This window comes from Ranitomeya imitator, chromosome 2 (genome assembly GCF_032444005.1).
Source record: "Ranitomeya imitator isolate aRanImi1 chromosome 2, aRanImi1.pri, whole genome shotgun sequence".
Taxonomy (NCBI): domain Eukaryota; kingdom Metazoa; phylum Chordata; class Amphibia; order Anura; family Dendrobatidae; genus Ranitomeya; species Ranitomeya imitator.
Genome location: NC_091283.1, coordinates 764,105,212 through 764,177,300, shown reverse-complemented (window position 1 = coordinate 764,177,300; position 72,089 = coordinate 764,105,212). Strand labels below are relative to the sequence as shown.

The 72,089-nt window shown below is 45.1% G+C and overlaps 1 protein-coding gene across 1 annotated transcript; it reads right to left on the bottom strand.

The window, feature by feature from the left end:
• Positions 1-18,764: 18,764 nt before the first annotated feature.
• DDX21 (DExD-box helicase 21) lies at positions 18,765-33,972 on the bottom strand. Its single transcript, XM_069753405.1, has 17 exons — positions 33,792-33,972; positions 32,766-32,897; positions 32,492-32,692; positions 31,636-31,779; positions 30,611-30,686; positions 29,863-30,041; positions 29,119-29,236; positions 28,690-28,875; positions 27,829-27,974; positions 22,538-22,690; positions 22,216-22,377; positions 21,974-22,093; positions 21,694-21,767; positions 20,329-20,488; positions 19,501-19,635; positions 19,298-19,342; positions 18,765-19,131 (listed from the first exon to the last, which is right to left on the bottom strand). The coding sequence occupies exons 1-17, from the start codon at positions 33,843-33,845 to the stop codon at positions 18,934-18,936; spliced, it is 2,283 nt and encodes a 760-aa protein (XP_069609506.1). The 5' UTR covers positions 33,846-33,972; the 3' UTR covers positions 18,765-18,933.
• Positions 33,973-72,089: the final 38,117 nt, after the last annotated feature.

Below are 72,089 nucleotides of genomic sequence, written 5' to 3'. Positions count from 1 at the left end.
CCACAGAATCCACACCAGGACAGTCCGAAGACTCAACCTGTCCTGAAGAGAAACGAGGATGGAACCCAGAATTGCAGAAAAATGGAGAGACCAAGGTAGCCGAGCTGGCCCGATTATTAAGGGCGAACTCAGCCAACGGCAAAAATGACACCCAATCATCCTGGTCAGCGGAAACAAAACATCTCAGATATGTTTCCAAGGTCTGATTGGTTCGTTCGGTCTGGCCATTAGTCTGAGGATGGAAGGCCGAGGAGAAAGATAGGTCAATGCCCATCCTACCACAAAAGGCTCGCCAGAACCTCGAGACAAACTGGGAACCTCTGTCAGAAACAATATTCTCAGGAATGCCATGTAAACGAACCACATGCTGGAAGAACAAAGGCACCAAATCAGAGGAGGAAGGCAATTTAACCAAGGGCACCAGATGGACCATTTTAGAAAAGCGATCACAGACCACCCAAATGACCGACATTTTTTGAGAAACGGGAAGGTCAGAAATGAAATCCATCGAAATATGTGTCCAAGGCCTCTTCGGGACCGGCAAGGGCAAAAGCAACCCACTGGCACGTGAACAGCAGGGCTTAGCCCTAGCACAAATTCCACAGGACTGCACAAAAGCACGCACATCCCGCGACAGAGATGGCCACCAGAAGGATCTAGCAACCAACTCCCTGGTACCAAAGATTCCTGGATGACCGGCCAGCACCGAACAATGAAGTTCAGAGATAACTTTACTAGTCCACCTATCAGGGACGAACAGTTTCTCGGCCGGACAACGATCAGGTTTATTAGCCTGAAATTTCTGCAACACTCTCCGCAAATCAGGGGAGATGGCAGACACAATGACTCCCTCCTTGAGGATACTCGCCGGCCCAGACAACCCCGGAGAGTCGGGCACAAAACTCCTAGACAGAGCATCCGCCTTCACATTTTTAGAGCCCGGAAGGTATGAAATCACAAAATCAAAACGAGCAAAAAATAATGACCAACGGGCCTGTCTAGGATTCAAGCGCTTGGCAGACTCAAGATAAGTAAGGTTCTTATGATCAGTCAAAACCACCACGCGATGCTTAGCACCCTCAAGCCAATGACGCCACTCCTCGAATGCCCACTTCATGGCCAGCAACTCTCGGTTGCCCACATCATAATTACGCTCAGCAGCAGAAAATTTCCTGGAAAAGAAAGCACATGGTTTGAACACTGAGCAACCAGAACCTCTCTGTGACAAAACCGCCCCTGCACCAATCTCAGAAGCATCAACCTCGACCTGGAACGGAAGAGAAACATCAGGTTGACACAACACAGGGGCACAGCAAAAACGACGCTTCAACTCCTGAAAAGCTTCCACGGCAGCAGAAGACCAATTAACCAAATCAGCACCCTTCTTGGTCAAATCGGTCAATGGTCTGGCAATGCTAGAAAAATTACAGATGAAGCGACGATAAAAATTAGCAAAGCCCAGGAATTTCTGCAGACTTTTTAGAGATGTCGGCTGAGTCCAATCCTGGATGGCCTGAACCTTAACCGGATCCATCTCGATAGTAGAAGGGGAAAAGATGAACCCCAAAAATGAAACTTTCTGCACACCGAAGAGACACTTTGATCCCTTCACGAACAAGGAATTAGCACGCAGTACCTGGAAAACCATTCTGACCTGCTTCACATGAGACTCCCAATCATCTGAGAAGATCAAAATGTCATCCAAGTAAACAATCAAGAATTTATCCAGATACTCACGGAAAATGTCATGCATAAAAGACTGAAAAACAGATGGAGCATTGGCAAGTCCGAACGGCATCACCAGATACTCAAAATGACCCTCGGGCGTATTAAATGCCGTTTTCCATTCATCTCCCTGCCTGATTCTCACCAGATTATACGCACCACGAAGATCAATCTTAGTAAACCAACTAGCCCCCTTAATCCGAGCAAACAAGTCAGAAATCAATGGCAAGGGATACTGAAACTTAACAGTGATCTTATTAAGAAGGCGGTAATCAATACACGGTCTTAGCGAACCATCCTTCTTGGCTACAAAAAAGAACCCTGCTCCCAATGGTGACGACGATGGGCGAATATGTCCCTTCTCCAGGGACTCCTTCACATAACTGCGCATAGCGGTGTGTTCAGGTACGGACAAATTAAATAAACGACCCTTAGGGAATTTACTACCAGGAATCAAATCGATAGCACAATCACAATTCCTATGCGGAGGTAGGGCATCAGACTTGGACTCTTCAAATACATCCTGAAAGTCCGACAAGAACTCTGGGATGTCAGAAGGAATGGATGACGAAATAGACAAAAATGGAACATCACCATGTACTCCCTGACAACCCCAGCTGGTTACCGACATAGAGTTCCAATCCAATACTGGATTATGGGTTTGTAGCCATGGCAACCCCAACACGACCACATCATGCAAATTATGCAGTACCAGAAAGCGAATAACTTCCTGATGTGCAGGAGCAATGCACATGGTCAGCTGGGCCCAGTACTGAGGCTTATTCTTGGCCAAAGGTGTAGCATCAATTCCTCTCAACGGAATAGGACACCGCAAAGGCTCCAAGAAAAATCCACAACGTTTAGCATAATCCAAATCCATCAGATTCAGGGCAGCGCCTGAATCCACAAACGCCATGACAGAATACGATGACAAAGAGCACATTAAGGTAATGGACAAAAGGAATTTGGACTGTACAGTACCAATAACGGCAGAGCTATCGAACCGCCTAGTGCGTTTAGGACAATTAGAAATAGCATGAGTAGAATCACCACAATAGAAACACAGTCTGTTCAGACGTCTGTGTTCTTGCCGTTCTACTTTAGTCATAGTCCTGTCGCACTGCATAGGCTCAGGTTTACTCTCAGACAATACCGCCAGATGGTGCACAGATTTACGCTCGCGCAAGCGACGACCGATCTGAATGGCCAAGGACATAGACTCATTCAAACCAGCAGGCATAGGAAATCCCACCATTACATCCTTAAGAGCTTCAGAGAGACCCTTTCTGAACAAAGCCGCTAGTGCAGATTCATTCCACAGAGTGAGTACAGACCACTTCCTAAATTTCTGACAATATACTTCTACATCATCCTGACCCTGGCATAAAGCCAGCAGATTTTTCTCAGCCTGATCCACTGAATTAGGCTCATCGTAAAGCAATCCCAGCGCCTGGAAAAATGCATCAACATTACTCAATGCAGAATCTCCTGGTGCAAGAGAAAACGCCCAGTCCTGTGGGTCGCCGCGCAAAAAAGAAATAATAATCAAAACCTGTTGAATAGGATTACCAGAAGAATGAGGTTTCAAGGCCAAAAATAGCTTACAATTATTTCTAAAGCTCAGGAACTTAGTTCTGTCACCAAAAAACAAATCAGGAATCGGAATTCTTGGTTCTAGCATCGATTTCTGATCAATAGTATCTTGAATCTTTTGTACATTTACAACGAGATTATCCATTGAGGAGCACAGAGCCTGAATATCCATGTCCACAGCTGTGTCCTGAAGCACTCTAATGTCTAGGGGAAAAAAAAGACTGAAGACAGAGCTAAGAAACAAAAATGCTGTCAGGATTTCTTTTTTCCCTCTATTGGGAATCATTGGTGTGGCTCCTTGTACTGTTATGGCTGGCAATCAGGCAACACAGCGTGCAGTAATCAGCGCACATACAGAGATCTGGCAATAACCAAAAACAATAGGACGAGCTCTGAGACGTGGAATCTCTGTAGACTGCAGTACCTGATCTATCCTCACACAACTATAAGCAGCAGTGGATTGCGCCTATCACTACCTATGCAACTCGGCACTGCCTGAGGAGCTGACTAGCCTGAAGATAGAAATACAAGCCTGACTTACCTCAGAGAAATACCCCAAAGGAATAGGCAGCACCCCCACATATAATGACTGTTAGCAAGATGAAAAGACAAACGTAGGAATGAAATTGATTCAGCAAAGTGAGGCCCGATATTCTAGACAGAGCGAGGATAGCAAAGAGAACTATGCAGTCTACAAAAAACCCTAAAACGAAAACCACGCAAAGGGGCAAAAAGACCCACCGTGCCGAACTAACAGCACGGCGGTGCACCCCTTTGCTTCTCAGAGCTTCCAGCAAAAGATAATAGCAAGCTGGACAAAAAAAACAGAAAACAAACTAGAAGCACTTATCTAGCAGAGCAGCAGGCCCAAGGAAAGATGCAGTAGCTCAGATCCAACACTGGAACATTGACAAGGAGCAAGGAAGACAGACTCAGGTGGAGCTAAATAGCAAGGCAGCCAACGAGCTCACCAAAACACCTGAGGGAGGAAGCCCAGAGACTGCAATACCACTTGTGACCACAGAAGTGAATTCAGCCACAGAATTCACAACAAACGTGTCTCTCTGCCCAGAAAAAAATGTTTGAGGCTAAGGTTTTTAGTTTCCTGAATCTTGTGCCTCCTTGATGACGAAGGTATGCTACCGTGGTCATGTTGTCGGAATATATTCTGACATGGTGTCCTTGAACAAGGGAGGATGCAGCTCTTAATGCTTCTTCTACCGCTTTCAGTTCTCTGAAGTTTGAAGAGCTTGCTCTGATGTCTGGGGCCCAGGTGCCCTGGAAATGGGTTCCCTCGACTATAGCTCCCCATCCCCTTTGACTGGCATCCGATGTTAGTGTCTTTAGTGGGATCTGATCCCAACTGACCCCCTTTTGGAGGTTTCGAACCCGTAGCCACCATGCCAGGGATGCCTTGACATGATTGGGAAGGCAAACTCTCTTGGAGAGAGAACTCTGTTGACCGTCCCAGGATGATAGAACATGGGTTTGGAGGATTCTCGTGTGGGCTTGTGCCCAAGGTACCATCTGGATACAAGTTGTTAGATATCCCAGCACAGACATGGAATGTCGTAGAGTAGGAGCCTTCAGGGTTCTGAATGCCGTTATCTTCTGTACCAGATCGAGTTGACGTTCTCTGGGCAGAAAGGATCTCCTCGCCTCCGAGTCCAGAAGGACTCCTAGGAACTTCTTCCTCCTGGAGGGATGAAGGTCCGATTTCTCTAGATTTGGGATCCAACCCAATGATTTTAGGATTTCTAGAGACCTTGTTAAGTCGGCACTGAGGCGGGAGACTGAGGGAGCGACAATGAGTAGATCGTCTAGATAGGGTACTATGCAGATCCCCTGAAGACGGATGAATATAATGGCTTCTGTCATGATTTTTGTAAAGACTCTGGGTGCTGAGGCGATTCCGAAGGGAAGGGAGTTGAACTGATAGTGTACTATCTCCCGATCCTGAGATATTGCAAATCTTAGGAACTTCCGGAATTCTGGATGGATTGGGACGTGGTAATAAGCGTCCCTCAGATCTACCGTAGCCATCGCCCAGTCCTGTCCTATCAGAGGGATCGCTGTCTTGACCGACTCCATCTTGAACCTTCTGTAGGTTGTTACTTGATTCAGGGGCTTCAAGTTGATTATTATTCGGTGCTTCCCCGAAGGTTTCTTGATCAGAAACAGGTGGGAATAGTGTCCTCTGCCAATTTCTTGCTGAGGTACTGGGGAAACTACTCCTTCCTGGAGTAAGTTCTGGAGGCCGGAAAGGAATGCGCCCTGAGGGCTGAGACTCTGCAATGAGGTTATCCTTATGTGATGAGGGGGAGGGCTCTCGAACTCTAATTTTAGTGCATTCTGAATAGTGTCGAGTACCCACTGGTTCGACGAAATGGACCTCCACTGGTTGATAAAGTTCGAGAGACGCCCCCCAACGCCCTGGGCGTAGTCACTGCTTATCTGGGGTCTGCTGGGACTGGGGAACCAGGATGTTCCTACCTTTCCCCCCTTTAGGATAGCTCCAGCGTCCTGATTTGCCTTTCCCTTTGAATTCCCGTTGGAAGGGTTGCTCTTTTGAGGGACGAAAAAAACGTTTCTTCGGATTCCTCTGTTCCGGAAGCGCTTTCTTCTTGTCCGTTGCTTTATCCAGAATATCATCCAGGGCCTGCCCGAACAGATAGCGGCCCTGAAAGGGAATGGCACATAGTTTTGTTTTGGACGTTATATCCCCACTCCAAGACTTGAGCCATAGAGCTCTTCTGGCTGAGTTAGAGAGAACTGCAGATTTGGCAGCCACTCTTACGGACTCTGCCGAAGCATCGGCCAGGAAGCCCGTAGCTTTCTGGAGAAGCGGGAGAGAATCTAAGATTATCTCTCTAGATGTTCCCTGGGTAAGGTGGTCTTCCAGCGTGCGGAGCCAACGAAATAGGGATCTAGCCACGCAGGTGGACGCAATGTTTGTTTTAAGGAGATTGGTAGAAGTCTCCCACGATCTTCTTAGTAAACTCTCCATTTTGCGGTCCATAGGGTCTCTGAGTTGGGAAGAATCCTCGAAAGGGAGGGTTGTCTTTTTTGACACTCTAGAGACCTGCACGTCTACCTTAGGGGTATCCCACAGAGAGAAAAACGATTTTTAAGCTCAGAGGGAACAGTAAGACCTTTTTCAGGTGATTCCCATTCATGAAGGATGAGACTCTGTACATTCTCATGTATAGGGAACCCTTTTAATTTTTTAGGTTTCAACCCACCGAACATCTCATCCTGCACCGATGGCTTCTCCTCCTCCTCCTCGACACCCATTGTCCCCCTGACCATACTGATTAACTACTGTATGTCCTCTGAGGAAAAATAATATTTTTTACTCTCCTCTTTGGGGGTGGAAGTGGAGCCCTCATTCTCCCACAAATCCTCCGAGCCGGAGGAATGAACTTCACCAGAATCTGAATCAGAAGTAACCGCCGCCGTCTTCCTTTTTTTTAGGAGGAGGTGGCGGAGGTAACAGAGACTAGGAAAGGGCCGATACCGAGGATTGCACTTCCTGTTTAATGAGGGATTTAATGCTCTCAAACAAAGATGGCTGTTCTGAGCGAATTATTTCATCGGTGCAGGGCTGGCATAGTCTCTTCTTGTAAGAAGAAGGTAGCTTTGATGCACAAACACCACATTTACGATCTTCCGATTTTGTCTTGGAAGATCTGTCCTGCCTAGGGGCAGAGGCCTTGTCTCCCTAAAAAAGAGAGAGAAGGGGACTAAGTATATGGCACCCAAAGGAATACAGGGATAAAGGGACCTTAACCCACTACTCACAGGAGGGAGGACGCAGGGCTCGGCAGAAGCAGAGATAGATCTGTCACCCTCCATGGTCAGTCAGTACTGTAGTCCAGTCAGTCAGACAGGGGGCCTTACCTGGAGGTGACTACCAGGGTTAAATACCGTGGAAGCTGTGTCCAATCTTGTGCTCCTCCTCCCGGTCCCAGGCGTAGGGGAAAGACCGCTATGCCGCCAACAGAAACTGCCGTCCGACGCGCGTGCGTTCCATCGCTGGAACGCACATGCTGAGAACCGGAAGTTCGGGTACTTCCGGTTCGCGCGTCCACCGTTTCCGGCCATGAGGAGAGGAGGAAATGACGGGAAGCCGCGCGGGGACCACGGTCGCACCACACCGCTCCGCTTTACTCCCGAAGGAGCGCGGGAGGAGCGGAGAAAGGGTCCCGAGTCCGCACCAAGTGGGGAGACGGGAGCAGCGCCGCAGGGAGGAGACACATCCCGACCCAGGCTGCCCGGCTAGGTAAGACCTGAGTGCTCCAATCGCCGGCCACGGCAGCACTACCGCAGGACCTCTTCATGCCCCAATAGGGGACAGGAAAAACACTGGAGGTGGCAGGAAGGGGAGGGTATTTAACCTCTTTGTGTTTCCTGTCCCCCATTAGGGCGGGGAGACATCCTCCAGTACCGCTGTCGTGGAAGGTGACTGGAGAAAGGATAGATTTAGAGGACAAACGTGAGACAGGAGGATCCACAGGGGGGGATTCTGTCCATTGTTTTCAGAGATCAGGAGAAAAGGGATATTTGCACTCAATAAATCTCTGGCCCTGAAAACGTTTGTCTGGACTCTCCCTATGTCGCTGGACTAAGGGTACCGTCACACAGTGCAATTTTGATCGCTACGACGGCACGATTCGTGACGTTCGAGCGATATAGTTACGAGATCGCAGTGTCTGACACGCTCCTGCGATCAGGGACCCCGCTGAGAATCGTACGTCGTAGCAGATCGTTTGAAACTTTCTTTCGTCGTCTAGTGTCCCACTGTGGCGGCATGATTGCATGGTGTAACATATATCGTATACGATGTGCGCATAATAACCAACGGCTTCTACATCGCACATACATCATGAAATTATCGCTCCAGCGTCGTAGATTGCAAAGTGTGACAGCAGTCTACGACGCTGGAGCGATATTGTTACGACGCTGGAGCGTCACGGATCGTACCGTCGTAGCGATGAAAATTGCACTGTGTGACGGTACCCTTAGGCCTGGAACTCCGGGTGATCGTCAAACACCCTGTGAGTACGTTAAGTCCTTTTGAAAGACACCGAATTATCCGTACTGGAAGTCACCGGTTCCTCGCCGACCTGAAGGGACTGGTTGACTGCCTCAATGAGACTATCTATAGTGCTCTGATAACCTGGCGACTCAAGATCTAGAGGCCCATCAGACTCAGGATCAGAGTCCTGGTCGGAAGAGGTGCCTGGGTAGCGAGAGGCGGAGCTACCAGACGCCGAAGCACCAGAGGGCCTGGGGGACGAGCTACGGACGCACTTCCTAGATGGCCGCTTGTGCTTAGAATGAGAGCGGCCCCTGCAGGCTGAAGATTCCGCAGCCGTAGGGGAAACATCCTGAATAGTCGGATTAGTGGTCCTGCTCCTGGTAGGATCCTGGAGGGACTCAATAGCCTTAGTCAAAGAAGCCATAGACTGTGAAAGTGACAAAGCCCACTCAGGGGGACTGGTCACCGCAGGCTCGTTTGCGGCGGGGGGCTTTTGAGCGCTTTTAGGGTCACAAGCATTACAGAGCGGGGCAGTATGCCCACTTGGTAGCGCAGCCTGACAGGAGGTGCAAGAAGTAAAGAACACTGTTTTTGCAGACTTTGTGTTTGGGCAGAGACATGCTGTCTGTTAATCTCCGTGCAGGCTGTGCAGCTAGTAAAAACAGAGCACTGAGTAAAGCGGAGCCTGCGGAAGGATGGGAGCTGTCAGCATGCAGCGCACGTACCCAGGTCCTGTGTCCAGATGCCGCGCTGAGAAGTGGCGTTGAGGTTCCCCTGTTGTGGCAAGATGGCAGCCGAGAGCTTGGAGGGCGCTTCTCGCAGTGTGCGAGAAGCGTTGAAGCGGTGGGCGGGGCCTCAAGCGTGACGCTCGCTGTGGGCGGACCACGGCCTAGCAGAATTAGAAGCCGGGGACTAAATTTGCGATACCAGGCCGCAAGATGCGGCCGAACCCGCAGTGCGCTCGGGAACCCCCCTAACCCCAGACAACTCACTGCTTGGGATCCTCTTCAGGCGAGGTATGAGGGGCGATGCAGTCCACCTCAATCCAGCGCCCTCTTGATGAGGGGCTGGAGAGGGACTGGGAAGCTCCTTGCAGCACCGCTATTCTTTTACTGGTGGAGCAGGGGGAGGGCGGCCGGACAGTACACTGGGAAGATGGCCTCTGTGTATCCTAAGAGTTCGCTCCCCTAGGATTTCACAGGGCATGTCCACGTCCGAGTATTCCACGTCGCAGGAAAGGGTACGGGGAGGAAACTTGCCGTGCTCGCCTGTTGGTGATTTGGGGGAGATTGGACCTCTTAAAAAGGGTCAGTTGCCCCCCTTCATCCTCTTGCGCAAAGTGAGAAAAAGTAAAAATAAAAAATGCCTGGAAAGAAACAGACGCAGTGTGCCTCCTATGGACAATAAGCAAGCAAGAACTGGTATTATTCGGAAACAGTGGGCGGTGTATACCGCAGGGGAGGAGCTAACCCTTTTTGTATTTACTTCGTGTCAGCCTCCTAATGGCAGCAGCATACACCCACGGTCCTGTGTTCCCCAATGTGGCGATAGAGAAAGATGTACTTCACACCCCAGTGTTTTTATGCACACTTTGAAGACCTCAACAAACCTGGGAAACACACATTCGCCAGAAGACTCGCTACACTCATCAGGAGGGCGTTAAACTAGAAGAAGAGGGGACGGGAAGAAAAACATTAGACTTGAACAAAGAAGATCCAGGAAAACATACTCCGAAGGGAGGTAAGAACATTTCTAAAACAATCCACAGCGAGGAGATTGGAACAAAACAAAATCCTCTAAACTGCATGCTCGCAAACGCCAGAAGCCTGACAAACAAGATGGAAGAACTAGAAGCAGAAATATCTACAGGTAACTTTGACATAGTGGGAATAACCGAGACATGGTTAGATGAAAGCTATGACTGGGCAGTTAACTTACAGGGTTACAGTCTGTTTAGAAAGGATCGTAAAAATCGGAGAGGAGGAGGGGTTTGTCTCTATGTAAAGTCTTGTCTAAAGTCCACTTTAAGGGAGGATATTAGCGAAGGAAATGAGGATGTCGAGTCCATATGGGTCGAAATTCATGGAGGGAAAAATGGTAACAAAATTCTCATTGGGGTCTGTTACAAACCCCCAAATATAACAGAAACCATGGAAAGTCTACTTCTAAAGCAGATAGATGAAGCTGCAACCCATAATGAGGTCCTGGTTATGGGGGACTTTAACTACCCGGATATTAACTGGGAAACAGAAACCTGTGAAACCCATAAAGGCAACAGGTTTCTGCTAATAACCAAGAAAAATTATCTTTCACAATTGGTGCAGAATCCAACCAGAGGAGCAGCACTTTTAGACCTAATACTATCTAATAGACCTGACAGAATAACAAATCTGCAGGTGGTCGGGCATCTAGGAAATAGCGACCACAATATTGTACAGTTTCACCTGTCTTTCACTAGGGGGACTTGTCAGGGAGTCACAAAAACACTGAACTTTAGGAAGGCAAAGTTTGACCAGCTTAGAGATGCCCTTAATCTGGTAGACTGGGACAATATCCTCAGAAATAAGAATACAGATAATAAATGGGAAATGTTTAAGAACATCCTAAATAGGCAGTGTAAGCGGTTTATACATTGTGGGAATAAAAGGACTAGAAATAGGAAAAACCCAATGTGGCTAAACAAAGAAGTAAGACAGGCAATTAACAGTAAAAAGAAAGCATTTGCACTACTAAAGCAGGATGGCACCATTGAAGCTCTAAAAAACTATAGGGAGAAAAATACTTTATCTAAAAAACTAATTAAAGCTGCCAAAAAGGAAACAGAGAAGCACATTGCTAAGGAGAGTAAAACTAATCCCAAACTGTTCTTCAACTATATCAATAGTAAAAGAATAAAAACTGAAAATGTAGGCCCCTTAAAAAATAGTGAGGAAAGAATGGTTGTAGATGACGAGGAAAAAGCTAACATATTAAACACCTTCTTCTCCACGGTATTCACGGTGGAAAATGAAATGCTAGGTGAAATCCCAAGAAACAATGAAAACCCTATATTAAGGGTCACCAATCTAACCCAAGAAGAGGTGCGAAACCGGCTAAATAAGATTAAAATAGATAAATCTCCGGGTCCGGATGGCATACACCCACGAGTACTAAGAGAACTAAGTAATGTAATAGATAAACCATTATTTCTTATTTTTAGGGACTCTATAGCGACAGGGTCTGTTCCGCAGGATTGGCGCATAGCAAATGTGGTGCCAATATTCAAAAAGGGCTCTAAAAGTGAACCTGGAAATTATAGGCCAGTAAGTCTAACCTCTATTGTTGGTAAAATATTTGAAGGGTTTCTGAGGGATGTTATTCTGGATTATCTCAATGAGAATAACTGTTTAACTCCATATCAGCATGGGTTTATGAGAAATCGCTCCTGTCAAACCAATCTAATCAGTTTTTATGAAGAGGTAAGCTATAGGCTGGACCACGGTGAGTCATTGGACGTGGTATATCTCGATTTTTCCAAAGCGTTTGATACCGTGCCGCACAAGAGGTTGGTACACAAAATGAGAATGCTTGGTCTGGGGGAAAATGTGTGTAAATGGGTTAGTAACTGGCTTAGTGATAGAAAGCAGAGGGTCGTTATAAATGGTATAATCTCTAACTGGGTCGCTGTGACCAGTGGGGTACCGCAGGGGTCGGTATTGGGACCTGTTCTCTTCAACATATTCATTAATGATCTGGTAGAAGGTTTACACAGTAAAATACGTACGCTACTCACCTGGTAGCAGTGTTTTTTCAGGAGCCATGACAGCACAACGAGAGAGGGGATCCGCCCTTCAGGGACAGGAAACCTCAGACATAAAAAGGGCGGCACCTCACTCCCCCGCCAGTTGGTTTACAGAGTATGAAAGGACCTTCTAGGTTAGTAGCACATAGACAATATTAATATATGGTACAATTCACCCAGTGACTAAACTTAGGAATTAACTAAAGGAAGTGTTGAACCCATAAACAAAGAGGGTAGGGAATATAAGGGTGCTGTCATGGCTCCTGAAAAAACACTGCTACCAGGTGAGTAGCGTACGTATTTATTCAGTCGCCATGACAGCACAACGAGAGACTTTCAGAGAATTGAAAAAAGTGACTAGGGAGGGATGATAGCCTCCAGCACCCTTCTCCCAAACGTGAGGTCGGAGGAGCCACCTAGATCTAACCTATAGTGTCTAAGAAAGGTGGATGGAGAAGACCATGTGGCCGCCTTACAGATGTCTTCAATCGACACTTCTGCCCTCTCAGCCCAAGATGTGGCTACCGCACGCGTGGAGTGTGCCTTTATGCCTTCTGGAATTTCCACGCCACCTGCGGTATAAGCAAGAAATATGGCCTCCCTAATCCATCTGGCTAGCGTATTCTTTGATACCCTAAGCCCCTTCCTAACTCCCTGGTAGGATAAAAATAAGGAATGATCTTTTTTCCAGGCGTCTGTTACTGCAATATATCTGAGAAGGCATCTACGCACGTCCAAACAATGAAATCTCTGTTCTTTATTGTTAGAGGGATTAGGACAAAATGAAGGCAAGATTACCTCCTGGGACCTATGAAATTTTGACGCGACCTTTGGAAGATAAAGAGGGTCAGGCCTCATCACCACTCTATCTTCCGTAATTTGCATATACGGATGCTGCCTGGACAATGCTTGCAGATCACTAACCCTTCTTGCCGATGTGAGGGCAACTAAGAGGGCTGTTTTGACAGACAGGATCTTGATCGGGACAGAGCCAATGGGCTCGAACGGAGCTTGTGTTAGAGCCGAGAGCACAAGATTTAGGTCCCATGGAACTATTCTCTGTTTAATAACCGGCCTGGATCTGGTGACCGCTTTGAAAAACCTTGTTATCCAGTGATTACTAGCTATGTTGGAATTATATAGTGCCCCTAGAGCCGAAACCTGAACTCTAAGGGTGCTGGTGGCTAAGCCTAAATCTAGGCCCTTCTGTAGAAATTCTAGGATCTGAGTAATATCAGGTTTCTGATCGATCTGTGCTCCTGAGCTTGATAGGAACTTCCTCCATATCCTAACATAAATGCTAGTCGTGGAGGCTTTCCTACTTTTAAGCAGCGTATTTACAAGGTTCTGAGAGAATCCCTTCTTTTTCAGAAGTGACCTCTCAAGTTCCACGCTGTCAGATGTAAGTTGGCTACTCGTGGATGCAAAACTGGACCCTGGGAGAGGAGGTCTGGAATTTCTGGGAGAATCCATGGTTGGGAAATGGACATGCTTCTTAACCATGGGAACCAAGACCTTCTGGGCCAGAATGGAGCTATTAATATAACTCGGGCTTTGTCTTCCCGAATCTTCCTCAGAACTAAAGGAATTAGATTCAGAGGGGGAAACGCATAGGCGAGACTGAAGTTCCAGGAGATCAGAAGAGCGTCGATTGCGTACGGGTTGTCTCTTGGGTCTAGGGAACAGAATTGATGGAGCTTCTTGTTTCCTCGACTGGCAAACAGATCTATTTCTGGACATCCCCACAACCGTACGATCTGATTGAAGACAGCCGGTTTTAGAGACCAATCCCCTTGTTTGAGCTTGTTGCGGCTTAAGTAATCGGCCATGGTATTTAGTTTCCCCTTTATATGAAGGGCCGTAAGGGAGAGTAGGTGATTTTCGGCCATCTGAAAAATACGATTTGTAACGTTCATTAATGACGTAGACCGTGTGCCTCCTTGGTGGTTCACATAAGCAACGGTCACCTGGTTGTCAGAGAGTATTCTAACATTTCTACCCTGTAGAGGTACAAGAAACCTATCCAAGGCGCGTTCCACCGCCATCAATTCTTTCAGATTGGAAGACGAGTCCTGCTCAGATCGGGACCATAGACCCTGAACGTAATTATTTTCCCAATGTGCTCCCCACCCCGTGGGACTAGCATCAGTTGTTATTACTCGTGATATATGATATGTCCAAGGTACCCCTTTACGCAGATTAGGGATTGCGTCCACCACCTTAGTGAAACCGTGGCCTCTACGGATAGAGAGAATTTCTTATCTAGGTTGGCGCCTAGTCGCCGAAAATTACGTAGAACATCCCACTGAAGAGACCTAGAGTGAAACTGTGCCCACATCACCGCCGGAAAACAAGAAGTGACCCCAAAAGAGACATAGCACTTCTTAAGGAGACTACGGGATTTTTAATTGCTCTAGAGGCCAGCCGGTGGATAGCATCAACTTTTGAGTCTGGCAGGCGACATTCCTGCTGAGCTGAATCTACAATAAGACCCAAAAACTGCTGTGATGTGGAGGGTTGAAGACGCGATTTTTTAAGATTGACAATCCAACCTAAGTTACGAAGTGCTACCATCACTTTCTCTAACTGCTCTTTACAGTGTAACTCTGAATGCCCCACGATCAGTAAGTCATCCAAGTAAGGAATTATCAGTATGTTTTGCTCATGAAGGTGTGCCATAACCTCTACCATAACCTTAGTAAAGACCCGGGGTGCGACTGCAACACCAAAGGGGAGTGCCTGATATTGGAAGTGCTCCACTGTGCCGGCAAGAGAAATCGCCACCCTGAGAAAACGCTGGTGATCTGCATGTATCGGAACATGGTAATAGGCGTCTTTTAGATCTAAGACCACCATGAAGCACCTGTGAAAAAGAAGCTTTATTGCCGGTTTCACAGATTCCATTTTGAAGGATGGGATTAGCAAGAATTCATTCAGGCCTCTCAGATTAATAATGGTACGGTATGACCCATCTGGCTTCTTTACCAAGAATAACGGGGAATAGAACCCCCTACCTCGCTCTTCCGTGGGTACCCGAATAAGAACCCCCTTTTGTCTGAGATCCTGAACTTCTGACTCCAACGCCAACTGTTCTGCAGGAGAAGAACGGATAGGAGTTAGTTTAAATTTGTCCTGAGGAATCTGATGAAACTGGAACTTTAATCCCTCTTTAATGATACTGAGTATCCATGGACTGTTGGTGATCCTCAACCAGGCTGGGTAGAAAGCTAAAAGCCTACCGCCCACCTGGACCGCTAGTCATTGAGTTTTCTTCGAGTCCCGAGGGGTGTTAAACATATACCCCCTACCTCTTCTTCTGCTGCTGCTGTAATATTTGGATGAATCTCTATTTGGTTCTCTATCAGATCTGCGGCGATAAGACCATCCCCTGCTGTAGTCACGCCTATAAAAAGGTTTTCTTAATAGAGGGAACCGCTTCTTAGAGTCGCCCGCCTTCTCAAGCAGCTCATCAAGTACCGGACCGAACAGATGAACTCCTTCACAGGGGATGCCGCATAGCCTTGACCTAGCTTGTAAATCACCTGGCCAACATTTAATCCAAAGTGCTCTGCGGGCTGCGTTGGATAAGGCTGAAGATCTTGCGGCCAGCCTGACCGAATCCGCTGATGCATCCGAAAGGAAGGCTGCAGCATCTTGGATCATGGGCATAGATGATAGGATTTCACTTCTAGGAACTTTATCCTTAAGTTGATCTTCCAGGTGGCCTAGCCACACCATCAAGGACCGAGCTGTGCAAGTAGCCGCCACTGCCGGTCTCAGGGATCCCGCAGAAGTCTCCCAAGCTCCTTTAAGGAACACATCAGCCTTTCTATCGAGCGGGTCCTTTAAGTTACCTAAATCTTCAAATGGAAGAGAAGACTTTTTGCATGCTTTGGCCACTGCTGCGTCTAACTTCGGGACTTTGTCCCAAGAAGCTGAAGCTTCTTCCTCGAACGGGTATCTTCTCTTAAATGCTGGCGGAAGTGACCCCTTTCTTTCGGGCTTCTTCCACTCCTTCATAATCAGAGACTTGATTTTCTCCACTACAGGAAAAACCCTTCGGGATTTACGGTCTATGCCCCTGAACATAATGTCCTGAATGGAGCATTCTGGCTGAGTCTCTTCAATCCCCATGGTGTTGTTGACAGCTTTCACCAGATGATTAATCCTATCTAATGATAGACATGTTCGGCTAGACTCTACGTCCTCTGAAGATGAAGATGATGGATGAGAATCCGAGCTCACACTATCGGAATCCATCTCTGATACAGGGGATGAACCTAGTATTCTCTTCTTGGATTGTTTCTTATGAGAACTGGATTTTAAGGAGTCCCTGATCTCCTGTCTGACCATGTCCCTAAGGGTAGACGTCAGGTCAGGGGCCTCCTCCTCGATTAAGTGCTGTATGCAGGATCTGCACAGCTTCTTTTTATGCCCATCTGGGAGAGGCTCTGTACAAACGGCACACTCCCTATGTTTAGCTTTGGAAGCACATTTTTTCCCCTAAATAAGGAGAGAGGGAATACAAGGAGGGACACCAATCAGAAAGCGTACTTTCACGTAGCTCACTTACCCATCCTTGAAGTAAACGGTACCGTGATCGGGGGGTCCTCTTTGGCCGGAGAATTCCTACGGCCCGAGGATTTGGTGGACCTCTGAGCAGCTTTAGCTCCACCAGCACGACTACTGCCACTGGAACGCCGCTGGGAGCTTCTCTGAGACTTTCCTGTTTGTGGCTGCTCCAAAGGCTGCTGCTGTTCACCGCACAGCTGCGGAGTTCCCTCCGGTGACTCCATTAGGAAATGGACAGGAACCAGGATGGGCATCTGTGCGGCTCTTAAATACATCCCCCTGGGTACCACCCCCGGATGGGGGTCAGCAGGGCTTCCTCCAGGTGTCAACGATCGGTATTAACTACCGATAGGCTCTGGCCACTGCACGCCGTGCCCCACGCTGAGCGCCGAACTCCCTGCGGCCAGAATCCTCCCCCTGCCCCTGGGCGCCGCCATTAGCCGGCGAAAGAACGCTACCGCGCATGCGCGGCCGCGCCACCGCCCGGCGCCGCTCGCTGCGTCATCCGGACACGCCCCTTCCGGTCACAGCTGCGGCGCCGAGGGCAGACGCGCCGAACAGAGGACGGCAGCGTCCTCCGGCCAAGACGGACCACCAAGGCAGGAGTGGACAGACCCCAGAGGCCACGTAGACACGGCGGCCTATACTCACAAGGTAATGTGACACCTAGAAGCTAACCCCTTGGGGTTGCTTCCTCCTGCTCTCACCGACACTAACAGTCCCCCTGCCGTGTGGTGCTACCGGCCTCCTGACTAGGCCGAGGCAGGGGACCCCCGCTACCTGATCCGGCCTGTCAGGAGTGGGAAGACTTCTTTCTTCAACCTGCTTCAAAAAAGGTCTGCCTGAAGAGGTTCCACTGTCAGGGACAGGAAACCAACTGGCGGGGGAGTGAGGTGCCGCCCTTTTTATGTCTGAGGTTTCCTGTCCCTGAAGGGCGGATCCCCTCTCTCGTTGTGCTGTCATGGCGACTGAATAAATATCGATATTTGCAGATGATACAAAACTATGTAAAGCAGTTAATACAAGAGAAGATAGTATTCTGCTACAGATGGATCTCGATAAGTTGGAAACTTGGGCTGAAAGGTGGCAGATGAGGTTTAACAATGATAAATGTAAGGTTATACACATGGGAAGAAGGAATCAATATCACCATTACACACTGAATGGGAAACCACTGGGTAAATCTGACAGGGAGAAGGACTTGGGGATCCTAGTTAATGATAAACTTACCTGGAGCAGCCAGTGCCAGGCAGCAGCTGCCAAGGCAAACAGGATCATGGGGTGCATTAAAAGAGGTCTGGATACACATGATGAGAGCATTATACTGCCTCTGTACAAATCCCTAGTTAGACCGCACATGGAGTACTGTGTCCAGTTTTGGGCACCGGTGCTCAGGAAGGATATAATGGAACTAGAGAGAGTACAAAGGAGGGCAACAAAATTAATAAAGGGGATGGGAGAACTACAATACCCAGATAGATTAGCGAAATTAGGATTATTTAGTCTAGAAAAAAGACGACTGAGGGGCGATCTAATAACCATGTATAAGTATATAAGGGGACAATACAAATATCTCGCTGAGGATCTGTTTATACCAAGGAAGGTGACGGGCACAAGGGGGCATTCTTTGCGTCTGGAGGAGAGAAGGTTTTTCCACCAACATAGAAGAGGATTCTTTACTGTTAGGGCAGTGAGAATCTGGAATTGCTTGCCTGAGGAGGTGGTGATGGCGAACTCAGTCGAGGGGTTCAAGAGAGGCCTGGATGTCTTCCTGGAGCAGAACAATATTGTATCATACAATTATTAGGTTCTGTAGAAGGACGTAGATCTGGGGATTTATTATGATGGAATATAGGCTGAACTGGATGGACAAATGTCTTTTTTCGGCCTTACTAACTATGTTACTATGTAATGTCACATTTTAAAAGGCTTGTGCAAATTGAATAGCAAAAAACATCCTGCATTTGATGAATTTGGTGAAATAAAGACTTAAACAAAAAATGCAAGTGAACTTGGACCATAGCATTCATACACGCTAAGCGCAATAACAGATTTATTCCAATAAAGCATTTTTATTAAGGGCAGGAGTACACAGCTATACATGGCATAGAAAAGATGTGGCAGGCTTATTAACTTATGTCCTGTAAACTCAGCAGTACATCACTGGTCCTCGAGAGAATAAGTTAAAAAAAATAACTTTGCTGCAAAGTATTGAAGTCCATTAGCGTCTTCTAAAACCACCACCACGCCTGTTTCCTCCTCTGTTGCCACCACGTCTTCGGTCAAAAGATCGTCCTCCTCTTCCTCGGCCTCCAAAACCTCGGCCACGTGGGCCCTCTGTGTCTCTCCTTGATTCTTGAAGTTCAGGTAATTCTGTAGCGACTAAAAGCTTCCAACGTCTTGAATTGTTCCAGGCGTCCTAAAATAAATGAACATTGAATTAGCTTATCACAGTCAAAGGACAATAACGGACAGCTTCAGATTTGTAATGTTTGGTATAGAGCTGAATTACATTTTCCAACACACACAGGATTAGGCAAGTTCTGAGCTACTGCAGTATTTTGCGAGAAATATCAATTACTTACTTGCATTTCCTTAAGCGTTTCTGGCTGAACATCAAAACACACACCCTGATGGAAGAGAGACGATAGCTTATCAAAAAGATTTTATGTGTTCTGTATATGCAAAGGATAAGACTGCAACGATTTTCAGTAATGCGATTGTTAGGGCATGTAGACCTCAGCTGGCTAGGGTTAGGAAAAAATGCCCTTTATAAGGTAAAACCTACCATTAAGTTCTTCAGAGGACACATTCTGTGTATCTTTGAATCAATGTCTTCTCCCATTTGTTCTTTGATTGAACGCCAGACATAGGAAAGGTTGTGGATGGCTACTGAACTCTCCAATACCACTGTAACAAAGCCCTTATACAAAAAAAAAATAAAAAAATGAACATATGGTAGAGTCTGGCATATTTCAAAGAATACAATACTATGGCCACCAATCTAGCATATAAAATCACTTTGCGGATATGTTTGATTGGTATACAAGCAATTCAAGGTACACACACACACTCCTTGTTCAAGCAGGTGAGCCTGTCAAAGTTTGTCTAAGCAGTTTCTGATCGCCAGCAGATTGACAGTTTTTCTAGCATTTTTTTTTTTTTTTACAATTGCTAATTTTGCCTTTCTACCCAGTTAGTTATTTTTTCCATTAGGTCCATGACATCACATGATTAAAAACAGACTAGCAGAATCTAAGCTCTATGTAGAAACGGGAAGTCTCTTCTCCCCGCATGAGTCATCATTAGAATGACAATCCTACATTACTGCAAAGTCCCTGGAGGGAGAAGTAGTGGAACAGCAGGGTCAGGAGTTGAAAAGGGGGAAGACTCATGCAGGGGAAAAAGACTTCCTGCTTCTACACAGTTAAGAAGAATTAAGTTAGTCTGTTTTTAATGTGATGTCAGACCTAATAAAAAAACAAAACAAAAAAACAGCACAATAGAGGCAAAATGAGCAATTGTAGATACACAGTGCCATATATTATGATGAGTGCAATATTGTAAGAGAATAAAAACTTTGATGGGAGTGCTTCTTTAAAGCAAAATTTCTCACCGGCTCCAAGTTAAGAAGTGATCGCTGCTTCAGAGAGGAGGCCCCAGAAATATGAGCCAATGCTGCAGCCAACGCATCCAGGGCACCCTTCTTCTCAATCAGCTCTTCAGCATAAGGTTTAAAATGCTCAATGACATCGGCTGGAACAGAGTCCAATGACCTGGAGGAAAGTGGGGGAGGATAGGAGAAAGGTGGGGAGGACAGAAGAGTTATCTAGCTGCAAGTAAAGCCAAGTAGTCCTCTATCCTCTCGTAAAATATATATACATTATATATAGAGATATAAATTTTTATTAAAATGTACTTCCTAAAGTCACATCTGCTACACCAAGAGATCACTCAGCACTCCAGTCATCCCAAAGGTCTGTCAAGTGAGCCCCATTTTGCACCTAAACACCACTCCTAGAGATCTTATTAACTGACTTGCAAGATTCGGTCCATCGATTAGGTCCGTAATCTTTGGCCACTGGACAGGAGTTACAAGAACCGTTTTTACATCTGGCATCGGAAGTTCCTCTTGATTAGCCTGCCTGGCGTGACATTGTTGCAGAAAGACACATGTCACACTGGGCTGGATAATCAAAGAAGCTATGGATGCCGGGACTTAGGCCTCTTTCACATTTCTGTCAGTACGGGGCCGTCGCAAACAGTCGGCCCCACGTACCGACGGACATTGTGCACAACGTGGGCAGCGGATGCAGTTTTCAGATGCATCCGCTGCCCATTTCGAGTTCCGGGGAGGAGGGGGCGGAGTTCTGGACGCGCATGTGCGGTCGGAAATGCCGGTTTCGAAGGATGAAAAAAACGTTACATTGAACGTTTTTTCATAACGACGGGACGCCAAATGCCGACGTATGGAACGTGTGTCCATACATCGCGATGCGTCGGTAATACAAGTCTATGTGAAAAAAAGCATCCTGCAGGCAACTTTGCAGAATGCGTTTTTTTCACAGAACGACGCATTGCGACGTTCACATTCCGACGGAAGTGTGAAAGATGCCTTAAAGAGAACTGTAGGGGATGGGAAATCCCAGACAGGGAGGAAGGTACCCCACGTACAGTACAGTCCAGCTCCTGTGCACAGAAAGCCAAACTAGCAGAAAACTTCAAATGCCGATTAAAAATGTTATGGAAGTGGATTTCTTCACCAAAAGATATGAATTAGTCTGTATTACAGCCATGTTTTTACTGTAACTTACAGTCATGCTGACCGGTTCTCTGAGAGGCAGTTCCTCAGGCATCCATACAGCGGTCTCAAACTGTTCGGCAAATCAGTTCACACCAACTCTAAACACTCCATGTATTCTGCACAAACTATTAATGGCGGTCATATCAGTGTTATGTGATAGAAAATACATATAATTACTTGATAGCGTCAGCGCTGGATGACTTGGCGACATTCAATACGGTTGGGGCAGCGACTTTCTTAAAGGTGATTCCCTACAGAAAGACAAATATCGTTACATTTTATTTTACATACTAATGTCACAATTCACATCAGGGTAAGAGCTGTAGACACTAAATCTCTCAGTAGATTGGGCTTTAAGAGTCCAAATCAATCACATGTTGAAGCTTACTGAAACGGTTTAGTTATCTTACTAAAAGTCGTCACCTGTCCACTCTAAAAAGAGCAACGATTTACATACCGTACTTCTCTCAACATTTTGCAAGTAATATCGGTCTCTGGGTTCATAAAGAGAAATGCAAATTCCTGTGCGTCCTGCTCTGCCTGTACGTCCTGATCGGTGAACGTAAGCGTCAGCTTCCTGTGGGGACGATATGTACATTAACAATGGTACACTTGTCAGTGGTGCAAAATATAACATGGGTATTTCCCAACCCCCCCCCCCCCACTATAAACTCCAACCGCACAAGTAATACCACTCACCTTTGGTGCAGAGTATAACACAACAAGATCAACTTCTGGAATGTCCAGACCACGGGCAGCAACATTGGTGGCAATTAAAATATTAAAAGATCCATTTCTAAAGCCTTTCATGATGACTTCACGCTCTTTTTGTTGAAGATCCCCGTGTAATGCTTTGGCAGACTGAAAATAAATGGTAATATATATATATATATATATATATATATATATATATATATATATATATATATATATATATATATATATATATATATATATGTAAGGCTCTTTGCTCATCTTTATAGTCCACTGTTCGTATATTGCAAATATCAGCCATGCTAACCTGTTTTAATGAGCCACAATTTGTTGACAACTCATGAGCTTCTAACTTGGAGTCACAGAAGACGATGGTTTTACCATGGCTTCCACTGTACACCTGAATGATATCACCGAGGACTGCTTCTTTCTGGTATCTGCCACACTCAATGGCCAGATGCTGCAAAAAAGAAGTCATGTCATCTCAAAACGCAGTAAAGAAATACAGCCACCCCACACAACAATCAAGTAAGGCTACTCTCTAAAGGTCAGGTTCAGAAAATAAATCCATTCACCAGCATGATTCATGTAGCCAACACTGACTGCTCTAAATTAAGCTTTTGACCCGTTTAGAGCGATGGCTCAGTGCTCTTCGGATCTGTGCGGTACGTAGGGAAGCAGCAGCATGGCATCAACCACACTGCTTCTCCCAGGTGGGCATTCCAGTTCACTGTCCGATGGAGTAAAGCTCTACAGAGAAAGCTGCCACTAAACCCAACAAAAAAATATTTCAGACCAGATTTATCAATAAAAGGGGAACCCGGGAAATATTTTTTGGCAGCACTATCAAAGTTCTTTTGGGGGAGGAGGGGGGGCAGCTTTGAACAGAGGACAAGTGTTCCTTCGTAAAGTGTCCAAAGACTAGGGAAGACAGGAGGAAAAACAAATGTCAGGAGACTTATTTCCCAATGAACTCAAGAAAAGGATTTGGTGGAAAGTCAGTAGGAACACAAAAACATGGATCATCAGAAGTGTTTCCCTGTGGGAGGATCCATAATATGGTACAGGCAATTGTCTCTTTACCCTGCAGAACCATGCGAGGTGGGAAGAGAGGGCCAGGTAGTGGTCCGTCATAGTGCACCACCCAAGAAGCCTCTCATAGCAATGGTGGAATGAGCTAAGATGGAAAGATACCCACTGCATTTTCTTACACATTACTATAGTACTTCATTCAACAAGCAGAAGGCGGCTTAAGACAAGTCTAAAGTACCGCTTGTTGGGACAGAGATCAGAAGAGCCATGACCAAATGCATAGACAAGTGTTCTTAATTATGCTTAAGCCAAAGGCCACTAGAAGATTACGGATCGTGCCGCGACCTCCAGGGGAGTTGAAAGCAAGGCCTTAAATCCACCAACTAGGGGTGAAAGAAGAAAAGATGAAAGCGAAACCAGAAAACTACAGAATGGCTGGGCCGACTAATTCTGAGAAACCACAACAGATCTCAGAACTTTGCTTCAACCTCTTCCCACAAATGGATATACCGATACGTCCTGAAGATCATGCGGGCACATAGGTTGTGCCCGCAAGATCCCCACAAGATCCCCACCGGGAGCTCGGCTTACGTGATAGCAGAGCTCCAACTGTCACCGTTTAAGCCACTAAATGCCACGATATATAGTGATCACATCATGTAGGTTAGGAGAGGGAGGGAGCTTTGTCAGTATCACTGACATGTGTAATGCATTATACCAGTGATCACAGTAATAATTGTAACTCGGGTCATGCGACCCTGATGAGATCACACGTCCTTCTGCACCTGTTGCTCTCTGCTTATGATTGGTCAGTGTCAAAGGCAGAAGTACACACATCAAGTGAACAATATCTAATAACTTTCGTTGTGTCCAAGTGGGTGTTAACTCATTAGGTGCTAAACATTGACTGCCAATATCTTTGCAAAGTTTAGGCGAATTTAAACATTTTATTCTGCTCTGCAGCAGCCATAAAATAAAGTGTTTGCCTCAAAATGCAAAATGTGATGAGAGGTCCAGGTTAAATGGACTTCAATTTTCAAATGGTTTAGAGAAGGAAAGGGGTGGGAGGAGAAATAAATAGAAAGCCTTCACAGTTAAAGTGGAGGTTCTGGATCAAGACTCTTAAGGTACCTTCACACTAAGCGACGCTGCAGCGATCCAGACAACGATCCGGATCGCTGCAGCGTCGCTGTTTGGTCGCTGGAGAGCTGTCACACAGACAGCTCTCCAGCGACCAACGATGCCGGTAACCAGGGTAAACATCGGGTTACTAAGCGCAGGGCCGCGCTTAGTAACCCGATGTTTACCTTGGTTACCAGCGTAAAAGTAAAAAAAAAAAAACACAAACACTACATACTTACCTTCCGCTGTCTGTCCCCCGGCGCTGTGCTTCCTGCACTCACTGTGAGCACAGCGGCCGGAAAGCAGAGCGGTGACGTCACCGCTGTGCTTTCCGGCCGGCGCTCACACTGCAGAGAAGCACAGCGGGGGACAGACAGCGGAAGGTAAGTATGTAGTGTTTGTTTGTTTGTTTTACTTTTACACTGGTAACCAGGGTAAACATCGGGTTACTAAGCGCGGCCCTGCGCTTAGTAACCCGATGTTACCCTGCTTACCAGTGAAGACATCGCTGAATCGGCGTGACACACGCCGATTCAGCGATGTCTGCAGGAAGTCCAGCGACGAAATAAAGCGCTGGACTTTCTGCAGCGACCAACGACATCACAGCAGGATCCTGATCGCTGCTGCCTGTCAAACAGAACGATATCGCTAGCCAGGACGCTGCAACGTCACGGATCGCTAGCGATATCGTTCAGTGTGAAGGAACCTTTAGACCATCTCTCAGACATCAGCAACGAGGATGTACACAGAATCTAATACAAATCTGTATTAAGGACTTACCCCTGAAATAAGGTCTCGTCCTCAAAAGAAGAGGTTTCAAGTTTCATAGCGCATTTCCCCGAAATTAAGCCCTAGCATGATTTTACAGGATTTTTGGAGTATGATTGAAATATAAGCACTACTCCAAAAATAAACCCTAGTTACAGTAAGGGTTGTGGTGTTGGTGCGGAATGGGCAGTTACCCAGGGACCCCCACTCTCTTAGGTGCTCCCAGCATTTCTATTCTGAGGTTAGACTGCTTAAGGACATCACAGTCATGTAACCTAAGTTCCTTTAACTGTGGGAGTCTAGAGGAGATAGGCTGGTATGCAGGGTCAGTATTAGGGAGAGAAGAGATGGCAAATTGGGTATTTTTCTCAGGGCCCCCAGTCTGTTAGGGTCCCAATATTTCTATTCCGATGTTATGACTAATGACCATGATGTCATCAAAGGTCCTTTAACTGCAGGAGTCCACGAGGCTTGTATGTACCATATTAAACAGTGTGTGTATGTACATGTGTATGTATATCTGAATACACATTGATATTTTTATTTAAGAATAAATGTGAGAATTGTTTAAGGTAAAAAATAAGTCCTAATCCCTCTTTTGGAACAAAAAAAACATAAGATCCTGTCTAATTAATGGGTAAACATAGCAGTAGTCAAAAAAGGAATTCGAAGGAGAGACAACCGATGGAGAGAGGAGGGTGAAGAGTCAGTAGGCTGCCTCCATGAATGGATGAAATTGGAATCACCCTTTAAGTCGGAGTAAAGCGAAAAACTGCAACCAATAGGCTCATACTTTGGAGTACTTTGTTCAATGGATTGTTGCAGGTCCACTTTAGGAGTGAGTATGTATGTATGTATGTATGTATGTATGTATGTATGTATGTATGTATGTATAATATATATACATATATATATATATATATATATATATATATATATATATATATATATATATATATATATATATATATATATATATATATATATATATATATATATATATATACACACACACATATATACATACACACACACACACACACACACACACACAGTGGTGTTCAAAAGTCCTGCATAGGATAAATTGATTGATTTTTCAAGTTTTAAACGTTTTCTGTCGAATATTTTCGATGCCAATATGACATATTATATATCGTTTTGTTCAGAATACAATTTTGCATTCTTTCCCTGTAATATTTTTAGCTTTTGAAGCAGTTTTGCCTGAAATTATTGCAACAATATGGGAATTGAAAGCAGAACTAAACATTGTACAGCTTCAGATCCAAAATTAGCCAATCACAGATGAGGTTCTTGTGACCATCATAACCGGGATATGGCAGCCAATCACATTGCATTACATTGCATCACATCTGCTGCTTTGTTTGTTTGTTTTATCTGTTGGTCTATCTAGTGAATCATACTGTAGAGTTTTATGATGGGAGCCTTCAGATTTTTGTCAGCGGAGGATCGTGTGCGAGTTGTGGTGCTACATGAAGAGGGTTATACTGGCCCCCAGATCGCAAGGAAGGTCGGCTGTAATCAGAGCACAGTCGTAAGAATTTTGCAGAAACATAAGCAGCTTGGAATCACCCAGGACAGGCCCAGATCTGGTCGGCCCAGAAAGTCAACTAAAAGGGAGGATAGAGTACTGATAAGAACATCCCTTGCCAATCGAAAGCTCACCTCTCCTCAGCTTCTGCGAGAATGGCAAGAAAAGCGCAATATTGAGGTAGCAACATCAACTGTTAGGAAGAGATGTTTGGAAGCAGGAATGAGAGGGTGCAAGGCCCGAAAGAAGCCATTGATGACAGCCATATAAAGACAAAGGCGAAAACTGTGGGCATTGAAATAGTTAAAATGGAGGAAGGAGGAGTGGGAAAAAGTGCTATTTAGTGATGAAAGCACTTTTTGCATTTTAGGAAATGATGGCAAGTCTTATGTGAGAAGGTTCCCACATGAAGAGTACAAGCCAGAGTGTTTGAGCTCCTCTGTGAAACATCCTATGAAAGGAATGGTCTGGGGCTGTATGGCAGCCAATGGTGTTGGAAGGCTTCATATTGTGGAGGGTATGGTTAATGCAAAAAAAATACATAGACATCCTCAATAAGAAAATGCTGCCTTCTGCTCAACACTCTGAATTAAATAAAAAATAATAAATCTTAAAAAGTAAAATTTAAGTCTGTGTGAACTTGCAGTGGAAGTTAGTGAACTTAGAAACCTGTTCACCATTCTACACACTGTACTAGTGTAGGTATGGTTATGCTGTAAAAAAAATTATCAAAAATGCACATACCATAACAATTTATACACTTGGGACATTCAAAAATGAGTATGGCATACAATGAGGGATTACAAAAACATATCTGTTCCACCAGTTTCACTGTAGAGATGCAGAAGTATGAAACATATAGTTTTCTTCACGCCTATGCAGGACTTTTGAACACCACTAATAAATAAATATATATATATATATATATATATATATATATATATATATATATATATATATATATATATACACATACATACATACATACATACATACATACATACATACATACACACACACATATACACTCAAACCTTTTTTAATGTCAAATTTCTGAAACAATAAAACAATGTATATGCAATCAGATCCCATATACAAAGGGTGCAACCAACATGCCAAGAACTCACCTCCACAGTTATAGCAGCCCTCTGACTGCGGTGTCCTACAAGATCAATTTTCTCATACTCTCGTCTCATGTACTTCTTGGAAACATCATACATCCAGTTGGGGCAGGTTGCAGAGAAGAGAAGAGTCTGTGGATTCTCATTTGGATCTTCAAAATGCAAAGAAAAAAAACCAAACATTTTACTGAATACAATTTCAGTACTGTACCCTTGTGCTTAGAGTAAACTTTGTGCACTCCACTATCTACTATATAATTGTCTATGGGTCACTTCAGTCTGTCCTTTCTTTCTGTCTGTCATGGTTATTCATTCGCTGATTAGTCTCGGCAGCTGCCTGCCGTGACCAATCAGCGACGGCCACAGTCCGGAAGAAAATGGCCGCTCCTTCCTCCCCGCAGTCAGTGCCCGGCGTCCGCATACTCCCCTCCGGTCAGCGCTCACACAGGGTTAATGGCAGCGTTGACCGCAGTGTAACGCACTCGGTTAACGCTGCTATTAACCCTGTGTGACCAACTTTTTACTATTCATGCTGCCTATGCAGCATGAATAGTAAAAAGATCTAATGTTAAAAATAATAAAAAATAGTTACATTCTCACCCTCTGTGCTGTATACTACGTGACTCTGTGCTGTATACTACGTGACTGGGCAATATACTATGTGGCTGGGCAAGCTGTGCTGTATACTACGTCACTGGGCAATATACTATGTGGCTGGGCAATATACTACGTGGACATACATATTCTAGAATACCCGATGCATTAGAATCGGGCCACCATCTAGTATAACTTATAAATGTACTGCAGCAGACCACCAATCTACAATTATATTGCCTGTGCTAATAATATTCAATTATTTTCACCTACCAGATTTATAGCGGACAGTTAGGATTTCTTCAACTTGTTCAGAAAAGCCCATGTCAAACATCATGTCAACCTCATCCAACACAACATGTTTCAGAACAGTGAGATCCAGCTTGAAGTTCTGGATAAGATCTCTAATACGACCGGGGGTGCCGACCAAAATATCAATCCCGGTTTTTATGGAAAATGCTGTAGGAAAAAAGAGGAAACATTAGTTCAGTGTTTAATATTGTTAAGACTTTTGCTCATTTACCAACAGAAAGCAGAATGTATTGTGGCATTTAAAGGGAGAGTAAAGGGAGAGTAGATGGTGATCAATATATGTACATTTTTCAGACATGACCCTCCAAGACTTTTGCGTTATGAACCAGCAATCATCCAAATAGGAACTGGAATTGAATTGCTCAGATTCTTAGCAGGACACAATCTTACCTTGCTGCTGGTATGGCGTTCCTCCATAGAAACAACATGTCTTCAGCTTTTTAGAGATGCTGCGAATTTCATTTGTTATCTGAATAGCAAGTTCTCTTGTGGGTGTAAGAATAAGCACCTGCAAAACCAGGCATTTTAAGTTATTTTTTTTCTGTTATCAGATGCAATCTACTGAAAAAATGTGGGAATTTGATTCAAAGAAAATTCTTACTGCCAATCACACATACACTTGCATAAACACAATGGCTCGAGAGTTGGCATGTCTCTTCTAGTAAGACTATTATATAAAGAATAGATGGATGGAAGAATGTGAAATTCATTATATAATCACCCAAATTCTTTCAAATTTATTTAAATCATTTTTTCCCAAAGAGACTCTACATATATTATATTAATTGGATCTAGAAAATGGGCTGAGGGGTCTACATCCATTATTTTAAAGGGAACCTGTCACCCCCAAATTCGACGATGAGCTAAGGCCACCGGCATCAGGGGCTTATCTACAGCATTTTGTAATAAGCCCCCGATGTATCCTGAAAGATGAGAAAAAGAGGTTAGATTATACTCACCTGGGCGGGGGGGTTTGGCGTCCGATCCGACAGGTTCCCTTTAATCCACTAATTGAACCATGATTGAACAGCCAAGCAGAATTGCTAATAGACTAACAATATAATTCATATACAAAGAATCCAAACTATTCCTTGCTGCATGCGAGAAAAGATCCATAGAATACAAGAGTCTTACCCGAGGTGGTCGTCCTTGCATTAATGGGTTCTTATCTTGGATTAGCCTCTCGATCACAGGGATTGCAAAGGACAAGGTTTTGCCTGTACCAGTGCGAGCCTGGACTACGACATCCTTACCACTGTAAGCTGTATGGAAGGTTTTGGACTGGATAGGAAACAGGTAAGTGACCCCTTTAGCTAGAACACAAGACAAATGGAATGAGATGACTACAGCTGTTAATATTAATTCTACACATGCAGGTGCATATGTGTGGGTGATATTAATGGTTTAATAAAATAGCATAATTGCACACATTCATAGATTACTTCAGAAAGCAGAAACCAATAAGGATGGCAGTCCACAGCTTCAGTGTTACATACAAATTCTGAGTAAGAAAGCTCAAACTGACAAAGTAAACATTTAACAGCCCATGTTGTACATTTCCATCATGGGTTGATTAAATATGACATTAGCTCAGTAGCCGAGTCTGCTTTATGTCAGGCAAATTCTGCCAATGTCACATAGCCACCATCTGCCTGCAAATGCAGTGACCAGAGCTTGCGTCAATCACAGCAGACTAACCATTTAAAAGCTGCCACCAATTTCTGACAGCAGCATTTAAATGTTATCATTGCCGGTGCATGCATGCATGCACGCACTGACCCCCACAGCACAATTGCAGGGAACCATGGCAGCCGGACTACTGTATTAGCTGTACCCAACTCAGTCATGTGAATACAGCCAAGCCAAAAATCAAAAGTTTTACCTTTCAGATTTGTTATTGTTTCCGGACTAATAGGAAATTTAGAAAAGTCGCCTTCTTTTTTCTCCAAGGCAGTCTCCTGCAAAAGAGTCAATACATACAGTATATAATGCATTCATAGATTTTGAATGACATAATGAACAATTTTCCCACGGAATCTCACATGTCATGAGGAGGATTTTTTTTTTTTTAAAGCTATGCTGCTACAGTGCATGTAAATACCTTATTGCAGCAGTGCCAATAATTTGCTGCAGAAGTGAATAATCACATCCACAGCTCCTCGATTGATGCCAGACATACAGCGTGAATGTGCTGAGCAGTACACACATCAAGACCCAGTCGTGGGAATTGCTACATCGACGACTGCTCCAATCTGCTTCCTGCTACTTAAACTGTGGCTAAAAGTCTGATCACTTTTAAACAACTCGGAAACTGTTAAGTGATCATTCAATACTGAACAGCCTTTCTATACATCATTGCAGCAATGTACATCCAAGCGATTTAGCTTTTTTTTTTTTTTTCCTTTTTTTTAATGCCAAGCAACAGCCAATATAAAGGGTTTTCCCACAATCGTAAGGTACTGTCATGCCAAAACTCACTATCGACCTGCAGATTAATAGCCTTCTAAAGCTGTGCAGCCACCACACTGAAAGTCCGACTGCTTTTACTCCTCTGGCTTTCAGTTACCGCTCAGTACATAGTGAATGACGGCTGTAAAATGCTCCAATACCGACTTACAGCCCGCTCAGCAGTGCAAAGCTGGCTGCCAGTCAGTGCTGCAGTGTGGTAACAATCACTGTTCACCATGTACCGAGCGGTGACTTAAGTCGCACCTCTCTGACTGAAAGCTAGAGGAATAAAGTTAATTTCCTCCCGGTAGCCAGGGTTTCGGTAATGCAAACGCTCTGTTTTAGGACAGTATTGACCTACAGGTTAAGAAGATATCTGCAGGTTGTTATTTTTTATGAGACATTACAGGTTTCCTTTAAGAATGATTGTGACGTTTTCATTATTTTAAAGGACAGTACCTCATCGTCCGATTTGGATTCCTCCTTCTCTTCTACTTCAGGGTCAATTTTAATTTTCTTTGCCTTAGGGGCACCGTCATTTGCAGTTTCCATTTTTCCATTCTCGATATTAGGAGTTTTCATTGCTTTTGCTGGTTTACCACTCTAACCATAAGAGAACATTATGGGGAAGAGAAAAAACAAAAAAAACCCAGTCAGTTGCAAATCCTACTTGCCGCAAGCAACAGAACAAACTAAGAAGGGTTAAATATGTAGGTTTCACATATGGAAAATCTGAAGTGTATGTTTCAAAGAAATTCTAGGCCAAAACCCCGATTGCTATTGATGTGGCAGCAGATTCACATGTGGGTTAGCCCAAAATCAATACAGCTTAAAGTAGCTTTTCCACGCAAGTAGACGACATCACAACAATTTCAAAGCCTACATAAATATTTCTTTAGCTGCATGTGAATGGGATATATAACTTGCTCACTTACACCAGTTGTGAGAAGTCAGGACTGAGCTGTAGAATCTACATTTAAGTCCCTACAGACTTAACAAGAACCCTCGATGTGTGAACAGACTCCAACAGTAAAGACAAAATCAGGAAAAGATTAAATATTATGGACAATTACATCATCTGGATTAATTGCATTGCCTATATGTATTTATTTGGCAACTTTGTGCTCCCCACAAGGATAAACTTTAACGCTTAAACCACTTGTCGGAGCCTTTCAAACGCCTTAGCACGTGCCTGCAAATTCCTGATTTGGCTTCCGATCCCGAGTATTGACTTAAAATTTCTACATATAATAAGCGGCCCCTTCCTCTCTGAAAAGGCCATCTGCGCATTAGGATTCATGCAGAGTAATGTTACCTTTTTGCCATTAACCTGCGGCTCAGATTCTGCTGTGTTTTCTTCTTCTTCTAAGTCTTCCTGCTTATATTTTTGCTTTTTCTTCTTTGATTTCTTTACTTTAGGAGCTTCGGTTTGTTCTTGCTCTTCATCGATTTGCTCAGCTGCTTCAGGAGAACTCTCTTTTTCAGCAAGTTTCTTCTTTTTCTTCAGTTTTGGTGTCTAAAGAAAAAATAAATTAGATTCAGATCTGAAGAAGTGAAAGGATGAGCAGAGACAATTGCTATACTGTTACCTGTTTGTTGTGATTACAATCTTCAGTCACCTGTCCGTTGATACTAGACACTTGCTCAAATTCAGGTTCTTCTGTGTCCCCATTCTGCATTTTTCTTTTTATCTTCTTGGGTGTGGGAGTTTCAGATATTTTCTGGAAAACAATCACAAACAATGAGGGGGGGTCGATAATATCGTGCAAGAATTTACAATGAAAATTCAGGGGCGACAGGAGGAGGTGCACAGTCACTGATCATAACCTGTTATATTTTGACAACATGTAAAATAACGTGCGATAGACTATTTTTAGTGCGGCACTTGTTACATCAGTCAACATGGTGTAAAACAAGCAGTTCTGGGCTTCCAACAAAACACAAATATTGATATTTGATAAAGTAGTGAAATGAGTAAAAATAAGCAGCTCCCTCCATCACTAACTTCTCTAAAAAGACAGGAAAAAGTACACAAATAAAGTCTATTTTATTTAAAAATATATTTTGTATTAATTTTCAAGAGAACAGGGTAACGGCAGAGGGGCGATCCTAGGCTTGAAGACAGGAACACTTTCATTATAGCCATATGGCATAAAGTAGAACAGAAAACATTTTGGATAGCTGCATTCGCAAAAGTCTGAGCCTTAAAGATATAAAAAGTATTTAACCCATGTGTTAAGCGCTCTAGACAAAATTGTTCCCCCCCTAAAAAAAACCCCCACAGGTCAGGAACAGGTTAAAGGAGCTCCTGTTCATTATTCCCAGGGGCAGGTACAGGAGATATATATATATATACACACACATACACACATCAAATCTGCAGTTCCTGATAGTTCACTCACTGCTAGGAACTAGGGTCAGCGAATCAGCACCTGCAGCTGTATACAATACAGTGCTGGAGAACTACAAGTCCCAGCAGGCACCTCCTAATATAGGTCAGCAGCTGACCAGACACAGCTCACCCTCCGCTCTCCAGCCCTCACACAGCAGAGGACGCCAGCTGGCACAGGTGTAGTCACTGGCGCCGCCTGCAGGCCTCCCCGCCGACCACCCACCTTCTTCTTGCCGACTCTACTCTCCATTTCTTCGGTGTGAATAATTCCAGGCATGAAATATCGTCTCTAAAAGTCCCGCACCCAAGAGAGGGGGGAATGCGCAGCGTCCACGCTACAGGAGGAAGCGTGAAAAGGGAAGCGGAAACGACGTCATTCCCAGAAGTCTGTGCGGGCAGTGAGTGACGCGTCATGTCTGCGCCCAGTGTGTGGGCACGTGATCTGCGCAGCGGCGCGTGCGGGCTTATTTCGGAAGTCGTGTATGTTGTGTGGGGGATGGGAGGCGTCTAATCCATCACATATATAGAAGTACACTGACGGTACCTCCTCGTGCCCACCAGCGGCGCTCTCCTCACACCACGTCTGTAGCCCGCCTGAACGAGCATAAAAAATGTTCAGTGTGTTTGAATTTCCTTTAATTCTTTTCAGCCTTCAATAACCGCACAAGAGTTAAAATTGAAGTAACTGATTCATTCTTCTGGGCACTTGGACGCCTCTCACTATTGATACATAAAATTGTGTGTGTATATATATATATATATATATATATATATATATATATAGTTAACCTTTGGCACTCTAGTCCACAATATATTTTCATGTACAGGGTGGTTTTATTAACAAACAGCCGACATTTATAGGACAACAGACATAGTATCCCAACATTTCGGCAAAATCTGCCTTTTTCAAGGAAGTCTGTATGGAGTAACTTATGCGCAAAGTATAACATATGCCGTCAGGCAGATAGACTCAACAGCGCTGTAGCGATAAGTCGGCGTGCATCCAGCGGCCCCCGGCGATGAGGTATCTACTATATAATTGTCTAAGGGTCACTTCCGTCTGTCTGTCAGGGATATTCATTGGTCGCGGCCTCTGTCTGTCATGGAAATCCAAGTCGCTGATTGGTCATGGCAAAACAGCTACGACCAATCAGCGACGGGCACAGTCCGGAAGAAAATGGCCGCTCCTTACTCCCCGCAGTCACTGCCCGGCGCCCGCATACTCCCCTCCAGCCACCGCTAACACAGGGTTAATGCCGGCGGTAACGGACCGCGTTATGCCGCGGGTAACGCACTCCGTTACCGTTGCTATTAACCCTGTGTGTCCCCAACATTTTACTATTGATGCTGCCTATGCGGCATCAGTAGTAAAAAAAAATGTAATGTTCAAAAAAAACAAAAACTGCTATACTCACCCTCCGTTGTCCGACGATCCGCTTGCGCCTGCCGCCATCTTCCGTTCCCGGCGATGCATTGCGAAATTACCCAGAAGACTTAGGGCTCATCTCCACTTGTGAGAAAAACGGACGAGTGCAATCCGATAAAAAATCGGATTGCACTCGGACCAATGTTTTTCAATAGGTGACAATCCATTAGCGATTTTTTTCCCAGCCGAAGGGCTCATCTCCACTTGTGTGAGAAAAAAACGGTCCGATTTACGGACCGAAAAAACTGATGTAACGTCTGCGAGTGCCATGCGAGTGTCATGCGAGTGTGATGCAATTTTTTTATCACAACATCCGTATGACATCCGTATTGCTGTCCGATTTTTACGCACGGGTCTCCTTAGAAAAGCCGGCAATTCAGCGCAGAGTACAGTAAAATCACACTGACAGGTTAGATTAGAGTAGATATATACACATAGAATAGGTATATATACATATATATATATGTCAGGGAGACACCTATATATATATATATATATATATATATATATATATATATTTAATGCAGCGTGAGAGAGCTTTAAAGCTGGTAATTCAATTGCCGGCTTTTGCTTTCTCCTTCACAAACCCGACATGATATGAGACCTGGTTTACATACAGTAAACCATCTCATATCACCATTTTTTTTGCATAATCCACACTACTAATGTTAGTAGTGTGTATCTGCAAAATTTGGGCGTTCTAGCTATTAAATTAAAGGGTTAAATGGCGGAAAAAATTGGCAGGAGTTTTTAGCCAGGGGGGAGCCAATAACCATGGACCCTCTCCAGGCTATTAATATCTGCCCCAGTCACTGGCTTTACTACTCTGGCGGAGAAAATTGCGCGGGAGCCCACACCAATTTTTTTACTCTCATCTAACCTGTCACTGTGATTTTACTGTACTCTGCGCTGAATTACCGGCTTTTCAAAGGAGACCCGTGCGTAAAAATCGGACAGCAATACGGATGTCATACGGATGTTGCGATAAAAAAATCGCATGACACTCGCATGGCACTCGCATGGCACTCGCAGACGTTACATCAGTTTTTTTGGTCCGTAAATCGGACCATTTTTTTCTCACACAAGTGGAGATGAACCCATAGACCGCTAAGTCTTCTGGGTAATTTCGCAATGCATCCTGGGAACGGAAGATGGCGTCAGCCGCGCGCATATCGCCGGAGCTTCGGTGGATCCCAGGGGGTGAGTATATAACTTTTATTTTAATTATTTTTTTAACAGGGATATGGTGCCCACACTGCTGTATACTACGTGGGCTGTTAGATACCGCGTGGCTGCTATATACTACATAGGCAGTGTTATATACTATGTGGGCTGTGTGATGTACTCTGTGGGCTGTGCTATATACTGCGTGGGCTGTGCTATATATTACGTGGCCACTGTTATATACTGCGTGGGCAGTGTTATATACTACGTGACTGGGCAATATACTACGTGACTGGGCAATATACTACGTGGCGGGGCAATATACTACGTGACTGGGCAATATACTACGTGGCTGGGCAATATACTACGTGGCTGGGCAATATACTACGTGACTGGGCAATATACTACGTGGCTGGGCAATATACTACGTGACTGGGCAATATACTACGTGGCTGGGCAATATACTACGTGACTGGGCAATATACTACGTGGCTGGGCGATATACTACGTGACTGGGCGATATACTACGTCACTGGGCAATATACTACGTGGCTGAGCAATATACTATGTGGCTCTGCTGTATACTACGTCACTGGGCAATATACTACGTCGCTGGGCAATATACTACGTGGCTCTGTGCTGTATACTACGTCGCTGTGCAATATACTAAGTGGCTGTGCAATATACTAAGTGGCTGTGCAATATACTACGTCACTGGGCAATATACTATGTAGCTTGGCAATATACTACGTGGCTGCGCAATATACTACGTGGCTGGGCAATATGCTACATGGCTTGGCAATATACTACGTGGCTGGGCAATATACTACGTGGCTGGGCAATATACTACGTGGCTGGGCAATATACTATGTGGCTGGGCAATATACTACGTGGCTGGGCAATATACTATGTGGCTCTGCTGTATACTACATCGCTGTGCAATATACTACGTGGCTGGGCAATATACTACGTCACTGGGTAATATACTATGTGGCTCTGCTGTATACTACGCTGTGCAATATACTACGTCACTGGGCAATATACTACGTAGCTTGGCAATATACTACGTGGCTGCGCAATATACTACGTGGCTGGGCAATATGCTACGTGGCTGGGCAATATACTACGTGGCTGGGCAATATGCTACGTGGCTGGGCAATATACTACGTCGCTGGGCAATATGCTACGTGGCTGGGCAATATACTACGTGGCTGGGCAATATACTACGTGGCTGGGCAATATACTACGTGGCTGGGCAATATACTACGTGGGTTGGGCAATATACTATGTGGACATGCATATTCTAGAATACCCAATGTATTAGAATCGGGCCACCATCTAGTATATAAATATATATATAAACACGGCAGCAGGAAAGACGCTGCAAAACATGTCAGAAAAGAGGTGAATAAAGGCTCTCACATCCAGGAAAGCTCTAAGGAAGTGATTGTCCTAAAGCCTCTTCTCTGGTCTCTACAGTCACTTTCTCAGCAGATTTGTTTTGTAGCCAAGGGGTTTTTTAATTTTAGCTGTTTATACAATAAATGGTGAGGCCTCCAGAAGAATGGATCGGTCATATATTTTCGCTGTTTTCAAAGCCTGAAGCTTTGAACATATACTGTACATTGCAATGTATATGTGCATTATTTTTACCATTTTTAAAGGGGGTCCACTACTAGGATCAAAATGTTTGGCCCCATAAAATGATAAAACCTATACTCATCTCTTATGCCGCCGCCGGTCCCGGAGTGTCCGTACTCGCTCTCCTTGGAACTGTGATGTAGTGTTGTGACGTGATGCCCGGCACCCAGTCAGAGCTGTCGTCACTGTCTCCACCTTCGGACAAATTGAGCATGAAGAGGACGTCTGGGCTACAGTTGATCCCTGACTTACTCTTCATGTTCGATTTGTTCGAAGGTGGAGACAGTGACGCCAGCGCTGATTGGGCACCGGGGTCACATGTCACAACAGAGCCCCGGTTAGAGTGAGTGCCGACACTGTGGGAACAGCGCCAGCACGGGAGGTGAGTACAGGCTTTATTATTTTATCAGGGCCAAGCAACGGCTAGGACAAGAAAAGGAACCTGTCAGCAGGATTGTGCATAATAACCTACAGTGTCAGGTCGGCGCAGGTATACTGATTACAATGATACCTGGTGATGAAATCCGTCTTGTGGTTGTTTACTCTTTATTTGCAGTTTTGAGTTAAAAGGAAATCTGTCCCCAAATTTGGCCGATATAAGATACGGCCATCACCTTTCAGGGCGGATATACAGCATTCTATAATGCTGTATATAAGCCCCCGATCCGACCTGTATGAGAGGAAAAATAACATGAAGTAAGCAGGAGGGCAGCATTGCAGGAAGACGGGAGGCGCTGGACCAAGAAGAGTAACGCCCATCGGACCGGACCACCCTGCAGGTGAGTATAGTGAAAGTTATTTTTCTATTGCAGGTCAGATCCGGGGGCTTGCTTGTATACAGTATTATAGAATGATGTATATAAGCCCTGAAAGGGGGTGGCCGTAACTCGTATCAACCTAACCTAGTGATAGGACCCCTTTAATGAAATGCTCGTTCTCCAGGGCGGCCTGTGGGGGTCTTCATGTGGTGCTCTGCTTAGGTATTCATACTGATGGCTTCTGACAGGTCACTGATCGCTCACTGACCTGCCCCCTAGTTGACATAATGAATATTATGTATATTGGAGAAAAAAAATTCACCTGCAGCAGGCAGGCGCCAGCAGTATGATCACATGTGTAATGTGCATTTAATTCTCTTATTTGATGCTATAAATAAATTCATTAAAAAAAGACCTGTCTCCAAATGGCGCTGTCCGCGCCTGCGTAGTGGCTATTGTCGATCCGATAGATGCTACTGCGCATGCGTCGGCATCTTACTAGAGGAAAAAAAATGTATCCACTAAGATGGCACCGGCCACACCTGCACAGTAGATTTACCGGATTGCCGATAGATGCTACTGCACAGATGCCGGCAGCGCCATCTTGGACGAGGCATATATTTTTTTTTTAAACAAATTTATAGCATCAAATAAAGTAATTAAATGGGAACTACTGGCCTTTGGGTCATTTACATGCCTCGATCACCTTTTATCAGGCCCCCGGGCAGATTCCTAGGGACCACAGTGCTTGGGCCGGCAGCTGCATTTTGATGTCCGCTGGCCCAATCATTTCTTCTTGCTCTATGAGCGCATGCACACAGTGTTCAGACACGTGCAATGAAAGATTACGTCCTGACACCAGTGCTGACATCAGGACGTACTATGTGAGTGAAGCTAGCACACAATTTGGACGGCCTCTGAAGGATGGTATAAATATCCAATTGGCCCTTGGCAGAAAAAAGGTTCCCCTGCCCTAAGGCTACGATCCCATGATGAGGTCTTGGTGCATTGTTGATGCTGCATGTTTTGCTGCGTCACAAACATAGCATAATACAGTTCCAGAAAAGTAGATGAGATTTAGAGAAATCCCGTGCCTACTTTGCTTTTCAATGCATGTCAATTTCTCTTGCTGGTACACTGAGTTTTCTGTGTGGATTTTTATCATAGGCTAAGGGTATGTGCATACGTTGCGGATTTGGCTGCGGATCTGCAGTGGATTTGGCCCTGTGGATTCGCAGCAGCTTTCCATGTGTTGCACAGTACCATGTAAACCTATGGAAAACCAAGTCCTCAGTGCACATGCTTTGGAAAATTCCGCACAGAAACGCAGCAGTTTATTTTCCGCAGAATGTCAATTCTTTGTGCAGATTCCGCAGCGTTTTACACCTATTCCATAATAGGAATCCGCAGGTGTAAAACCGCAGGCGAAATCCACACAAAATCTGCACAAAATCCGCAGGTAAAACACGTGGTGAAAACGCTTGAAAAACACATGGAATCCACACCTAAGTGTCAATAAAGTTTTTTTACAATGCAAAGAACCAGGAAGTATAAAAATCAGAGCAGCTTTATTTAATGCATCATAAACAAAAACGTAGAGTCAGAAATGTGTTAAAAACGCATGTTAAAAAAACGCATTAAAAAAACCAGTAGTAACCTCATTTACATCATAGGTGCAGAAATTCCGCAACATCAAAAACGCACAAAAAGCTCATCGTGGCAACATAGCCTAAGCCCCTAGGGAATGTACCCCAGGGCTATGAAGTAGGAGTCGGTGTCTAGTTTCGGTATAAAATGGACTGACTTCAACTCCTAAAATACCATATTTTTGGGATTATAAAACGCTCCGGATTATAAAACGCACCCCAAATTTTGACGAGAAAAACAGGAAAAACCTTTTTTTTTTTTTTAATAAAATGGTTGTGCTTCTTATAATCCATGTGTCTTAGGCCGGCGTCACACTGACGAGTTTTACGGACGTATGAGCGCAGAAAATACATCCGTAAAATACGCATAACACACGGCCCAATGATTCTCAATGGCCCAGCTCCTATCAGCCGTATTTAACGGATCCGTATTATACGGTCTTCTACGGCCGTAGAAAATCGCAGTGTGCTGCGTTTGTCACCGTATTGCGCAAAAAAAAAATCGCCAATGAAAGTCTATGGGGGCGAGAAAAATACGGATTACACACGGACCAGCAGTGTGAATTGCGAGAAATACGCAGCGGTGTTAGAGAGAAAAGCCGGCAATTCAGTGCGGTGTACAGTAAAATCACACTGACAGCTTACAATAGAATAGGTAGAATAAATGTGTACACATAGAATAGGTATATATATATGTCAGTAGACACATATATGTATATATATTAATATTTCATCCAGCGCGAGATAGCTTTAAAGCCGGTAATTCAATTGCCGGCGTTTGCCTTCTCCTTCCTAAACTCAACATGATATGAGACATGGTTTACATACAGTAAACCATCTCATATCCCCATTTTTTTGCATATTCCACACTACTAATGTTAGTAGTGTGTATGTGCAAAATTTGGGCGCTCTAGCTATTAAATTAAAGGGTTAAATGGCGGAAAAAATTGGCGTGGGCTCCCGCGCAATTTTCTCCGCCAGAGTAGTAAAGCCAGTGACTGAGGGCAGATATTAATAGCCTGGAGAGGGTCCATGGTTATTGCCCCCCCCCCTCCTCGGCTAAAAACATCTGCCCCCAGCCACCCCAGAAAAGGCACATCTGGAAGATGCGCCTATTCTGGCACTTGGCCACTCTCTTCCCATTCCCGTGTAGCGGTGGGATATGGGGTAATGAAGGGTTAATGTCACCTTGCTATTGTAAGGTGACATTAAACCAGATTAATAATGGAGAGGCGGACTGTATTGTCTTACGTCGAGTGTGACGCCGGCCTTATTGCTTACCGGGGATGGTGGCCCAGGGTCACTGCTGGAGGAAGCAGGATTGGGGTGATGCTGCAGGCCGCAGGCTGGGATGAGGGGGTGTTCCTAAGTGCGAAGCACCGCTGCGGGTGTCCAGTGCTGCTGTGGATGTCTGGTGCTGCGGGGGTGTCTGGCGCTCTGGGGGTGCCTGGCGGTACTGCGGGGGTGTCCTGTGCTGCTGCGGGTGTCTCCGGTGCTGTGGGGTGTCCTGTGCTGCTGCGGGTGTCTCCGGAGCTGTGGGGACTCTTCCGACATTTTTTTTTGAAAAGCCAGAGCCCCCACAGTTCCATTGTTTCCTGTGCGATGGACTCCGGGAAAATGGCTGCCGGAGTCGGTGCATGCATAGATGAGATCTCGGCACCAAGATCTCAGGAGATGAGATTTCAGCACAGGACATATGAAATGTTGTAAGTATTCGGACAGAAATCCGAGAGTGGACCCTCTGGGTCGTGACTCTAGAGCCCCCGGGGTCGAGCGGACCAGATGGAATCACCCCCTATACAGGGAGTGTTAGGAGCAGGACCTCGGGGGAATGGAGACACAACAGCTAGAGCCAAAGGGACGACCCAAAATAAAGAAGGAAACCACAGGCTATAAGGATGACAGGGAATAATAGGAAAACAAGACTTAACTGAAAGAATGTCTGGAACACGGAACGGCAGGACTCAGCAGGAACACGGACCGGCAGGATACAATAGGAACACGGACTGGCGGGATACAGCAGGAACACGGACAGGCAGGATACAGCAGGAACACGGGCTGGCAGGACACAGCAGGAACACGGACTGGCAGGATACAGCAGGAACACGGACTGGCAGAATACAGCAGGAACACGGACTGGGAGGATACAGCAGGAACACGGACTGGCAGGATACAGCAGGAACACGGACTGGCAGGATACAACAGGAACACGGACTGGCAGGATACAGAGACAAAGCAAGGACTGGGCTGAGAAAAGACACTGGTACAGGGGAGCCTAGGGCATAGGGACACTGACGGCAGACAGTGCACCTACAAAGCAAAGGCGTCTTACCTAGGAAGACGCCGGGAAGAAATACCCGATGGGCGCCGCCATGTTGGGGCGGAGCCACCGGGTCGCGACCTCCCAGAAGGCTCAGCGACGGGGGAGACGCGACCGCGCATGCGCGAAGAGACCAGACGCCGAGAGCCGGCGAAGGAGGAGGCAGAGCGGCGCGGGACAGGATCGTGAGCGCGCCGAGGGATGGGAGAAGCCGGGTAAGTATGTGCGGGCGTGACAAATGTCTTATAAATGTCTGTTATGTTCCTGATCTAGGGATCTCGGCTTCTAGGTGAGAAGAATCTGTGCTGCACTTCAAAGCATCACCAAACCAGGGATTCAAGCTTCAGGAGGCTAATTTGCATATTCCAGGTGCCTTCTGGGAGAAGCGAAGTCTCCCTAAGCTAGAAGATCGTTGGGTACAGCCGGGACCAGCTGCTTCGAAAGCATCACCAAACCAGGGATTCAAGCTTCAGGAGGCTAATTTGCATATTCCAGGTGCCTTCTGGGAGAAGCGAAGTCTCCCTAAGCTAGAAGATCGTTGGGTACAGCCGGGACCAGCTGCTTCGAAAGCATCACCAAACCAGGGATTCAAGCTTCAGGAGGCTAATTTGCATATTCCAGGTGCCTTCTGGGAGAAGCGAAGCCTCCCTAAGCTAGAAGATCATTGGGTACAGCCGGGACCAGCTGCTTCGAAAGCATCACCAAACCAGGGATTCAAGCTTCAGGAGGCTAATTTGCATATTCCAGGTGCCTTCTGGGAGAAGCGAAGTCTCCCTAAGCTAGAAGATCGTTGGGTACAGCCGGGACCAGCTGCTTCGAAAGCATCACCAAACCAGGGATTCAAGCTTCAGGAGGCTAATTTGCATATTCCAGGTGCCTTCTGGGAGAAGCGAAGTCTCCCTAAGCTAGAAGATCGTTGGGTACAGCCGGGACCAGCTGCTTCGAAAGCATCACCAAACCAGGGATTCAAGCTTCAGGAGGCTAATTTGCATATTCCAGGTGCCTTCTGGGAGAAGCGAAGTCTCCCTAAGCTAGAAGATCGTTGGGTACAGCCGGGACCAGCTGCTTCGAAAGCATCACCAAACCAGGGATTCAAGCTTCAGGAGGCTAATTTGCATATTCCAGGTGCCTTCTGGGAGAAGCGAAGTCTCCCTAAGCTAGAAGATCGTTGGGTACAGCCGGGACCAGCTGCTTCGAAAGCATCACCAAACCAGGGATTCAAGCTTCAGGAGGCTAATTTGCATATTCCAGGTGCCTTCTGGGAGAAGCGAAGTCTCCCTAAGCTAGAAGATCGTTGGGTACAGCCGGGACCAGCTGCTTCGAAAGCATCACCAAACCAGGGATTCAAGCTTCAGGAGGCTAATTTGCATATTCCAGGTGCCTTCTGGGAGAAGCGAAGTCTCCCTAAGCTAGAAGATCGTTGGGTACAGCCGGGACCAGCTGCTTCGAAAGCATCACCAAACCAGGGATTCAAGCTTCAGGAGGCTAATTTGCATATTCCAGGTGCCTTCTGGGAGAAGCGAAGTCTCCCTAAGCTAGAAGATCGTTGGGTACAGCCGGGAACAGCTGCTTCGAAAGCATCACCAAACCAGGGATTCAAGCTTCAGGAGGCTAATTTGCATATTCCAGGTGCCTTCTGGGAGAAGCGAAGTCTCCCTAAGCTAGAAGATCGTTGGGTACAGCCGGGACCAGCTGCTTCGAAAGCATCACCAAACCAGGGATTCAAGCTTCAGGAGGCTAATTTGCATGTTCCAGGTGCCTTCTGGGAGAAGCGAAGTCTCCCTAAGCTAGAAGATCGTTGGGTACAGCCGGGACCAGCTGCTTCGAAAGCATCACCAAACCAGGGATTCAAGCTTCAGGAGGCTAATTTGCATATTCCAGGTGCCTTCTGGGAGAAGCGAAGTCTCCCTAAGCTAGAAGATCGTTGGGTACAGCCGGGACCAGCTGCTTCGAAAGCATCACCAAACCAGGGATTCAAGCTTCAGGAGGCTAATTTGCATATTCCAGGTGCCTTCTGGGAGAAGCGAAGTCTCCCTAAGCTAGAAGATCGTTGGGTACAGCCGGGACCAGCTGCTTCGAAAGCATCACCAAACCAGGGATTCAAGCTTCAGGAGGCTAATTTGCATATTCCAGGTGCCTTCTGGGAGAAGCGAAGTCTCCCTAAGCTAGAAGATCGTTGGGTACAGCCGGGACCAGCTGCTTCGAAAGCATCACCAAACCAGGGATTCAAGCTTCAGGAGGCTAATTTGCATATTCCAGGTGCCTTCTGGGAGAAGCGAAGTCTCCCTAAGCTAGAAGATCGTTGATCGTTGATTCGTCGAATTTTTGCCTGTAGGACATTATTGCAAGAGAGCTTGGCTGAGTAGATTACACAAGAAGGAAAACACACAGCAAGTCAGCAGGATCTAGGAGCAACATGGCAGATGTGACAACCTACATGGTGAGCTGCAGCATGTGCTACATGTTCACAGATCGACCAGAAGAAGAATCCAATTTCACCTGTCAGAAGTGTAGACTAGTGGCCCTTTTAGAAGAAAAGGTGCGGGGTCTGGAAGAAAGAATAGCAACTTTGAAACTCATCAAAGAGAATGAAGACTTTCTAGACAGAACAGAAGCATCTCTACTGGTCACAGAAGGTGCAAAAAGTGTCAGAGAACCTCCAAAAGCAGATGAGTGGAAGCATGTGACCAAAAGAAGCAAGAAGACCATGGAGAAATCACCAACCACACAACTGAAGAACCGATATCAAATCTTTGTAGAGGATGAAGATGGCACACCTAAGAATGAAGCAATACCAGCAAGCAAAAAAGAAAAGGGCACACAGCAACAAGTGACAGCAAAAAGTACAGCCAAGAAGCAACGAAGAGTGGTGGTGGTGGGAGACTCACTACTGAGAGGCACAGAAGCAGCCATCTGCAGACCGGACATAACTGCAAGAGAAGTATGCTGCCTTCCAGGTGCGATGATCAAGGATGTGACCGATAGGATACCAAAGCTCTTCAGCTCCAAGGACGTCCACCCATTTCTTCTGATACATGTTGGCACCAATGACACGGCAAGGAAGGACCTACCGACAATCTGCAAGGACTTTGAAGAGTTGGGGAAGAAAGTAAAGGAACTGGATGCACAGGTAGTTTTTTCTTCTATCCTTCCAGTAGACGGGCATGGCACCAGGAGATGGAACAGGATCCTTGATGCAAACAACTGGCTAAGACGATGGTGCAGACAACAAGGATTTGGATTCCTGGACCACGGTGTGAATTACTGGTATGATGGACTCCTCGCCAGAGACGGACTACACCTCAACAAACCTGGGAAACACACATTCGCCAGAAGACTCGCTACACTCATCAGGAGGGCGTTAAACTAGAAGAAGAGGGGACGGGAAGAAAAACATTAGACTCGAACAAAGACGACCCAGGAAAACATACTCAGAAGGGAGGTAAGAACATTTCTAAAACAATCCACAGTGAGGAGATTGGAACAAAACAAAATCCTCTGAACTGCATGCTCGCAAACGCCAGAAGCCTGACAAACAAGATGGAAGAACTAGAAGCAGAAATATCTACAGGTAACTTTGACATAGTGGGAATAACCGAGACATGGTTAGATGAAAGCTATGACTGGGCAGTTAACTTACAGGGTTACAGTCTGTTTAGAAAGGATCGTAAAAATCGGAGAGGAGGAGGGGTTTGTCTCTATGTAAAGTCTTGTCTAAAGTCCACTTTAAGGGAGGATATTAGCGAAGGGAATGAGGATGTCGAGTCCATATGGGTTGAAATTCATGGAGGGAAAAATGGTAACAAAATTCTCATTGGGGTCTGTTACAAACCCCCAAATATAACAGAAAGCATGGAAAGTCTACTTCCAAAGCAGATAGATGAAGCTGCAACCCATAATGAGGTCCTGGTTATGGGGGACTTTAACTACCCGGATATTAACTGGGAAACAGAAACCTGTGAAACCCATAAAGGCAACAGGTTTCTGCTAATAACCAAGAAAAATTATCTTTCACAATTGGTGCAGAATCCAACCAGAGGAGCAGCACTTTTAGACCTAATACTATCTAATAGACCTGACAGAATAACAAATCTGCAGGTGGTTGGGCATTTAGGAAATAGCGACCACAATATTGTGCAGTTTCACCTGTCTTTCACTAGGGGGACTTGTCAGGGAGTCACAAAAACATTGAACTTTAGGAAGGCAAAGTTTGAACAGCTTAGAGATGCCCTTAATCTGGTAGACTGGGACAATATCCTCAGAAATGAGAATACAGATAATAAATGGGAAATGTTTAAGAACATCCTAAATAGGCAGTGTAAGCGGTTTATACCTTGTGGGAATAAAAGGACTAGAAATAGGAAAAACCCAATGTGGCTAAACAAAGAAGTAAGACAGGCAATTAACAGTAAAAAGAAAGCATTTGCACTACTAAAGCAGGATGGCACCATTGAAGCTCTAAAAAACTATAGGGAGAAAAATACTTTATCTAAAAAACTAATTAAAGCTGCCAAAAAGGAAACAGAGAAGCACATTGCTAAGGAGAGTAAAACTAATCCCAAACTGTTCTTCAACTATATCAATAGTAAAAGAATAAAAACTGAAAATGTAGGCCCCTTAAAAAGTAGTGAGGAAAGAATGGTTGTAGATGACGAGGAAAAAGCTAACATATTAAACACCTTCTTCTCCACGGTATTCACGGTGGAAAATGAAATGCTAGGTGAAATCCCAAGAAACAATGAAAACCCTATATTAAGGGTCACCAATCTAACCCAAGAAGAGGTGCGAAACCGGCTAAATAAGATTAAAATAGATAAATCTCCGGGTCCGGATGGCATACACCCACGAGTACTAAGAGAACTAAGTAATGTAATAGATAAACCATTATTTCTTATTTTTAGTGACTCTATAGCGACAGGGTCTGTTCCGCAGGACTGGCGCATAGCAAATGTGGTGCCAATATTCAAAAAGGGCTCTAAAAGTGAACCTGGAAATTATAGGCCAGTAAGTCTAACCTCTATTGTTGGTAAAATATTTGAAGGGTTTCTGAGGGATGTTATTCTGGATTATCTCAATGAGAATAACTGTTTAACTCCATATCAGCATGGGTTTATGAGAAATCGCTCCTGTCAAACCAATCTAATCAGTTTTTATGAAGAGGTAAGCTATAGGCTGGACCACGGTGAGTCATTGGACGTGGTATATCTCGATTTTTCCAAAGCGTTTGATACCGTGCCGCACAAGAGGTTGGTACACAAAATGAGAATGCTTGGTCTGGGGGAAAATGTGTGTAAATGGGTTAGTAACTGGCTTAGTGATAGAAAGCAGAGGGTGGTTATAAATGGTATAGTCTCTAACTGGGTCGCTGTGACCAGTGGGGTACCGCAGGGGTCAGTATTGGGACCTGTTCTCTTCAACATATTCATTAATGATCTGGTAGAAGGTTTACACAGTAAAATATCGATATTTGCAGATGATACAAAACTATGTAAAGCAGTTAATACAAGAGAAGATAGTATTCTGCTACAGATGGATCTGGATAAGTTGGAAACTTGGGCTGAAAGGTGGCAGATGAGGTTTAACAATGATAAATGTAAGGTTATACACATGGGAAGAGGGAATCAATATCACCATTACACACTGAACGGGAAACCACTGGGTAAATCTGACAGGGAGAAGGACTTGGGGATCCTAGTTAATGATAAACTTACCTGGAGCAGCCAGTGCCAGGCAGCAGCTGCCAAGGCAAACAGGATCATGGGGTGCATTAAAAGAGGTCTGGATACACATGATGAGAGCATTATACTGCCTCTGTACAAATCCCTAGTTAGACCGCACATGGAGTACTGTGTTCAGTTTTGGGCACCGGTGCTCAGGAAGGATATAATGGAACTAGAGAGAGTACAAAGGAGGGCAACAAAATTAATAAAGGGGATGGGAGAACTACAATACCCAGATAGATTAGCGAAATTAGGATTATTTAGTCTAGAAAAAAGACGACTGAGGGGCGATCTAATAACCATGTATAAGTATATAAGGGGACAATACAAATATCTCGCTGAGGATCTGTTTATACCAAGGAAGGTGACGGGCACAAGGGGGCATTCTTTGCGTCTGGAGGAGAGAAGGTTTTTCCACCAACATAGAAGAGGATTCTTTACTGTTAGGGCAGTGAGAATCTGGAATTGCTTGCCTGAGGAGGTGGTGATGGCGAACTCAGTCGAGGGGTTCAAGAGAGGCCTGGATGTCTTCCTGGAGCAGAACAATATTGTATCATACAATTATTAGGTTCTGTAGAAGGACGTAGATCTGGGTATTTATTATAATGGAATATAGGCTGAACTGGATGGACAAATGTCTTTTTTCGGCCTTACTAACTATGTTTATGTACATTCTCGGTGATCAGTGCTGGAGTCAGGAGTCATGGAGTGGGTGATCAGAGAAATTGAGGAGACCTGAGCTTGACAGCTGAATATAAATACATCATACTGTCTTGCTCATGTCGGGAGAGGTGCCAGGCCAATCCGTGCAGTGCGATGCGATTCTCGTCGGCAGTCTGCTCTGCCCATATCCTAATGATTGCAATAACTTTCTGAGATGGTATTGTTTAAAAAGGTATTCTGGTCTAAGCAGGTAATCTCCTATCCACTGGCTAGGTGACAGTAGATCATTGTGGGTCTTAATGCCTCAATACACATTAGACTGATGTTGGCCGATATTGAGTAGCTCGGCAGACAGTCTTACGAGATGTTGATCATAGGGGGAGATGCCTATTGTTCGTGTCCAATACTGGACTGCCAATCGCATTGTTCTCCCAGAGATAACCTACCGGCCGACATGTCAGCCAGCAGCTTTCTCATAGAAACCGCAGTGGTGCTCGGCTGAACACGCACTCCTGTGTATGGGAGTCAGCTGAAATGGTTTTTGGCTGAAACATCATTTGTCCGAAAGCCATGTCTCCCGTTCTCTCCTAGATTCCAGACCGCTTTCTGTATGAGCTAAACGGAGCCGCAGGTCGTTCATGCACTTTGTCGCCCCAGTTTATGGCACTGACACTTGACCATCTTTATAACTTCTGCACCAGAGAATAAGGACACATTTACAATCTGCCGCCTCATTCACCCTTGCCTGACCACAGTCTGGATCCTGTATCTGCCATAGCTTGGTCTCATGGCTTCCCTTCCTAATGGAGTCAGAAACGGATAACATCAAGTCAAGATTGTCTCAGAACACTTGTTCATTAGTTTTGCAATGTTTTGATTTCTTTTTGTTTTTCTAATAGTCCTTAGTGATGTTTTAAATAAAATAAAAATACTAGATCCTTGACAGATTCATTGACTGATTTCATATGATATCATATTGCTAAGATATGCCATAACTTTATGATCCTAGAGGTCCAAGCTCTGGGGGCCCCACCAATCCTAAGAATAAAAGGAAAGCAGGCACCTGGCTGTGAAGGGAACTGCATTTGGCCCAATTAGTATATTTACTCCTGTATTACCTTTATCCTTACTCAGGATCAGTGATGTCCCAGAGATTGTGCCCCCCAATTATAAAGTGATGGCATAGCAATATTTAATCACTTTATAAGATGGAAATCCCTCGTTACTAATATAAGCCAATGGAGGTGGTGTGAAAGCCTTGTAATAAGAGCTGTAGGGTTACCATTAAGGTTAAAGTATTATTGACAGCAAGAATGGTGCTCCCTAAACCACTAGTACCCCCAACCCTAAAACCGCTGGAACACAGAAACCTATAAACACTATTACTCATTGTATTCATGCGTAATACAACATTGAGCAGCAAAGCCATTGCAACATGCACACACTTCCATTTGTTTTCTCAGTGTAAGCTAATGTTGCTGCTCTTTGCCCGTCTTTCACTTATCTCTCTACCCATATTGAAGAAATATGCATGCCTAACTTAGCTAAAGTTTACGGAAAGTAAGGACATATGTCAGCTGCACTTCTATCTTGTGTAAGGGCTGTCTTAGGACTCCATGCAAAACTGAAATATGTCTCAGAGGAGACAAGGAAGTGATGCTACTCTTCAAAATCCGATTTTCCAACCTGATGGTTTTGGCCCTCTTAGGCCGGCGTCACGCTGGCGAGTTTTACGGACGGATGAGCGCAGAAAATACATCCGTAAAATACGCATAACACACGGCCCAATGATTCTCTATGCCCCTGCTCCTATCAGCCGTATTTAACGGATCCGTATTATACAGTCTTCAACGGCCGTAGAAAATCGCAGCATGCTGCGTTTGTCACCGTATTGCGCAAAAAATACGCCAATGAAAGTCTATGTGGCGAGAAAAATACGGATTACACACGGGCCAGCAGTGTGACTTGTGAGAAATACGCAGCGGTGTTAGAGAGAAAAGCCGGCAAATCAGTGCGGTGTACAGTAAAATCACACTGACAGCTTACAATAGAATAGGTAGAATAAATGTGTACACATAGAATAGGTACCGTATATATATATATATATATATGTCATTGAGACACATATATGTATATATATTAATATTTCATACAGCGCTAGATAGGAGAAAAGCCGGTAATTCAATTGCCGGCTTTTGCGATCTTCCTAAACCCGACATGATATGAGACATGGTTTTCATACAGTAAACCATCTCATATCCCCATTTTTTTTGCATATTCCACACTACTAATGTTAGTAGTGTGTATGTGCAAAATTTGGGCGCTCTAGCTATTAAAGGGTTAAATGGCAGAAAAAATTGGCGTGGGCTTCCGCGCATTTTTCTCCGGCAGAGTAGTAAAGCCAGTGACTGAGGGCAGATATTAATAGCCTGCAGAGGGTCCATGGTTATTGCCAACCCCCTCCCCCCCCTGGCTAAGAACATCTGCCCCAAGCCACCCCAGAAAAGGCACATCTGGAAGATGCGCCTATTCTGGCACTTGGCCACTCTCTTCCCATTCCCGTGTAGAGGTGGGATATGGGGTAATGAAGGGTTAATGTCACCTTGCTATTGTAAGGTGACATTAAGCCAGATTAATAATGGACAGGCGTCAATTATGACACCTATCCATTATTAATCCAATTGTCTGAAATGGTTAAAAAACACCCCCACACACACCCACACACACACATTATTACAAAGTCTTTTAATGAAATATAGACACAGGTTGTTGTAATATTTTATTAGACTCTTAATCCACCTGAAGACCCTCGCTCTGTAACAAAGGAAAAATAAAAAAACAACAATATCTCATACCTTCCGATGATCTGTCACGTCCCACGATGTAAATCCATCTGAAAGGGTTAAATTATTTTACAGGCAGGAGCTCCGCTATAATGCAGCTGTGCTCCTGCCTGTAAAACCCCAGCGAATGAATGGAAAGTAGGTCAATGACCTGTAGTTACCTTAATTCGCGGTGATGCGCCCTCTGCTGGATGTCCTCATATGACCTCGAGCGTGGCAACTTTTCAGAATATTTTCCCAGCCTCGAGGTCATATGAGGACAACCAGCAGAGGGCACATCACTGCGAATGAAGGTAACTACAGGTCATTGACCTACTTTCCATTCATTCGCTGGGGTTTTCATTCCTAACGAGTACACAGAATAATGCAAGTCAATGGGAAATGCGAGCATTTTTCAAGCAGACCCCACAAAGAGGTCTGGGGGGGGGCAGTGAAAATGCTGAAAAGGATGGAGAAAGTGATGACTGAAGGAGAACAGCATGGGGATGACCCCTAGAAGAATCTCTTCACTCCCAGATCTCTGCTGAGAACAATGGTGTCACACGTTTACTCCATTTTAAAGGGGTTGTCCAGTCAAAACAGATAAGTCTGCAGTCACTCTGTCGCACTGTGTGCTTCCGGGATTTGAAGGTTTCAGACCGAGGATCGGAGGGTATGTATCATTTATACATACCCCTGGGTAGTGGGCGCGGCATTAGTCTTCAAGCAAGCTTGCCCCCATGCCGCTAGCGTTGTCTGATCGTTTTTTTAACATATTTTCCACAATGTTCTTCTGGTATAGCACCATTTTAGAAAACCTCTCCACCTCAGGAAGAAGAGATACAAAGCTCTCCTTTTTTGGCCAAGATGACTGTAACGCAAGTGTCACGGGAAAGGCAGCGGTACATAAAGTCTGCCATATGTGTCAAGGTCCCTTGAGCCAACACTTCCCTGTCTCCGTGATGGTGACTACTCTCCATCTCCTCCTCCATCTCTTCCTCCCGATTGTCTTACGCAGCCCATCCACGTAGGAGAGACGAGGCGAAGCTTGTGTGGTTATAAGCCTATTTTGCGCTCAACAAGCCCCTGGTCCTCCTCCTCCTTTTTCATCTTCCACCTTCTTATTGTTACCCAATGAGCAGATGAGATGAGGCTGGGGTGGGTAGCATCTCCCTGTCTCATGTTTTCCTCCGTCTCCACCTGCAAAGCTTCTTGTTTAATTGTCACCAGGGTGTGTCTGTGCAGGCATCCGATGGGACTACAAGTCCCATCGGGCTATGCCTCCTACAGTGACAGTGACTGACACATTAGCCAATGATGGGACAGTAGTATTCCCATCATCTGGCTAATGTGTTGAATGTAAAAAAACACACAAAAAAACACATGTACATACATATAGACATACAGTACATACAACATAGAGTACATACTCACTTGTTGTCACCTGTCACCTGTAAAAAATATTAAAATAATATGCAACATGCAACAGACACCATGTAACATACACCATGCAACATACAACATACACCATGCAACATACACCATGCAATATACACCATACAACATACACCATGCAACATACACCATGCAACATCCACCATGCAACATCCACCATGCAACGTACAACATGCAACATACACCATGCAACATACACCATACAATTTACAATATACACCATGAAACATACAACATCCCACATACACCATACAACATGCAACATACACCATGCGACATACACCATGCGACATACACCATACAACATACACCATGCAACATATAACATGCAACATACAACATGCAACATACACCACACAACATACACCATACAACATAAACCATGCAACATACAACATTCAACATACAACATGCAACATACACCATGCAGCATACACCATGCAACATGCAACATACACCATGCAACATACACCATACAATATACAACATGCAACATACACCATACAACATACACCATACAACATACACCATGCAACATACAACATACACCATGCAACATACACCATACAGCATACACCATGCAACATACACCATGCAGCATACACCATACAACATACACCATGCAACATACAACATACACCATGCAACATACACCATGCAACATACAACATACACCATGCAACATACACCATACAGCATACACCATGCAACATACACCATGCAACATACACCATGCAACATACACTATACCCCATGCAACATACACCATGCAACATACACCATGCAACATACAACATGAACAACATCCACATACAGTACATATAACATACAGTACATATATACAGTACATACATACAACATACATATAGACATACAACATAGAGTACATACTCACCATCACCTTGATCCCTGAAGCCATTGTCACCTGTAAAAAATATTAAAATAACATGCAACATACATCATACAACATACACCATGCAACATGCCACATACAGTACATACATACAGTACATACAACATACAGAACATATATACAGTACATACATACAACATATATATAGACATACAGTACATACAAGAGAGAGTACATACTCACCATCACCTTGATCCTCAAAGCCATTGTCACCTGTTAAAAAATATTAAAATAATAAACAAACAATAAACTCCCTGATCCACAGATATCCAATTAAAACGAGTGTCCCACGACGATCTTCCGTGGAGAGCAGCCAAATCAGCTGATGCGACCGCTCTCTAGGGGCTCCAGTAATGCAATGACGGAAGGTATCCTTCTGCAATGTATTCCTCCACCGCTGTGAGAAATAGTCCCTACTCTCACTTGTAGCACTGCTGTGTGGGAAAATTCCCACTCAGCTTTGCCATAAAGTGAGACCCTGAACTCAGGTAACCTCTTCAGTGATGCACTGCAGGAACCATTGTCTCCTGTCAGTGTGTCACTGGAGGCCTATAGAGCAGTGACATCACCCAATGTCACTTTTCTATAAGGGAGATCGTCGTGGGACACCCGTTATTAATTGGACTACGGCAGAAAGGGAGTATACGGTTGGGTTATTATTTTTAATTTTTTGCAGGCGATCGAGTATGGTAAGTATGGTGAAATTAAGAATATTAAAATACTTTTTTTCTGGCTGTTTCTTTATTTCTTTTTAACACTTTCACTACTATAGGATTAATAATGGATAAGAGTCCTATTGACGCCTCTCCATTATTAACCTGTCTTAGTGTCATCTTACATTAGCAAGGTGACATTAACCCCTTATTACCCCATATCCCACCACTACAGGGGAGTGGGAAGAGAGGGGCTAAGTGCTGGAATTGCCGCATCTTACAGATGCGCCATTTCTGGAGCTGCTGGGGGCTGGTATTTGTAGCCGGGGGGGGGGGAGGGATGGCAAATATCCATGGCCCCTCTCTGGGCTATGAATATCAGCCCGCAGCTGTCTGCGTAGCCTTTCTGGCTATAAAGTGTAGGGGGACCCCATTTAATTTTTTTTGGGGGGGTCCCCCTATTTTAATAGACAATAAAGACTACGCAGACAGCTGCGGGCTGATATTCATAGCCTGGGAGGGGGTCATGTGTATGACCCCCTTCCCAGGCTACAAATATTGGCGCCCGGCCGTCGGCTTTCCCCCTCTGGCGCAAATAATTGCGCTGGAGCCCCATTTTTTTCCCATTTTGTTAAATTAAACGTTCATTGATAAACATCGGCCTTGCTATTATATATCTATGGATAATCTAGCTATAGATATATCTATAGATACATCTATCCATATATCTATAGGGTATGTGTCCACAGGCCGGATTGCCGGCGCTTTGGACGGAGTGGAAAACTCGCGCCGCCCCCTTCTGTACACTCGGTGATTCCGGATGTGTTCATTGCACACATCTGGAATCTCCGCACCCCACACATAGGACCCTGTGATTTACCTTGCAGCGACGGAGCGTCACCGCAAGGTAAACAGACATGCTGCGTTCTAAAAAGACGCGCCACATGTCTGTAAACGCAGGGCCGCCGGATGTGTGTTCGCACGTATAGTGGAGACGGGATTTCATAAAATCTCCTCCACTATGCTGTAACATCTGGACGCTGTGGGTTGAACGCTGCGGTTTGTACGCAGCATCCAATCCACAGCTAATCCAGATGTAATCCGGCCTGTGGACACATACCCTACACTATCCATACATCTATCAATAGATATATCTATCCAAAGATATATCTATCCAGATATATCTATAGATAGATATATGAATAGATAGATCTATCTATATGTAGATCTATCTATCCATCTCATTCCTTCTATCTGTCTGTCTATCTATCCATCTGTGTGTAATGGAGTGTGGGTTGGACAAATGTAAAAGAGGAGGTTGGACAATAATGACATCACAAATCTTTTTTTTGTTCAATAATACATCTTTATCTAGCTTACAAAAACGCATTAAAAAACGCACAAAAAATGCATTAAAACCGCACCAAAAACTGCAAAACGCATCAAAACCGCGCAAAAAACGCAGCTGCGTTTTCTGCAAGGAGATGCAGATTTTGTGCAGAAAATTCTGCACCCAAATCTGCAACGTGTGCACACAGCTAACTGCGTTGGTAAGGGCACAGTTGATATTCATAGACACTTACTAGTACAAGGTGGGGATGCCACAATGGGAGAAGTAGTGGCGGCTGGGGACCAAGTACCAAGGGACCAAATTTGTAAACCTAGAGCAGGACAATTTTTGATTTTTATTTCAATCCAGTGAAATTTCACACAAACGAAGTTCATCTATATGCGACAATAGTCAATTTTTGAACAAGCAAATTTCTACACCTGTACCAGCCATTTTTTTTTTAAACAAACGCAATTTCATACCAACCAAGTTTGAAAAAAAAATTCTACAACTACACCAGGCCAATTTTGGATTTTATTTCAAACCAAAGGAAATTCACACAAACAAGTTGTAGAGTATATGCGACAATAGTCAATTATTGGAGCAAAAATATTTTTGCTGTACCAGAACAAGCGGTTTGTAAACATTTTAACCCACTATAATTTTGCACAAAGCACGTTAAACTCTATGGATGACAAATTGAATCAGTCAAAAAATTTGAACATTTTTTTGGAGGTTTATATACCAAATAATCTCTATACAAAAACCCGACATTGATAATACCGCTATATGGTCAGTGGCAGATACCAGTTCTACGGAACATATAAGAAATTACAGCACAGTTATAGATGGTGACTTACAGAGGACGTTCTTTCTGATGGAATCGTTCACTTTTCACATCTTTTCCATCTGTCTCAGACCGACATGACAACTTCTTCCAGCTGCGGCTCGGCTGCAGAAAATACAACTTAAGGCTGCCGTCACACTAGCAGTATTTGGTCAGTATTTTACGTTAGTATTTGTAAGCCAAAACCAGGAGTGGGTGATAAATACAGAAGCGGTGCATATGTTTCTATTATACTTTTCCTCTATTTGTTCCACTCCTGGTTTTGGCTTACAAATAGTGATGTAAAATACTGACCAAATACTGCTAGTGTGACCATGGCCTAAGGCTACTTTCACATTTCCGTCTTTCCTCTGCCATTGCAATACGTCGATTTTTGAAAATGCAGGATCCTGCAAAAAAATTTGCAGGATCCTGCATTTTCCCATAGACTTGTATTAGGCTACTTTCACACTAGCGTCGGACTCGGCCCGTCACAGTGCGTCGGGCCGACGTACCGACGCTAGCAGTGAATGCACCGCACAACGGGGGCAGCGGATGCATTTTTCCAGCGCATCCGCTGCCCCATTGTGAGGTGCAGGGAGGTGGGGGCGGAGTTCCGGCCGCGCATGCGCGGTCGGAAATGGCGGACCGTCGGCAGCAAAAAACGTTACATGTAATGTTTTTTGCTCCCGGTGGTCCGCCACAACACGGCGCAACCGTCGCACGACGGTTGTGACGTGTGTCAATGCGTCGCAATGCGTCGCTAATGTTAGTCTATGGGGCAAAAACGCATCCTGCAGACAACTTTGCAGGATGCGTTTTTTCCCATAAACGACGCATTGCGACGTATTGAAAAAAACGCTAGTGTGAAAGTAGCCTTGGCGACGTATCGTGACGGATGTACACATGTTTCGTCCGTCGTGCACTGGATCCTGTGAAATGTGACGGCCCGTCTTTTGCAAAAAACGTTCAAGGGAACATTTTTCTGTACGTTGTATCCACAGTGTTTCCGGCTACGTATGCCCAGTAGGAAATCTCGCACTCACTCTCTTTCCTCCCCGGGACTACAGACGGAAATGTGAAGGACAAACTTCCGTCGGTACGTCGCGACGACGCGTTGTGACGGGCGACTACCGACGAAAATGTTAAAGAAGCCAAAGACACATTTCACTTCTCACATTTTGAGCACCATCCTTATCTGTCGCCAACCTGCACAAACTCCTCATCCTGTTGATACCCTAATGCTGAGCCATTGATGCCATATGTGTCCCTATTACTGCACCTGCTGTGTGGTACTGTGTGCCTCTAGCTGGTAAAACAAACCTCTAGAATATAGTAATGCCCTGTACAAGTGCCCTAGAAAACAGTGCCAACATTTTTCCCCCTAGAAAGTAATAATGTCATGTGTGCCCCTTTGACAGTCACAGTAACCTGAGTTCCCCTATAACAATAAGTGCCCATTTTACATTCAATAATGTTCCAAGTGTCCCCCTGAACAGTTCCCCTATACACAGTATGATGCTGTCTTATACACAGTATATTGCCCCCTCATTGTATAGTACCACCCACACAATATACTGACCCCTAAGTAGCCCCACACTGTTTGATGGCTCTGATGGCCTCCTCACTGTAATCTCCAATATGTATGATGGCCGCCTAGATAGCCTCCATATAGTATAATGCACTCCCTATAGGCCTCTATATAGTATAATGTACTCCCCATAGTTCTCCATATAGTATAATGTACTCCTCATAGGCCTCTATAGTATAATACACTCGCCATAGGCAGACTCCATCTATATATATAATTGTCTAAGGGTTTTTCCGTCCGTCTGTCTGTCTTTCTGTCTGTCTGTCTGTCTGTCCTGGAAATCCCGCGTCTCTGATTGGTCGAGGCCGCCAGGGCACAGCGACGATGATGTCATAAAGGACGTAGAAATCCCACGTTTCTGATTCAGCGACAGGCACAGTATCGACGTAGATGTCATAATGGTTGCCATGGCGACGATGATGTCAAAGGTTGCCTCGACCAATCAGCGACGGGCACATTCTGCCGCGAATTCTGGAATCATCATTGTCCATATACTACGTGGACATGCATATTCTAGAATACCCGATGCGTTAGAATCGGGCCACAATCTAGTATTGTATAATGCACACCCATAGTCAGACTCTATAGAGTATAATGCACCACCATAGGCAGATTCTATATAGTATAATGCACCCCCCAGAGGCAGACTCTAGTATAATGCACCCCCCATAGGGAGACTCTATATAGTATAATGCACCCCCCATAGGCACACTCTATATTGTATAATTCACTCCCCATAGGGAGACTCTAAATAGTATAATGCACCCCCTATATAGCATAATGCACCCCCCATAGGCAGACTATATATAGTTTAATGCACCCCCATAGGCAGACACTATATTGTATAATGCACCCCCATAGGCATACTCTATATTATAATACACCCCTCATAGGCAGACTATATTGTTTAATACATCCCCCATAGTCAGACTTTATAGCATAATGCACCATCCATAGGGAGACTCTATGTAGTATAATGCACCCCCCATAGGCAGACTCTATAGTATAATGCACCCCCATAGGGAGACTCTATATAGTATAATTACCCCCCCCCCGTAGGCAGACTCTATATTGTATAATTAACTCCCCATAGGCAGACTCTAAATAATATAATGTACCCCGCGTCTCTGATTGGTCGAGGCCTGGCGACCTCGACCAATCAGCGATGGGCACAGTATCGACGTAGAAATCCCGCGTCTCTGATTGGTCGACGGGCACAGCGACGATGATGTCATAAAGGACGTAGACATCCCGCGTCTGATTGGTCGAGGTCGCCAGGCCTCGACCAATCAGCAACGGGCACAGCGACGATGATGTCATAAAGGATGTAGAAATCCCACGTTTCTGATTCAGTGACAGGCACAGTATCGACGTAGATGTCATAATGGTTGCCATGGCGACGATGATGTCATAAAGGTTGCCTCGACCAATCAGCAACGGGCACAGTCTGCCGCGAATTCTAGAATCATCATTGTCCATAAACTACGTGGACATGCATATTCTAGAATACCCGATGCGTTAGAATCGGGCCACAATCTAGTATTGTATAATGCACACCCATAGTCAGACTCTATAGAGTATTATGCACCACCATAGGCAGATTCTATATAGTATAATGCACCCCCCAGAGGCAGACTCTAGTATAATGCACCCCCCATAGGGAGACTATATAGTATAATGCACCCCCCCATAGGCACACTCTATATTGTATAATTCACTCCCCATAGGCAGACTCTAAATAGTATAATGCACCCCCTATATAGCATAATGCACCCCCCATGTGCAGACTATATATAGTTTAATGCACCATCCATAGGGAGACTCTATGTAGTATAATGCACCCCCCATAGGCAGACTCTATAGTATAATGCACCCCCATAGGGAGACTCTATATAGTATAATTACCCCCCCGTAGGCAGACTCTATATTGTATAATTCACTCCCCATAGGCAGACTCTAAATAATATAATGTACCCACATATGCAGATTCTACATAGTATATTACACCCCTATAGCCAGGCTATATATAGCATAATGCATCCCCCACAGGCAGACTATATATAGTTTAATGCACCCCCCATAGGCAGACACTATATTGTATAATGCACCCCCATAGGCATACTCTATATTATAATACACCCCTCATAGGCAGACTATATTATTTAATACATCCCAATAGGCAGACTCTATAGTATAATGCACCCCTATAGGCAAACTCTCTAGTATAATGCACCCCCATGGGCAGACTCTATATTATAATGCACTCACCATAGGCAGATTATATAGTACTAGATTGTGGCCCGATTCTAACGCATCGGGTATTCTAGAATATGCATGTCCCCGTAGTATATGGACAATGATGATTCCAGAATTCGCGGCAGACTGTGCCCGTCGCTGATTGGTCGAGGCAACCTTTATGACATCATCGTCGCCGTGGCAACCATTATGACATCTACGTCGATACTGTGCCCGTCGCTGATTGGTCGAGGCGAATTCGTGGCAGACTGTGCCCGTCGCTGATTGGTCGAGGCAACCTTTATGACATCATCGTCGCCATGGCAACCATTATGACATCTACGTCGATACTGTGCCCGTCGCTGAATCAGAAACGTGGGATTTCTACGTCTTTTATGACATCATCGTCGCTGTGCCTGTTGCTGATTGGTCGAGGCCTGGCAGCCTCGACCAATCAGGGATGCGGGATGTCTACGTCCTTTATGACATCATCGTCGCTGTGCCCGTCGCTGATTGGTCGAGGCCTGGCAGCCTCGACCAATGAGAGACGCGGGATTTCCAGGACAGACAGACGGAAAAACCCTTAGACAATTATATATATAGATAATGCAACCTCCATAGGCAGAGTCTATAGTATAGTGCAGACTTTATATAGTATAATGCACCCCCCATAGGCAGACTCTATATTGTATAATGCACCCCCTTGGCAGACTCTAGTATAATGCAATCCCCATAGGCAGACTCTATAGTATCATGCATCCCACATAGGCAGACTCTAGATTGTATAATTCACTCCCCATAGGCAGACTCTAAATAGTATAATGCACCCCCATAGGCAGACTCTATAGTATAATGCACCCCCATAGGGAGACTCTATATAGTATAATTAACCCCCCATAGGCAGGCTCTATATTGTATAATTCACTCCCCATAGGCAGACTCTAAATAGTATAATGCACCCCCATAGGCAGATTCTATATAGTATATTACACCCCTATAGCCAGACTCTGTATAGCATAATGCAGCCCCATAGGCAGACTATATATAGTTTAATGCACCTCCATAGACAGATTCTATATAGTATATTACACCCCTATAGCCAGACACTATATTGCATAATGCACCCCCATAGGCATACTCTATATTATAATACACCCCTCATATGCAGACTCTATAGTATAATGCACCCTCCATAGGCACACTATATTATAATGCACTCCCCATAGGCAGATTATATAGTATAATGCAACCCCCATAGGCAGACTCTATAGTATTGTGCACCCCCATATACAGACTCTATATAGTATAATGCACCCCCCATAGGCAGACTCTATATTGTATAATGCACCCCCTTGGCAGACTCTGTAGTATAATGCAACCCCCATAGGCAGACTCTATAGTACTCTATAGTATCATGAATCCCCCATAGGCAGACTTTATATAGTATAATGTACCCCATAGGCAGACTTTATAGTATAATACACCCCATAGGCAGACTATATATATTATAATGCACCCTACATAGGGAGACTCTATTTTAGTATAATGCACTCCCCATAGGTAAACTTTATATAATATAAAGCACCTCCATAGGCAGACTCTATACTGCATAATGCACACCCCATAGGCAGATTCTATATTGTATAATGCACCCCCATAGGCAGACTATATATATTATAATGCACCCTACATAGAGAAACTCTATTTTAGTATAATGCACTCCCCATAGGCAGACTCTATATAATATAAAGCACCTCCATAGGCAGACTCTATACTGTATAATAAGCCCCCAGAGGCAGATTCTATATTGTATAATGCACTTCTCATAGGCAGACTCTATAGTATAATGCACCTCCCTAGACAGACTCCATAGTATAATGCACCTCCCTAGGCAGACTCTATAGCATAATGCACCCCCCAGGCAGACTCTATTGTATAATGCACCCCCCATAGGCAGACTCTATATAATATAATGCACCCCTATAGGCAGACTCTATATAATATAAAGCATCCCCATAAAAAAAATCCAATACTCACCTCTTCTGATCGTTTCCCCACTGCTCCGAGCGCCCGCACATCTCTGGACAGCGGGTGCCGAGTAGTGACGTAAACGCGAACCCTGTCAGTGTCTGCATTAGGGACGTCAGACACTGAGAGGGTGATGATGGGAGAGGGAGCGTAATGCTCCCACTCTCATCAATGTGAGTCATCTAGACAATACAGTTGAACCTGCGATGATGAGCGGGGTGCCCACTGCTGGCAACTGCCCCCCTCCCCTACTGCTTAGGGGCCCATAGCGGCTGGGTAGCAGAGCAGGAAGATCGATTCTCCCTGCTCTGCCACAGACTTTAACTGTGTGGGCGTGCAGCGCATGCCGATACAGTTACAGTAGCGTAGCTCTGGGTGGGCCCCCTCAGAGCGCGGGGCCCGGGGCGACTGCCCACTCTGCCCCCCAGCAGCTACACTACTGCTACAGGACTAGGTGTCTAATGTCTCCTAGTCCAACCACTGTTCCCAGCACTGATTAGCAGCTTTCTGTCAATATACAGTGCACACAGAAAGCAGTCATGCAGTGACATGGGCACAGTTATACACAGCTCAACATCTGAGCTCTGCTAGATCTGCAGCAGAGAAAAGTGTGCTTCTGTTACGCCCACAGGTGGCGCACGTGGATTAGAGGACCCACTGTGCCACAAGGTTGGGCCTGCCAAGAGAGGGGCGTGACTAATCGGCTATCTGGTGTTCTATGGAGCCTCTAGTGGTGAGATCAGACTTGTGTGGCAGGTAGCCATCAGGTACCACTCCTAGGCAGAACCTGGTACTGCAGCTACTGACCCAGGGGTCAGGTATACTGACACTAAATAGGGCTCTGTTTAGACTAGCAGGTTAAGTTTGAGTTCACTGTAGAAAGGTACAGACACAGAGATTCAGATAGGGACAATGTTGAGATACTGGCCGCACAGACACCAGGGGACTTCGGGAACAATACTGGCCGCACCAGACCAGGACTAGGGGGCAATGTTCAGGAGATGGCAGCTCTGTGACCAGGGGACTTCAGGAACAGGACTCACCGTACCAGGACCAGGGGACAATATTCTGCACATGGCTGCAGCAGGAACAGGGGAGCTCAGGAACAGGAGTGACTGCACCAGGACCAGGGGACAATGTTCAGAACTCTGGCCACACCAGGAGCAGGGATTCAGGTTTAGGACTTCTCCACACTGGGACCGGGGATTCGGGTTCAGGGTACTGGCCATACCAGGACCAGGAATTTGGGTTCAGGGTACTGGCACACTAGGACCAGTGATTCAGGTTCAGAACCTGGCCACACCGGGACTAAAGATTCAGGTTCAGAACCTGGCCACACCAGGACTAAAGATTCAGGTTCAGGACCTGGCCACACTAAGACCAGGGATTTGGGTTCAAGGATCTGGCCATATTAGGACCAGTGGACCTAACAAGTCACTAGTAGGGGAGACTACATACTAATGATTGCTGTTGCTTTGACAACTCCCTAAGGGAGATGGAGTTTTTTTTACACAGGATGACTCTCAGCAATTGGGTGGAACCATATTGCAGATGAACTAGTTATACTAAATGCCTCTTAGCAACAGGCTGAGGGCATTACATTATATGCGCGCTGCCCCTTTTAGAAGGGGGAAGCACACTCACAGGAACACTAGGTGCGCTGCCAGGAAGTACAGCATCTACTATATAATTGTCTAAGGGTCACTTCTGTCTGTCTGTCACGGAAATTCATTGGTCACGGCCTCTGTCTGTCATGGAATCCAAGTCGCTGATTGCCCACGACCATTGCCACGACCAATCAGCGACGGCCACAGTCCGGCGGCAATATGGCCGCTCTTTCCTCCCCGCAGTCAGAGCCCGCTCCATACTCCCCTCCAGTCGGCCCTCTCACAGGGTTAATGTTAATGGTACCGGAGTGCGGTGTAACGCACTCCGGTTATGCAGCTATTAACCCTGTGTGACCAACTTTTTACTATTGATGCTGTCCTCGGCAGTGCAAGCGGCAGGTTCCGGTGCTAAGGATGCTATGCGAGAAGGACCTGCCATGACGTCACGGTCATGTGACCCTGACATCATCATAGGTCCTGCGCTCATACCAACTCTGGGACCGGAAGCTGCCGTGTGCAACGCACACAGGCGACAGGACTACAAGTGGCCCTCGGACGGTGAGTATATGTTTGTTTTTTATTGTTTTTTATTTTTTAACCTGTTACATACGTGGTTGGGCAATATACTACGTAGCTGAGCAATATACTACGTGACTGGGCAATATACTACGTGACTGGGCAGTATACTACGTGGCTCTGTGCTGTATACTATGTCGCTGTACAATATACTACGTGACTGGGCAATATACTACGTGACTGGGCAATATACTACGTGACTGGGCAATATACTACGTGACTGGGCAATATACTACGTGGCTGGGCAATATACTACGTCACAAGGCAATATACTACGTAGCTGGGCAATATACTACGTGACTGGGCAATATACTACGTGACTGGGCAATATACTATGTGACTGGGCAATATACTACGTGGCTGGGCAATATACTACGTGGCTGGGCAAAATACTACGTGGCTGGGCAATATACTACGTGACTGGGCAATATACTACGTGACTGGGCAATATACTACGTGACTGGGCAATATACTACGTGGCTGGGCAATATACTACGTGGCTGGGCAATATACTACGTGGCTGGGCAATATACTATGTGGCTGGGCAATATACTATGTGGCTGGGCAATATACTACGTCACAAGGCAATATACTATGTAACTGGGCAATATACTATGTGGCTGGGCAATATACTATGTGGCTGGGCAATATACTATGTGGCTGGGCAATATACTACGTCACAAGGCAATATACTATGTAACTGGGCAATATACTACGTAACTGGGCAATATACTACGTGACTGGGCAATATACAACGTGACTGGGCAATATACTACGTGACTGGGCAGTATACTACGTGGCTCTGTGCTGTATACTATGTCGCTGTACAATATACTACGTGACTGGGCAATATACTACGTGACTGGGCAATATACTACGTGACTGGGCAATATACTACGTGACTGGGCAATATACTACGTGGCTGGGCAATATACTACGTCACAAGGCAATATACTACGTAGCTGGGCAATATACTACGTGACTGGGCAATATACTACGTGACTGGGCAATATACTATGTGACTGGGCAATATACTACGTGGCTGGGCAATATACTACATGGCTGGGCAAAATACTACGTGGCTGGGCAATATACTACGTGACTGGGCAATATACTACGTGACTGGGCAATATACTACGTGACTGGGCAATATACTACATGGCTGGGCAATATACTACGTGGCTGGGCAATATACTACGTGGCTGGGCAATATACTATGTGGCTGGGCAATATACTATGTGGCTGGGCAATATACTACGTCACAAGGCAATATACTATGTAACTGGGCAATATACTATGTGGCTGGGCAATATACTATGTGGCTGGGCAATATACTATGTGGCTGGGCAATATATTACGTCACAAGGCAATATACTATGTAACTGGGCAATATACTACGTAACTGGGCAATATACTACGTGACTGGGCAATATACTACGTGACTGGGCAATATACTACGTGACTGGGCAATATACTACGTGACTGGGCAATATACTACGTGGCTGGGCAATATACTACGTCACAAGGCAATATACTACGTAGCTGGGCAATATACTACGTGACTGGGCAATATACTACGTGACTGGGCAATATACTATGTGACTGGGCAATATACTACGTGGCTGGGCAATATACTACGTTGCTGGGCAAAATACTACGTGGCTGGGCAATATACTACGTGACTGGGCAATATACTACGTGACTGGGCAATATACTACGTGACTGGGCAATATACTACGTGGCTGGGCAATATACTACGTGGCTGGGCAATATACTACGTGGCTGGGCAATATACTATGTGGCTGGGCAATATACTATGTGGCTGGGCAATATACTACGTCACAAGGCAATATACTATGTAACTGGGCAATATACTATGTGGCTGGGCAATATACTATGTGGCTGGGCAATATACTACGTCACAAGGCAATATACTATGTAACTGGGCAATATACTACGTAACTGGGCAATATACTACGTGACTGGGCAATATACAACGTGACTGGGCAATATACTACGTGACTGGGCAGTATACTACGTGGCTCTGTGCTGTATACTATGTCGCTGTACAATATACTACGTGACTGGGCAATATACTACGTGACTGGGCAATATACTACGTGACTGGGCAATATACTACGTGACTGGGCAATATACTACGTGGCTGGGCAATATACTACGTCACAAGGCAATATACTACGTAGCTGGGCAATATACTATGTGACTGGGCAATATACTACGTGACTGGGCAATATACTATGTGACTGGGCAATATACTACGTGGCTGGGCAATATACTACATGGCTGGGCAAAATACTACGTGGCTGGGCAATATACTACGTGACTGGGCAATATACTACGTGACTGGGCAATATACTACGTGACTGGGCAATATACTACATGGCTGGGCAATATACTACGTGGCTGGGCAATATACTACGTGGCTGGGCAATATACTATGTGGCTGGGCAATATACTATGTGGCTGGGCAATATACTACGTCACAAGGCAATATACTATGTAACTGGGCAATATACTATGTGGCTGGGCAATATACTATGTGGCTGGGCAATATACTATGTGGCTGGGCAATATATTACGTCACAAGGCAATATACTATGTAACTGGGCAATATACTACGTAACTGGGCAATATACTACGTGACTGGGCAATATACAACGTGACTGGGCAATATACTACGTGACTGGGCAATATACTACGTGACTGGGCAATATACTACGTCACAAGGCAATATACTATGTAACTGGGCAATATACTACGTGGCTGGGCAATATACTATGTGGCTGGGCAATATACTATGTGGCTGGGCAATATACTACGTCACAAGGCAATATACTATGTGGCTGGGCAATATACTATGTGGCTGGGCAATATACTACGTCACAAGGCAATATACTATGTAACTGGGCAATATACTACGTGGCTGGGCAATATACTATGTGGCTGGGCAATATACTATGTCACAAGGCAATATACTATGTAACTGGGCAATATACTACGTGACTGGGCAATATACTACATGACTGGGCAATATACAACGTGACTGGGCAATATACTACGTGACTGGGCAATATACTACGTGACTGGGCAATATACTACGTCACAAGGCAATATACTATGTAACTGGGCAATATACTACGTGGCTGGGCAAAATACTATGTGGCTGGGCAATATACTACGTGACTGGGCAATATACTACGTGACTGGGCAATATACAACGTGACTGGGCAATATACTATGTGGCTGGGCAATATACTATGTGGCTGGGCAATATACTACGTCACAAGGCAATATACTATGTAACTGGGCAATATACTACGTGGCTGGGCAATATACTATGTGGCTGGGCAATATATTACGTGACTGGGCAATATACAACGTGACTGGGCAATATACTATGTGGCTGGGCAATATACTATGTGGCTGGGCAATATACTACGTCACAAGGCAATATACTATGTAACTGGGCAATATACTACGTGGCTGGGCAATATACTATGTGGCTGGGCAATATACTATGTGGCTTGTTGTGAATTCTGTGGCTGAGTTCACTTCTGTGGTCACAAGTGGTATTGCAGTCTCTGGGCTTCCTCCCTCAGGTGTTTTGGTGAGCTCGTTGGCTGCCTTGCTATTTAGCTCCACCTGAGTCTGTCTTCCTTGCTCCTTGTCAATGTTCCAGTGTTGGATCTGAGCTACTGCATCTTTCCTTGGGCCTGCTGCTCTGCTAGATAAGTGCTTCTAGTTTGTTTTCTGTTTTTTTCTGTCCAGCTTGCTATTGTCTTTTGCTGGAAGTTCTGAGAAGCAGAGGGGTGCACCGCCGTGCTGTTAGTTCGGCACGGTGGGTCTTTTTGCCCCTTTGCGTGGTTTTCGTTTTAGGGTTTTTTGTAGACTGCATAGTTCTCTTTGCTATCCTCGCTCTGTCTAGAATATCGGGCCTCACTTTGCTGAATCTATTTCATTCCTACGTTTGTCTTTTCATCTTGCTAACAGTCATTATATGTGGGGGGCTGCCTATTCCTTTGGGGTATTTCTCTGAGGTAAGTCAGGCTTGTATTTCTATCTTCAGGCTAGTCAGCTCCTCAGGCAGTGCCGAGTTGCATAGGTAGTTGTTAGGCGCAATCCACTGCTGCTTATAGTTGTGTGAGGATAGATCAGGTACTGCAGTCTACAGAGATTCCACGTCTCAGAGCTCGTCCTATTGTTTTTGGTTATTGCCAGATCTCTGTATGTGCGCTGATTACTGCACGCTGTGTTGCCTGATTGCCAGCCATATCAGTACAAGGAGCCACACCAATGATTCCCAATAGAGGGAAAAAAGAAATCCTGACATCATTTTTTTTTCTTAGCTCTGTCTTCAGTCTTTTTTTTCCCCTAGACATTAGAGTGCTTCAGGACACAGCTGTGGACATGGATATTCAGGCTCTGTGCTCCTCAATGGATAATCTCGTTGTAAATGTACAAAAGATTCAAGATACTATTGATCAGAAATCGATGCTAGAACCAAGAATTCCGATTCCTGATTTGTTTTTTGGTGATAGAACTAAGTTCCTGAGCTTCAGAAATAATTGTAAGCTATTTTTGGCCTTGAAACCTCATTCTTCTGGTAATCCTATTCAACAGGTTTTGATTATTATTTCTTTTTTGCGCGGCGACCCACAGGACTGGGCGTTTTCTCTTGCACCAGGAGATTCTGCATTGAGTAATGTTGATGCATTTTTCCAGGCGCTGGGATTGCTTTACGATGAGCCTAATTCAGTGGATCAGGCTGAGCAAAATCTGCTGGCTTTATGCCAGGGTCAGGATGATGTAGAAGTATATTGTCAGAAATTTAGGAAATGGTCAGTACTCACTCTGTGGAATGAATCTGCACTAGCGGCTTTGTTCAGAAAGGGTCTCTCTGAAGCTCTTAAGGATGTAATGGTGGGATTTCCTATGCCTGCTGGTTTGAATGAGTCTATGTCCTTGGCCATTCAGATCGGTCGTCGCTTGCGCGAGCGTAAATCTGTGCACCATCTGGCGGTACTGCCTGAGAGTAAACCTGAGCCTATGCAGTGCGACAGGACTATGACTAAAGTAGAACGGCAAGAACACAGACGTCTGAACAGACTGTGTTTCTATTGTGGTGATTCTACTCATGCTATTTCTAATTGTCCTAAACGCACTAGGCGGTTCGATAGCTCTGCCGTTATTGGTACTGTACAGTCCAAATTCCTTTTGTCCATTACCTTAATGTGCTCTTTGTCATCGTATTCTGTCATGGCGTTTGTGGATTCAGGCGCTGCCCTGAATCTGATGGATTTGGATTATGCTAAACGTTGTGGATTTTTCTTGGAGCCTTTGCGGTGTCCTATTCCGTTGAGAGGAATTGATGCTACACCTTTGGCCAAGAATAAGCCTCAGTACTGGGCCCAGCTGACCATGTGCATGGCTCCTGCACATCAGGAAGTTATTCGCTTTCTGGTACTGCATAATTTGCATGATGTGGTCGTGTTGGGGTTGCCATGGCTACAAACCCATAATCCAGTATTGGATTGGAACTCTATGTCGGTAACCAGCTGGGGTTGTCAGGGAGTACATGGTGATGTTCCATTTTTGTCTATTTCGTCATCCATTCCTTCTGACATCCCAGAGTTCTTGTCGGACTTTCAGGATGTATTTGAAGAGTCCAAGTCTGATGCCCTACCTCCGCATAGGAATTGTGATTGTGCTATCGATTTGATTCCTGGTAGTAAATTCCCTAAGGGTCGTTTATTTAATTTGTCCGTACCTGAACACACCGCTATGCGCAGTTATGTGAAGGAGTCCCTGGAGAAGGGACATATTCGCCCATCGTCGTCACCATTGGGAGCAGGGTTCTTTTTTGTAGCCAAGAAGGATGGTTCGCTAAGACCGTGTATTGATTACCGCCTTCTTAATAAGATCACTGTTAAGTTTCAGTATCCCTTGCCATTGATTTCTGACTTGTTTGCTCGGATTAAGGGGGCTAGTTGGTTTACTAAGATTGATCTTCGTGGTGCGTATAATCTGGTGAGAATCAGGCAGGGAGATGAATGGAAAACGGCATTTAATACGCCCGAGGGTCATTTTGAGTATCTGGTGATGCCGTTCGGACTTGCCAATGCTCCATCTGTTTTTCAGTCTTTTATGCATGACATTTTCCGTGAGTATCTGGATAAATTCTTGATTGTTTACTTGGATGACATTTTGATCTTCTCAGATGATTGGGAGTCTCATGTGAAGCAAGTCAGAATGGTTTTCCAGGTACTGCGTGCTAATTCCTTGTTCGTGAAGGGATCAAAGTGTCTCTTCGGTGTGCAGAAAGTTTCATTTTTGGGGTTCATCTTTTCCCCTTCTACTATCGAGATGGATCCGGTTAAGGTTCAGGCCATCCAGGATTGGACTCAGCCGACATCTCTAAAAAGTCTGCAGAAATTCCTGGGCTTTGCTAATTTTTATCGTCGCTTCATCTGTAATTTTTCTAGCATTGCCAGACCATTGACCGATTTGACCAAGAAGGGTGCTGATTTGGTTAATTGGTCTTCTGCTGCCGTGGAAGCTTTTCAGGAGTTGAAGCGTCGTTTTTGCTGTGCCCCTGTGTTGTGTCAACCTGATGTTTCTCTTCCGTTCCAGGTCGAGGTTGATGCTTCTGAGATTGGTGCAGGGGCGGTTTTGTCACAGAGAGGTTCTGGTTGCTCAGTGTTCAAACCATGTGCTTTCTTTTCCAGGAAATTTTCTGCTGCTGAGCGTAATTATGATGTGGGCAACCGAGAGTTGCTGGCCATGAAGTGGGCATTCGAGGAGTGGCGTCATTGGCTTGAGGGTGCTAAGCATCGCGTGGTGGTATTGACTGATCATAAGAACTTGACTTATCTCGAGTCTGCCAAGCGCTTGAATCCTAGACAGGCCCGTTGGTCGTTATTTTTTGCTCGTTTTGATTTTGTGATTTCATACCTTCCGGGCTCTAAAAATGTGAAGGCGGATGCTCTGTCTAGGAGTTTTGTGCCCGACTCTCCGGGGTTATCTGAGCCGGCGAGTATCCTCAAGGAAGGAGTCATTGTGTCTGCCATCTCCCCTGATTTGCGGAGAGTGTTGCAGAAATTTCAGGCTAATAAACCTGATCGTTGTC

Bases quoted from the DNA above. Each gene is read 5' to 3' on its own strand.
- DDX21 (XM_069753405.1), bottom strand. From the start codon at position 33,845: ATGCCTGGAATTATTCACACCGAAGAAATGGAGAGTAGAGTCGGCAAG. The intron at 32,693-32,765 runs GTAACAGTATAG...TTTTTTCTTTAG, and splicing joins ATTGTAATCACAACAAACAG to ACACCAAAACTGAAGAAAAA. The intron at 22,691-27,828 runs GTGAGTTCTTGG...TCTTTTTTGCAG, and splicing joins GGGCTGCTATAACTGTGGAG to CATCTGGCCATTGAGTGTGG.